At 49.4% G+C, this 58,669-nt stretch overlaps 1 protein-coding gene across 1 annotated transcript; it reads left to right on the forward strand.

Annotated features, from left to right (window-relative positions):
- The first annotated feature begins 12,203 nt into the window (after window positions 1-12,203).
- Window positions 12,204-44,981, forward strand: LOC131215610 (protein scabrous). Its single transcript, XM_058210002.1, has 3 exons — window positions 12,204-12,568; window positions 25,170-25,488; window positions 44,091-44,981. Exons 1-3 carry the CDS (start codon window positions 12,204-12,206, stop codon window positions 44,979-44,981), a joined length of 1,575 nt encoding a protein of 524 aa, XP_058065985.1.
- Window positions 44,982-58,669: the final 13,688 nt, after the last annotated feature.

The following is a 58,669-nucleotide window of genomic DNA, read 5'->3' on the forward strand; positions in this document are numbered from 1 at the left end:
TGCTCTATTTGTGCCTTCTTCTCCGTCTAGACTACATGCTACTACTTCAATAGTAGTCTTCCAAACTATTAAAACAGATCCCGGACCTTGATATCCCAAAACAATAGATAAATAAATAAACTAAAATCTGCGATCTACCAAAGATGTAGTAGAAAAAAGTAAACAGTGGAGAGCCTTTAATAATCAACCATGCTTTTGAGCCGAAAGATGCTCGAAATAGTTGGGTGCGTTAATTTCTTATAAATAAAACAATTAAACTCCAAATCAATAAACAAACAATAATTATTATATGCGATAGATGATAGAAGGACAAATACATTTTTTTATGTATTTGTCCACATCTCCGAAACATCGAACACGCATTATGATTACATTATGATATGGACGTTGACCGTCTTGCTGTTTTATGAGACCTATGCTACAGGTAGTTTACACAGTTCCTATACTAAAGTTACTCCACAAAAATCAGTTCCAAATGTTGAAAATAAAAGTTAGTAAACGAAACCCAGTTGGGTTGCCAATACTCGTATCTGTCAATAAATGTCCTAACTGCGAATGGAACGGTGCTTCGGTGTCGTCCAGCCCGGGGCCGGTGACTCACCGACTCCTCGCCATGGCCCCATAATTCAATGACTCATAATGATGATTGTAATTCAGAACTTCCTTCAGAACGCACTCCCTGACACTCCGGTGTCACGCCAAAACCGACCCGTTAGCCGTCCCCTGTGTAGGACTAACGACATAAAAAGGGGGTTCTCGGCGTCACTCCTTAAGCTGGCCCCGTTCCGAATGGGGCCATCACCGCCATGAAAGTATTTCGGAACAGATTAACATAAAATTATCCCAAAACGCTGGGGTTTAAAGTTTGTTTCAATTTTTCGTGCTTCTTCGGAGACCGAGAACACATTTCAAGCGACGACGAATGCGCCCCAACAATTACACCAATCCGGCAACCGGTCCCAAGCTTGGACCCACACGGCCGATGCAAATTTTGCTCGATAATCTTTGGGACCCTAAACGCGGCGAAACGCATGAAAGCAAAACAAAATCAGATCATATTTTGCGTTTCGCCGTTCAATTTACGGTCCACCTGCAGTCCGGGGCCATCCATTTTCGGTCGCCCCGGGGAGAAAAGCCCAGCTGCTGCGACCCCCCGAAACTTGTTTCGGCCCGCTCCAATCTCATTATCGCACCAGCATGTGCTACCGGTTTCTGGTCATTTATGCTGGCCGGACTTTGAGTACCCACCGGTAGCGTCTTAAAGATGCCGGTTCGATCCGTTGTTTTTCTGGGTTCGGGTTCGGGGCGACTGTTTATCTCTAATGAAAAAAGATGGTCCATAAATTCGTCCAGGATCGCCGGTAGCGAAAGGTTTCCTTTAGCCTGGCTCTGGGTCCGCTCGCCATTTGTCGTTAAATTCTGGGCGCCCTGCAAAAATGGGACTGCAAAATTGAATCAGCACCGTGTTCGGGCGATAAACCGACGTCGCTTTGGCCGCTTCGGGACGGGTTCGTGCACTCACGATCGTGCCAGCCCCCATATGCCAGGGCCGTGAAGAAAGCGCACAGAGGACAGCTTGGGACGATTTGCTGTATTTGCAGCCATAAATCTCTACCCCTTTGGAGGGTGTTTGGTGAGGTGCAATAAAATCCATCATTACCTGCATTACCCGCACCGACATATCCGAGCCAAGGGGCCGTGTTGACGCTGCCAGGAGCCCGCCGAACCTGGGTGTGCAGATTCATTTTTAATTCCAACGTCACGTCGCGGCCGGGAAAGATTTGTTCGCTTCGCTTGTCACGCGAAATGCACAGCAAATTACATGCACCTTTTGGTCCTGCCGGGGCCGTGGCGTGCCCACCCATTGTGCACCCGTTTTGGGCGTTCGGAAAACGGATCACCGAAGGAAAAGTTCGGTAGAAAGCAACTGAAGCGAGCCAATTGGTGGATGCAGCATACTTTAGACTTTAAATCGGGCTGCGGTCCCGCTACGGAGGTGTTTGCCAATCAAGAAAACTAACTTCGTGCCGGTGAGCAGGGGACCGAATAACGAACCCGCCACCACCACGGCTTGAGCTGACCTCATTTACGCGCTCTAATGTTAATTTTATTTTATTCTTCCAGTTCCTACTTTTTTTGTATTTATCCGGAAAAGGTTCCCGGAACTCGGGGCACGTATCGAACATTTGTCTCCTTCTACGGTACGCCTTGGTAGCCGGCAAATTATTCGCTTAAGTGCAGCGCTATACTGCAGATTCGCCCGTGCTGGAGGCCACCAAGCGAGCTCGTCGTTTTCCGTCGCGTTTTTTGCCGCCCGGGAAATTCCTCACCACCAGCCGAACGGTGTGCCGGAGCATCGCTTTCGAAAGTCCTTTATTTTATTCTCATCCTACTCGAAGGGCTGCACTTTTGTGGCCCCGAAGGAAAAAAAACCGGGCGGAACTCGGCGCTATCGGAAACTCTGGCCACGGATTTTCGGGGCTCTCGCTCGCTCCGCTTTGGGCGTTGCATTACACGGCGGCGGTGTGCATGTGTTGGCGAAAATGGAAGTGTAAATTTGATTTTTCCATTGCTTCGGAAGGAAGCTCCGAAGCGCTCCGTGACGGGGTGGGCGAAGGGATTTGATTGATTCCCGACCCACCCGGAGCCGTAACAAGAGAGTTTTGTAACGGTCGTTCGAACATTGCATTTAAACGAATTCTCGATAAGTAAAAGAAAAAAAACGCGCCAAAGACAAAAAGGAAATAGAAAGAGACAGAAAAAACGGAGCGGTAGAGAGAAAAGACACGGGACGGGGAAACTTTCTCCAGCGTGCCGAGCTCGGATGTTGTTTGCCAAACAAGCCAGGCCACCGGGGGCCCTCCCCCGGGGGCAGATGCAACTTGTAGGAGCGTCTCGTAGACAAACGGAAAACCCTAATGCCAATATGTTTCTGCCGTTCGAGCAAAGTTGGTTCGAATTTTCCCTCGGAACAGTTCGAGACGACGGTACTTTCTACCTTAAAGCTGCTTTCGGCTTTTAACTATCGACAAAGATTAAATTTGAAAACTGTTTGAACTGCTGATTAACTCGAACTCGGAGGCTGGTCAAACAATAGGCCCAGTCACATTGAACCTTACTGGCAAACAGGGACGCTTATGCTTCTTCAATTATTTATTTTGAGAAGCTGGATATTACGTCGGAGAAAAAGAACCCCATTTTTGCGTGAAATTCGAATTTTATTTAGGATGTTTTCGCTAATGCCTCTCTCGTAGAACTCTTGGTTCTTATTGGCGAAAAACTCTAGAAACCGATTTTCACAGTCCGAACTATATGGTAGATCAATAAAAAAAACCTGCCAGCCAAGCTCTTGGTGCTTGGATTACCGATCTGAATTTAGTGTTTGGTCATACGGAAGCAACTCATAATAAATTATAACTCTCAAATCCTACCAAATACATAGTAGATCCTTCCTGGTCCTGGTTAGACAACCATTTTGGCAGCTTCACGATGCTCAGATCACGATTGTTTTCATCCAACATTGTCGTATGTGATTCGCTTCTAAGCCCTAGCTAACACTTCGCCGATGGAAGTTCGATCCATCATAGTTTTTAAAGTTAATTACTGCTGCACCCATACATGAAGCTTGAATTTTAATCCAGCTTTGTGCAAATTGTTTAAAACATTTTTATGGTTATCGCGAATGGAGTCCAACATAATATTATACTCAACTCTGATAAAAAATACAGCTTGGCGACTGAGCAAGCAAAGAGCTATAAGATGAATCATTGAAAACAGTAGTTAAGAAATTTTGAATCACCTTCAATCCCTTAGTCATAATAATTATCGTGGCCATATTATCATGTGATTAGCTTGTATCTCAAGCTTACCTAGCACCAAGTAACGATAGGCAATACGTTTTGACTAACTCATCCATGCTCCAGTTTTGAACAACATAATCACCACGACGCATCCGATCCCCATCTAGCAACGGATCGGCACGCCGCTCGGTCTTCTCAATCGCGCGGCTTCTCGTGGCTGTTACTTGCCAACGTCTTCATTGCAACGGTTGGTTGCGAAAGTCAAGAAAACCCCAAACAGGCAACGAAACGAAACGGTGTCCCACCTTCGCCGATAGAAAGCAATCTTCGTAAACGATTCCTTCCTGCTGGGCGCACGCACGCACCGTTTCCGGCCGAAAGGAGCGAAACGCGCGAAAAGCGCCACAAAAAGGGCGGCCGAAACGAAATACCCGAAGGCCCCCCAGTGCCCAGGAACTGCGGTAAACGGTAGACGCAATTATCGCTTATCGTGTTCCGTTTGCGGTGGCGACGTGTATCAATCAAAACCTGTCGATGTGCTTTCGGGCGACCGGAGCCGCGGACGGGGCCGGGAATATTGGTGGCCCACTGGCGGAACCGTGGCGCGCATGATTGATGGATCCCGGATGGAACTCCCGGAACGGGAAAACATGGCCGCCGAGCGATTGGAAAGGAGGCAAGGGGGCCACCAGGGACCGACCACCGGAACCTGTTATTGGTAGCGGTCTCGGCCAGGGACCCATTTGCCCGGGATTACCGGGCTGCGCTTCCATCGGATTTCGGAGTCACCTTGTGGATGGTGTGGCGCTTGCGATGATTGAAGAGTTTGGTAATTATTTGCAGTTAGAAATTCACTAATCATCATTACGCGAGAAGGCAAATATTTTCCCCAAACCTCTGCCAACCGGTTTGATTTACGGACATCGTAACGTTTCCCATGTGACGCTAAGTAAAACTGTCCTTTTTTATGATATTAAACCAACGATTGAGACTTCCCTTTAAAGAATGAACTTCGGCGCCCTTTTTTCTCGTTCCTACTGCAGTCTCGTTAATAATCACTTACTTCTGCCGTCCCTTCAGCATTAATTTCGCATCGTACGGCCAAACGTGCCCCAAAGACGGTCGACGGGTCGCCGAAAGCATGCTTGGCAGTGGCCGCGGCCGAACGAAAGGACCCGAAGAAGTTGAAAAATAAAAAAGGGCACAAACGAGGCTGCTGCAGTGAGCGTCCGACGAAGCAACAACAACAACCAGCAGCAGCAGAAGGCTGCAGAGAAATAAATAATAAAAAGGCGAGGCCCTTGCTAGGTTGCCGATGCTGGCTGGGGGGCCCGCTTTTATGGGCCGATGGGGTCCTGCTGCGCGGTCCTGTCACCGCAGCAGAGTAGCAGGCTATGGGGAGAGTATTAACGCAAGACGACTACGGGCGGACGACAGTGCCCGAGGGCAGCATAAGAAAAAGCACACACACGCGGCCGGCCACTGACCGTCGATGCCCGACGCGCCGGTTCCCAATCATCATCATCGACCGGTGACAGATGTTCGACCGACACCCCTGGTCGGGCTCCTCTGCGGTGGCCGCCCCCTGTTCGTGGTGGTAAATTTCGGGTTTCGTCTCCTTTTGGGTGCTGCTTTTTCGCCCTTCATTTTAATCGTTACGTTGGTCTCCAGTGTTCAAGTGTGGCAACATGTGGGATACGGAGGCCATCGATGCCCATCGTAACGGTACAGCCAGCGGTTTCGTCCTTTTGGGTTGCTGTTTCATTTTTTATTACAATATTACGAGGTTTACGATGATGACAAATCGATTTTCCAAACAATTAAGTGCAGTCCGGTGCAAAGGGGGTGCAGCATTAGAAAGGTGTCCTTCGAATTGGCTCTTGGCGTATAAAGACAAAAAAAAACTGAATAAGAATCATCATCAGACTACCACGTTGACCAAAACGTGGCCGGATCCCCGTGTGGCGCTCCTAGGCCTCGGTGCTTCTAGCATTTTTTTTATTTCGTTGCTCAACTTAATCTGATACTTCCACAAAAAATTGGCGACATCTTTTAATTTATGTATTCCAAGAGAAACAAGCTCGAAAAAACGAAATTAAAAGTGACATGAATGAAACAGTTACTAAGAAAACATGAATCTAAAAACATCAGGACGCTCATACATATCATCGCTCATACAAGGATCATACTAAGCTCAATTGCTTAAGAGTCCAAAACTCATTCTGTGTTCCAGGTCAGGTCGTCATCTCAAATATCGGGCAGGAGCAGAAAAGTTAAATCGAGCAAGGAGGATCGGCGAGTCGAGAAGTCAAGATATTAAAAGCAAAAACAGCTTGTGCCGATCGTCTACATTGTTAGAGTGACCGTAGCCAGCGCGTTTTACAATGTGGTAGTCAATGCTTGCAGATTAAGACAATTAGATGGATTACGAGCAGACACAAACAACTTAAGATCGTCTGCATAAAGTAAATGATACTCAGAAGGGTGCCAAAAAGAGTTGAATCATTAACGAACAGCAAAAACAAGAGCGGACTGAAAGTGCTTCCTGGGGGAATGCCGGAGTCATTTTAGAACACAGCGGACATGGTCTTACTAACGCTAACACGATTGATACGGTGGGATAACTAAGAGACACCATACAACATACAAGCAATTTACAGAAACCCAATTTGGCCAGTTTCGAGGAACTGATGTGAAACTTTGTCAAGTGGTGCCGTGAAGTCAGTATAAATCGTAACAACCGTTCAGGAAGATCAGAAGGTTTGTCGATACGAATCTGAGCGGGACGAAGCCATTCTGCTGGTCAGAGATGCAAGATTTAAAGCTTCCGCAAAGATAGGAATGTCCCAGAGGACAAGAAGCCAGATAACGTAATCTTCAGGGGGATAGCTAACGCTGAGCTGCACTGAGAATAGCAGAGAGAATGAATGGATCTCTGATGGTATTGGCGATAGTTGAACATGGATTTGAATGGTCAACAATGAGTGAATTTGTGTTCAAAACGATGTCAACGGTTCGCATACCATTCAAAGGTTGGGAAAGTGTATCCACAGCGGTCCTTTGGAGAAAACACAAGAAATAGATGCAAAAAATTAATCTAAAAAAACAAACCGAGACCGTGTCGTTTCCAACCGAAAAGGAAAGTCTTTCATAAATTACCACGGTGTGGGGCATAGTGAATTCTTGCCGGAAGGTGCGACTGACAACAAGGAGTACTGTTGGGATGTTTTGAGACATTGCGTGAATCAAAAATTGACTAAAACCCATCCATTATGGTCATTCAACAACCACCTAATTCACCTGATTTGGCCTCTGTGACTTCTACCTGTTTAATCGAATCAAAAAACCGCTGAGAGGAACGCATCGGAGGTGCTCGAGGAGATAATGCAAAAATCGCTGATGGCCCTATGAGAGATACCAAACATAGAGTTTTAAAAAAGATGTCGAAAACCGGATCATCCGTTGGCCTAAGTGCGTTACAGTCCATGGGGATTACTTAATCGGTAAACAGATAACGTCTATTTTTTAAATAAATTCTGTTTGATCAAGATATTTAGGTTAATAAAAGCAAAGTTATAAGAAAGGCTTTAGCAGCGTTCACCTTTCTGCCAAAGGACTTCTACATTTTCATATTAAATTCCATTTTACAACTGCCAAAATACTGCGAAGACCGAGAACATTCGAGAGACAACATAACTCACATCGGTTTATGGTTATGATTAACACCAGGGCGGAACGAGAGCCGATTCCGAAAGCATCATAACATAATTATATTCTTCACTGGCTGCCACAAAAATGTCGCTGGAAATTAAATTGCCAAAAACATTGTGTTTGGTAATTAAATTTTCCCGATTCCCTCACCGAAGCGCCATAAATTGGTCGGACAAGCAGACTTGGGCGAAGTAACACGATCAATTTGCACCTACCGACCAGAATGCTTTACCGAATTCGATCCTGCACAAGGTGCAAAGGAAGCCCCACAAGGTTACAAGGCGCGTTCGCCAACGACCCTTCGAGCGGTCGCGTGGCTGTCGGTCCCAGTCCTTTAATCGGTCCCTTCCTTTTTTTTCGAACACAATTTCCCATCTGCTACGCACGCTTCAATTCGGCCGCCCCCTTTCGTGGGCATCTGGTCCCCGCTGGTGGACGGTCGATGTAAAAGGGCGATTCAAATTATTCACCGAATTAGGTTTCGGCCTCCATTCCCCAGCCATTTGAAGGGAGTTTGAAGGAGTTCTCGACCGGCTGCGGCTGACGCACAGCGCAGGCTGTTCCACGCCAGCCAGCAGCCGGCCTTTTGTTTTTTGTTTCGCTCGGCCGGGTGATTTTGGGTCGGAAAATTCCAATGTTGCAACGAATTCGCATCCCCACGAACCGACCGCGAGGACCTGCCAACGCCAAAGCCCAGCACGAACGCCTTGCATCCGGTCCCGTGGCAGGTCCCGAAATGCAACCGGCGATAGAAAAACACCTGTCCTGAACGCAAGTCTTGAAAGTCCTGGCAGTGCAAAACAAAAGCACCGAAGAGCAGACGTTGAGGTTCAAGATGGCGCCCAGACCCGGGGATTACTAATTCAATTCGCACGCCGCACATTGCGGGGCACAGCAAATTAGTTTGATTTCGGTTCCTTCGAGCGAGCGCACTTAGGTCGATTTCATTTATCACACGCAGCAGGCCTTAGCCCTCTCGAGTCTAAGGCCTGCGGGACAGGAACTGCCGACAACTTGACGGTGTCGAGCACCGTCTCCGCGTGTTCTTCGCGGCAGTTGACAGCGTGGCAGTGTTTTGTTTTTTTTTTGCTTTCCTTGCATTTTGAAAGGGGCGCTCCAGACAGGCTCCAGGCGGCGGAACACCACGTCCCTGAACCCGTTCCCCGCTTGGCCCCTATTTTTTACTTGGTCTGTTTGTCCTTCCTTCGCCCCATTGTGAAGTCGGGAAGTTGGTTTTAATGTAGGGGTGCCAAGCTTCGTGAAGAGTCCAGGCCTCTGAACGTGCTGGAAATTAATCGGGCTAAGGGCGAAAACCCAACGGAAAAGTAGTGCGTCCCACCGCGCCTGGGTGTGTCTCTAATTGCGTGCCACGTGCGGCAGGTGACGTATGGGTCGGTGGCTGAGCAGGGCGTCCTCCCGGGAAACGCATTCGGCGTGCGTGCGGCGCTGGCGTGCATTTCCGGCTGTCCTCGAAACCCGGCTTGAGTGATGCTCTCACGCCGTTCCGCTCGGTCGCTGCTGGTGAATGGTGTCTCGCCAGGCAACCCGTTTACGAAACCAACAGAAGACAGTTTTTTCCGTTACCATTATTCAATCATTCTATTTTGTGTCGAATTTGTGTAAATCCTAAAGCCTCTTTATCATTCGCGATAATTTACGACGCCTAATAAATAAACCCGCCACCACCGGCTCTATCGCTCTAGCTGTCTCTATCTCGCCGATCTCTCCTTCTCGCTCGCTCAGACCTTCAACGGGGGGCTTATGTGATGGGGAAAGGATAGCCCAGTTTGGTTCCTTCGTTCAAACGTCCCAGAATAACCCAGGACGTTAGTTTTGGTTATCTGGAACAACTTCGCTTCATCGACGAAGATGTCTAGCTCCACGTTGCTAGAAGTGACACATTGCAAGTTTTCCAGAACTGCGGCTTCTGTAGTGATAAAATGTAAAATGTGTAATAATAAGTAGTAATTCAATAATAATGTAAATACGTTAATACATTTAAATATAGGCGAACTCACTTAAACCGCGAACCGCTTAACGTGAGATCGAACGCCCGTAACGTGCGTTCGTTTTGATCGAAAACATCGCATCATTCATTCTCTGTTGTGGTTCATGAACGGGTGAATGAACAGAATGAACACCGCCGGAAAACCCGATTCAAAAGCCCGAACAAACCCGAACACGAAACGAGAGCGAGAGAGAGAAACTGTTCTCTCTCTCTGCGTTCCCAGTCTCTGTTAGAAAACTGGTAGCACCAGAAACATTTCAAGATAATAATTTCAAACGATGTGATTTGGATACTCGCCGGTTAAGGATATTTCAGATCTCGCGGAGCAACGGTTCGAAACGTGACCTACGCAGGACCAAAGGACGGTGGCCAAAAAGTTAGCGGACTTTTGCGACAAATTATTTACTACCGAGCATCCTCGTGCGTGCCGACTCGACGGTAATTATAATTGACAGCAATGTCCCGGCCGCGTATCGCGCCCTACGTGTCCTTGCTGGTGCTGTAGTTTGACGAAGAAAGCGTTAAGCCAATTATGCAGTGCGTGCGAGTGTGTTACTGACATTACGTTGTAGCGACGAGTAACCCGAAAATGTGGTGTTAAGACGAAAATCGATTAAGACGGTAAGCGAAACAGGATTCACACGTAAAAACCAAGTGCCATAACAGACCAGCGCAGCGTCGACGATGTTTTCGGTGCAAATTAAATATTTATCAATCGAGTTTCGGGAAACTAAGTGCGCCCGCGTTGCTGGCTCGCGAACCGAACTGAGGGACCAGCGACTGGCGGCGGTGCAAAGAAAAGTGGTGGCAAACAAACCGTGTGCACATGCGAAGCAGAGCAAAAACTTTCGCCACGGTCGGCCACTTCCGACCGGCACTCTGTTTGCCGAGTAATGGGGCCGATGTTTCGCCGGTCGGTTGAAGACGGCAGAAAAACAACGCGAGTTTGCTCGTGGCCAGAACTTCCACCCGGAGCGGATAGGAGTTACTCGCTAAGATTCGTGCGGCTTCTTAACACATCCGTTGAACTAATTTAGTGAGTTTGCCGTGTGCGGTACGAGCCGCGAACTTCATTAGCACTCGCGCAAACTCTGGCAGCGAGTGATCGAGTTCATCGCTTGCGCGATCGCTCAAGTCACCCGACTGCGGTTACGATCACCGTCCGGTCAATTCAGCGGTCAAACGTGACAGTCGCGAGAGGTCAATTTGTGGAATCGCCACACAAACGGACAAATTAATCGGAAAAACTGTAGCAGCTTCGCCGGAAAAAAACCGGTTTGATGCTAATTGAAAATTTATCGCCTCGCATGTGTTCTAGTCCTTTTTTTTTGCTCTCGCCCAAAGCGGCTCATTTTGGAATGTCCCGGAATGTGTGTGTTTATATTTGTTTTGCCGCGTGGCACGGTTTTTATCCGCGCACTTTTCGGATGAGTTTGCTCGTCCTCGAAAAAAAACCAAAACACACAGCCATCAGACGGAACCGGAATTGGCCGGGGGTGGCGAAAACATAACTACCGTGGCGGCGGGTGGCATCCGGGCACGTCCCACCGGCCCGGGTGTGGCCGAAACACGGGCACGACCGAGTGATTATTTTAATTTTATTGCAATCCTTTCATCGGGTTGTGTTATTTTTTCCCTCCCTTTATTTTGGCGGGTTGGTTGAGTGTCCTTTACCCGATCCGTTTTTGGGGGGGATCCGATCACCGAACCGAGTTTTGGACGGGTGCTGCCGTGGAGTGCACTTTTCGGCGCACTAAACCATCGCCTCGGTCGGAAGGATCGATAATATTGTTTCGAGCGCGACGAGCACTTCGCGCACCGAATGAGTGCGAGTCCTTGCAACCGGGTGCATTCCCGTGGCCGTGTTATTGCACCGAAGGGCGCGGTGTTCGGGTGCACCATAAATAAAAGGACAACACAGGCGGCCACGGTGTGACGGGCACCGAAATTAGCAGAGTGCGTGTTGCGCAGGACACTTTCACCGCAACACATTACAGCAACACCAAACGGGGCTCCACTTTTGGCGATGCTTCTCACGATCCTAAAACCATATTTTTCACCTCTGGCCAGTATGCATCTGAAGGCTGCAGCCGACAGGATAACCCTCCCCAGACCAGGCGGGTGAGTGAGTGAAAATTGGTGAAGAGAAATAACAAACCCCACCGAGCGACCGACCGACGGACGGACGGTGGATGCAGCGCGCCAGGATGCAGGGCGTTTGATCGGTGGATAAAACGCTCCGGCACGTCCCCTGCTAGGTGTGCGTCTGTGCCCCACCCCCCTTGTGTATGTGTTTGACGTGTACGTGGCAAGGATACCGATGGTCCCGGGTTCGGCGTGGTGTGCAGTGCCGTTGTTTGAGTTGGCTGCATAGTGGAGCCCGGCACACCGAAGGATAACAGGTTGCCGAGCCACAGGGGCGCCAACTTCAACCCACTAACCTGGTGGCCGGGAACGGTGGCATTGGCAGCATTGGTGTAACAAGGCGCGTAAAGCATCATCAGCTACCGCTCGTTCCAAGTAGCCCAAGGAGGATTATAGTCGCGCCTGTGTTTGTGTTCGTTGTTGTGTTTCGAATATTGTTTCGACCCCAGCCGTGAGTGGGCCCTCGAAGCAACGTGTGTGCCGTGCGCGTGTGTGGGTGGTGAACAGGCTCGGGCAACATGTGGTGTAAATGCGATAAAATGGTGAATTTATTCGTGCACGCGATCATCTTCGTGGGGCTGGTGTCACGCTCGCACACAAGTGCCCTCAACAGTAGCCCCGGCGGTGGCAGCATAAACAGGCCAGCCCCGGCCACGGTGGCCCCCGAGGGGGTGGCCCGGGCAAGCCAGGAGCTGGGCGATGGCGAGAACCGGGCGGACAGTGAGCGCTTCGAGGCCCTGGCGGTCGACGATCAGGTGCGGCTGCTGGCGAAGCAGCTGAACGCCCTGACGTACCAGCGGCGCGAGGACTACAAGATGCTCGAGAACAGCCTCAAGAAGTACGTGCGGAAGAATGCGGCCGAAATTACCGACGCCCAGATACGGGAGGAGCTGGACCAGCTGCGGTAGGTAGCCCCTCAGAAACAGTTTAATTGCTATCTGGAGGTCGGTTCCAGAGCGACGTTCTTCATTGTAAACTTTATCGACTGACAAAACGGGACCTCAACTACGTGTTTATTAAGTGATGGAATGTAGCCCAACAGAACGGTCAAAGGCTATTGGACACTATTTGCGTAACATCTTGCACAATTTTAATTTAATTTAATTTAATTTTATTTTATTAACAACACGGGTTCGCCATTAGGCTAGACCCGGACACTTAATCCTAACATACATACAATTGAGAGGAGAGCTTACGTGTAACAGAGAGACAGAGTAGAAAGATGAAAGAAGAAGGAAGCAAAGAAACCACCACAGAAAGTGGGGAAATCCTGCGGCTCGGTTCAAACGGACGGAGAGGAGTTGAGGGCATTTATAAGGGCGACACGGAAGGATGGGAACGGAAGTTGAAAGTCAAACAGGGGATACACTAGGTTGAAGCTACGGAGACACCTTAGAAAGGGATCCGTAGATCCATGACGAGTACGACGATGGGGAACAAGGAAAAGAGAACGAGTACGTAGGGTACGAGAAGGACAGTAAAACGGAGTACGGGCCAAAAGACCAGGATCATCAATTCTCCCCATAAGAAGGCCTCCTATGAACAGGTTTTGTGCCATAGTACGCCTTTCCTCGAGTGACGTAAGGCCAAGCACCTGACAACGATCGAGATAAGACATGGAAGAGGCGTCGCGATCCCCAAGGCGCCTTATTGCCATGCGAGTGAAACTACGTTGAATATGCTCAATGTTGGAGTTTAGAGTCGAACTCGAAGGGTTCCAGACAATGCACGCATATTCAAGGGTCGAGCGGACGAACGCGCAATAGAGGCTCTTGAAGCAGTCCAGATCATTGAAGTCACGGGATATAGCCCTGATCAATCCCATGATCTTGAAAGCCTTCGCAACTACTGCAAGGATGTGCTCACGGAACGTTAAACAGCAATCCAGCGTCACCCCAAGGTCCCTAACAGAGGAGACGCGAGACAAGGAAACGGAGTTTAAACAGTAGTTGAAGGAGACCACACGAGAACGAGAAAACGAGATTATAGAACATTTTTCAGGACAAAGAAAGAGATAGTTGGCAGAACACCAGAGGGAGACAGAATCTAAGATTTCTTGCATTTTCATAGCCAACCCCTAGCCTAGGGTTGTGGACTTTCAATCTAACGAGTCAATCAATTAGGGCTTCCGGGCATCAACCGCGAAAGGATCGCCGATGCGTTAGCAAAAGCAAACCAAACTCGAAACGTCCCCAAAAACCCACTTCTCCAGACCAAGAAAACTCCGGGGTTTGATAAATGATGCTCGAATGCCCCTCCGTTTTTGCGGGTGACGTAGACCCCCAAAGGGGCAGCTGACCCACCGGAGGACTGTAACAGATTTTTATTAAAAGTCGATCATAATTGGATGATCGGAACGTGCGGTTCAGTCAACAAACCAGTTGGTGCCGTTGGGTGCTTCCGGACGATTCAAAGTGGGGTTCCGGTTTTTGTTTTGCCGTTGACCCGTAAAATTACAAACTAGTCCGGAAAGAATTCGGCCGACCACCCTTAGTCCCCGTTTTTGCCCTAATTAATGGTTTCGCAACCAATCCCTTCTGGTGCCGGTCGGGAAACAGTATCCAGCGACCGGGAGAGCGCCTTTTCCCCCGTTTGTATCCTTTGATGAAGGTTACGATCCTTTCGGTTTGATTAATGAGAAAGCATTTGCTGCCGGAACCGAAAGCGGAACCTGTCTGCGAGTTGTCTTCCACTGCTGCTCGATAAAGGAAGAAAAACAAACACCACACTGCTGCCAAGGCCAGTTCGGGACGACCGATTGCCGGGGGTGAAGTAATCCCTCCTTTCGGGCGGGCTAACCGAAGAACCGGAGCTTTGCTGACCGGAGCTTCTCGGCGCATTAGGCAGCGGCGGCATCCGATCGGTAAATCGGCTTTCCGGTCGCCGGCAGCGACACCGGGCCAACCGAACCAACGGGACTCGGGCTCTTCCGGTGAACCGGTTCCGGTGGCCGCACACCAAGGCACGCGAAAGGGCCGTGATGTCGCGCGGCAAAAAGGTTAACTCTAATCGATGGTACATTTGTATCCATTAGAAACAAATTGCTGGCACCGGTCGTATCAATTCATTTCACTGCTCTCCCAGGATACGCGGGGAAGTTCGTCCTCACCCCGGAGTCGACCGCATCGCTCTGTGCGAGCCAGGGCCCGATTCCTTAGATCGGCTCGGCAATCAATGGCCATGCGTTGATCCGGCCCGGACCCGGGGCATGGATTCCGGGGAACGGCTTCCGGTACACGATAAGCTCGCTCTTAAACTTACGCCCGTCCTGCCCGCCCCGGACAGGGACCTCGGGCACAAGAGCGGATGCCCGAGATAAGCGACACGGCTTCCGGTTGGATGTTTAAATTGTATCAATTGTTTCCGGAGTTTCATTCCGGCAGCCGCCCGGCGGCGGAAGTGTTGGACCGAACTGTGGCGACATTGGAAGTGTATCGATTGCTTCCGATCGTTCTTCCCGGAGCGGAATGTTATGGTGTGCAGGGGGCCGTTTCTGGGTAATTCCTTGCATTCGGATTATCCACCGATTGCGTTCATGGGACCAACTGTTCATCACCCTTCTGGTGTCTGGTTGGTGTTCAATGGACAATCTGGTTTAAGTGGGTAACTTGAAACATTTCCGTTCCTCACAAAGGCGATGCATAAGCCTTTTGAACATTTTGTGGTTCAGATTTTCTCATGTTTAAATGTTGATTTTAAATGTTGCAAACAAATTTTTTTGACATGTTCAGCTCAAGCTCAGTTCAAGCTCTGCTATCTCCAAAAATGATTCGCTGGTTCCCGGACGTCTAAATTTAACTGCCACAAAATTTCACAGGTGTAAACGATAATGTAGAGTGCACAGACCATAACTAATCTGTTCACGGCTGGGTATTATCCTTGAAAAACCAACATTTAATTTAACACCTCGATAGTCGATTTTATTCCATTTCCATTGGCATCCAAATTGGTTAGAATTTCGGCGAGTAACGGTCAGAAGATTGACAATCAATTTCACTAGCTTTCATTTACTGCCCTCTTCATGCCCTGAGGTCGGAAACATATCAAGCAACCCCCACCCGGCGTATTATGATGGAAAGCAGCTTAGTGGGCCGAGGTTAAAAAATAACTCAATCGCGACGCACTTTACGGCAGCCTGATTTTGTTGCCGCTGTCAAATTTATCGGACAAATTCGCCCGAAATAAAAAGCGGCAATCAATGTGGATTAAAATACTGCGACGCGCCAACGATCCTGGCGCGAGCGTGCCTTATAAAACGACCCGCCAACGACGCGCCACATAAACACGGCAAATGGCGGCGGCCGGTGGCAATGTGTCAATCGGATGGGTGGGAACTGAAATAAAACAGACGACACCCGGAATTGGAACTAAATGTCGTGCGCTCGGCTCAATAAAGGGGGGGGCCCAATTTGGGTCCCGCTTTCCACGGGACACTGATCACGGCGTGTGCCGTTTTCCCACCGGAATCCTGACACCTAAAGCGCCCTTTCGATGATTGAATATCGATTGTTTCGTGCATCGGCCCGGATCTCCACATTTTCGCGCGGTCCCCAAACGGGCCGCACCTTCCAGTAGCTGGCAGAGCGTTCTGGGAGTTTGGAACATGTTTGGCGTTTGAAGTAACGTTTTAAGCAGACATCATTAAATTGGTCCGCCTACGGGCCCGACCAGCGTTGCGAGTTCGCGGGAAGCGTGATACGAAGTTGTGGAATGAATTCATTTTCGTCGAAGCCTTCGCGCGGTCTGAGTGATGGAATGGTAATCCGTCTTGTCTATCGTCTATTCGTCCTCGGCGCTTAAACAGCGCTTTTCACTCAATATCGTAAATCTGTCGTCTGCCCAGGCTCGGCTCTCGACGTCACTTTAACCCAGCGGCCCTGGGGCCGATCCTTGCTGACATGCGAATACATTTATCATTCACCTGGTGGCCGCGCGACGAGGACGGCTAAAAGCTGGCCCGGGTCCTTATAGCACCGGGCAGCAACAGTCACGGGCCAAAAAAAAAACCCGTACCAAAGCTCAAAGCCCAAGAATTCCCAACCAACGAAACGTCGGTTGGTCCTGACGGTCCGCCGGTCGGTGTGAGTGGGCTTTTTCCCGCTCCTAGCGGCCGTCCGGTTTTATGCTCCTCGTGCGACTACGCGGGTCTTCGCGGTCCAGCGGCTTCGCGGCACAGGACCTCGTTTGCCAATCAGCTCTAACGACCAATCGTGCCGAATGGGGCCGCTCTGCCGCGTAAAGAAAAGGGAAGAGAAAACCCGGCCCGGGCACCCGCTGGATGTCCTTGCGTGCGCGGTAATGCCACTTGACGCCACTCGCCGCCAGAGTGCCCCACGGTTTGGGCTTTTGGGTAACGAGCTTTTAAGCCACCTTGACGTCCCATCCGGGCCCGTATGCGGCTCGGCACCCGGAGCGCGACTTTTATGTTGCCCCCTTGCGTCGTGCACGGCCGGGCTATGATCGATGGCTGTGGCCGAGGGCTTCGCTTCCTTCGCAGGCTGCGGGACTCGTTCGTTCGCTCGCTCGTCTTGCCAAATCACCACCCGAGCCGTGTGTGGCAGGAGCAGCATTCGGACCCGTTCCGTTCCGTTCCAGGGGAGCCAGTAAAAGGACTTACTACGGGCTTGGGCTTGACTTTCGGGTGACATCCTTCGGCGGCTCGGGATTACGCTTTGCGTGGCGTGGCGGCCGGCAGTTCGCACCCGTGTTGCTTCCCACGGAAAACGGGCAACCCCTCTTTCCCCTCTTTGGCCGTGTGAGGAAATAAATTCTGATTAAAAACTTCACACACGCAGTCGCGGCCGTCAAAATAGGGGGGACGACGAGCCGAGCGCAGGATCCGGTGATCCGGAAACTTAAACAAACAGCAACTTTACGTTCCGTGCGGTGTGCGGTGAGCGGTAATGGAAATTTATGCGTTACCTTCCGAGCTGACGGCTCACTTTTTTCGCCAATCGCTTGATTTACCGGATCCGGTTAAGGAGTCCGGATTTTGTGTTGCAATTTTTTTTGCTCAACGAATGTCACACACAATTTAATTCCATAACATGCTGAAAATGTGGTACGTTCAAGTTTGAGCTGCACTTTAAGTGTCGTCGCAAGCCATCTTTAAGCGGTTCATTTGTGGCTTCACTAAATTCCTTTCTTGGTCTCACGATTTAATGAAGGGCCATTTTCTCGAATCGATGAGACATTTCAGTTAAGGTTGTGCCATTAGAAACACAACTAACTTTACTCACAACAGATTAAAAAAAAAAATAAATCCAACCATCAGGATGAGCAAAAGAAATCCATTATTTTCTCGATAGACAACTGTAGCGATCGATATCTCGTAAACGATGGAAGGCAACGGAGAAGAAATTCGACAGATTTTAGAGTTTTTCATTGATAAAGGCGAATATGCAATCCAAGCCGGTGAAATTGTAAATGATGCTTATGGTGCCGATACTGAAACAGCTTTATGTTGAAGACGCACTTCGCCGAGTCAGGCCCGCCGTCGAATATGTCGATAATACACGGAGATAATCAACTCCCAGGAGCTAAAGATTGACCATAAAACAGTTTTACATAAACATAAACCTTAAAACAAACGAAAATCGATATCTAGGTGCATCAAAAATCTTGAGAGATCTAATTTTTAAATCAATCGATCTAGTCCTTAAACGGATGCTGACTGGGGATGAGAAACAGAAAAGGTGCTTCATTAGGACAAAGCAAGGCTTAGAGTTACTACAGTTTTTCGCATGTTTTTCACATTTGACCCATTTCAGACATGACGATACAATTTGGATAATGCTTTGAATTTAACGCAAAACACGTTTCTTTTAAAATGTTTTCATAAAACACACTTTTGAAATGAATTCATAAGCCAAGTTCAACCAGCCACAATCCGTGTTGCGAACCAATTCACAGTGTGGCTGTGGCTCGCCCGATTGGATTTCTGAGCTCCTCCTAGTCCTAGTCCACATAACTACGAAAGTCAACCATCATCTAAAATAATACCGTAGTGTCCAGGGGACCTATTGAACCATTAGTGCCACAGTGAGGTGCATCGGAAGTTTCTCATTAAGCTGGCCAGCAATTTGATTAACAAACTAACTTGCTCTCGAACCCCTGACACCGTTCGCTGTTATCCTTTGAAACGACGCCCTCGGTTTGCCACACAAAAAAACGCAGAGAAAGAAAAAAGCAGCAGAAACTCGCCGTGGGGTCAATCGTTGCTGACGTTCTCATGATGCTTTGCATTTTAATTAACTCATCAAACATGGAAAACCCCCCGGCGGGAGAGAATCCCAACTGGAAGACTCCCTCTTATGGTCCGCCGTTTTCGTTTTTTTTTTTTCGTTTGGGGTCACATACGCCAGCGCCATGCATCGCCGCCCTGGGCGGCTTCCTGGTTTCGGCTAACCCGAGCATCAATAAAGCGCCTTCATCTAACGGACGGGGTGTGCCCTGGACAAACTCTTCCTTGCCATTTTTTACTCTGCTGTCCCACGTGTCCGCGCCTCGGGGAGCAGAGCGAGCGCCCGTAAAAGTAAGACAGCATTCCGGGACGGGGCCCAGCTCGGGGACTTTAATAAAAGAGCGGCGCAAGCGGAAGCAGCCGACAGCATAACTTCACGTATTATGCGTGAAAGCAGAAAACTCGCCATCGTCGTCATCGTCGTCGTGTGCCAATTTTGTAACGGCCAGGAATGTCAATCGCCTGCCAGTGGGTCCTTGAAGGTTGCGTACGGTCCACCCGGCGCTCCGGAGTGGGGCAAGATGTGCTGCAAACTTTCTTCGTAACTGGCCGCTGGCTCCCAGGAGGCCAGTAAGCCATTCCGGAAGCGCCAACGCCCGCCTTAGTCCGGTCGATCTGAAGGACGAAGGACGTCAACCACCCGTTGACCTCGGCAGGTGGCTTCACCTGCCTGCTGTGTGTACGTTGGGGACAAAAACAACCGAATCATGTTCTCCGGGACTCGGTTACGAAATGGTGACCACCCCGTTGACCCCCCACCGCATCCGTCCGGTGTTTTGGTCGTGTCTTGGCGATGTTTTATGATCGAATTAGCTTCGCCCCAGGTTGGTCCGGGGTGCCACACTCCATTTAACCTCACCAGACCTTCGGCAACATGCCATCCAATCATGCCGCCAGAGGACCTCCCCACGTGGGGTGTGTCCTAGGCGTGTGTGTCTGTGTCTGTGTTTTATTTCTTCCGATGGGCCCATAATTGTAGAGGTTGGGTAGCACTCCAACAACCTCTTCATTCCGGTTCGGTTCCCTCGGTTCTCTCGCTAGCCGGCCGGCGCGGTGCAGGACGAGAGGTGTTCTAGCGTGACGTAAGACATGCCGATAATCTTCGCTCCTCTCGATCCAGTGTCCTTCCAGGATGGCTGCTTCCACGAAGGGTCGCGCATCCAGCGATGCGTCAGCAATTTCTCTGATAGCTCGCCGGGGCACAAAAAAGCCGGGGCTCCTTCACGCTCTTTGATGGCTCTTACTCTCTCTCTCACACACACTGTGCTCCGGGAGGTCAAAAGCAGCAAGTAATAAGCCTTTCATTTATTATCCGGCCCATCAGGGTCTGGTCGGGCTGGCCGGGCGGGGGTTGACGTTTTGGCTTCACCGGAAGTTGCCCCTCCGTTTATCACGGCGTGTAAGGCGATGTTTCTTGCAGCGATGGGGCTTCCTCACGACGGGGCCACCATTAGACGGCGCGGCACCGTTGTCTGGGGCTTGTCTTGATAAACACATTAAGGCCACCCGCTCGTGTTGTGGGGGTTGTGTTGGGTTGGACCGAGCATTGCAATCTTGCCCCCCGGACAGCCCTCAGGTTTCCGAACAGCAACGAAAAAAAAAAACAGGGAAAAAGGTTAAGGTATCGCTTTTCACACGCGCGTCACACGACTGGAAGGCCACGTGAGACGTGATTTCGGTGCCACGTCCTGCGCCGCAGACCCCGAGCCGGGCAGCCACAGAAAGTCAAACGATTCGTTTCAATTTTAGGCTTTCCATGTTGTCTTCCGTTCCGTTCCGTTTTCTGACCGCAGCGCCCTCTTTCGTCGGCTCGAGTTTTCCGAGCCTCGGTGTGCATGTTTGCTCGGCCTCCGGTGCCTCAGACACACGCTTCGGTGGCACAAGTTAAACACATTAAGTCTCCGGTTCTGCCCACATCAGCCGTTGTCGCTGTTGCACCACCCTGTGTTTCGTTCCTTTTTTCTCGGGGTTGGCCTCAAGACGAGACGACCTGGCAAGGTTTGCATGCCGAGACCCATTCGGTCCCATCACGCAGGTGCCAGCGCTCCCGGTGTCCTTACCATTTTCCATCGAGCACCCATCGATACCCCGGTATTTCCGTTGCGCCTGCCCGCACCTCCCAGAGGGCCGACATTTAATGGCCATCCATTACGGAGGTGCGCGTCGCTTCGGAAGGGGGCGGGCTGGTTGACGTGTGACTTCTCAAACCTCTTGCAGCCGAAACGGCTTTATCGCGCATTCATCTGCCCTGGAGGCGACATTTTTCCCGACCGCCCCGGGGCTTCGGAAAATTGCTCAAGAAACTCCCGGACGGCGGCCGTCGACCTATCGATTTTGTTGCGTGACCCCCCACCACACACCCGGGGTCACCCTTCTTGGTGGGAAGCCGTAATGGCGAGCCTGTTTTCGGTTCCGCCGTCCACTCGTCCTGCGGGTCGTCTTGGACCAGGCAGGCGATAAGTCAACGTGCGTAAAACCCTGGACCCGGCAGACGGCGGGGCCCACCCGAAAAAGAACGAAACTTGCCTCAGGCCACCCTCCGGGTGTGTAAATAGGGCCGGAGTGTTGATACATAATTAAATACACGCGGGCCGGCCCGGGCTGGCCTCGGTGAATGGTGCCGTCTTCGCCGAAGGATCGGAGCTTTAAAATATAATTTAGTAGATCGATAGTATACATTAGCGCCCGGGGCCGCGGTCCTGCCAAATCGACCGCACGGAGCGGCAGCTGCATTGGCGCGCTTTAATTGATTTATGGTTGCTCGATATCGAATTTGTCGAGTCGATTTTTCGGAACTGCCGACCGGGCCGACCGGCGGGAACGGAGGTTTACTCTCCTCGTGTCCTGCACAACACGATCCGTTCGCCGAACCGGTGCTTACCTGTGACCGAGCTCAAATCGATTTCATTGGGAAAAACACAGAACTAAGTTATTTTCTTATCTATCTATAAATCTATAGGTATGAAAATGGATATTTGTCACCCGTCTGTACCGCATTTTCTCGAAAACCTCCTGAACCAATCCGCTCGAAATTTTGGCACATGGGAGTCTTCCAAACAAAATCTAGGTTCATTTCAGTTAAACTCAAGCAATTTAAGCAGAGCAGAAGTTTTCGCAGATGAAATGTAAAGATGTGGTATCATTAACGAACATCCCTAATGTTCTGATTTGTGGAGCAATTTTAAAGAATTTCTTCCAACAATCCAGCCCAGAAGTTACGTCAGTATAGATATTATCGATAGATTGGAGCGAAGGAATGGCTCCACATCCATTAAATATGCCTACATTGAGATCGCCAGTGTCTGCATAAAGTCTGAGATGCTACAAAAACAAATATTATATTTTCTTAAAAGAATTCTTCACACAGTATTGCTTACCTTTAATTTAGTTAATTGCGCCAACGACTCGAACAACCCCTCGTGCTTCTCATACAGCGAATTAACATTCAACTTGGTCAACAACTTACAATGGCCCGAAATGGATGTCATGAGCAATTTGCCAATTGAAGGGGAGGTAATAGCAAGTGTTCGAAGCTGAGGATGCCTTTGTAGAAAATTCCGCGTTGGTTCGGAATCTACCTCATCCAAGTAGTCATCTTGGTCTAATACCAAACCTTCTAAACGAGGGAAATTCAATTTCAAAAAACCGTTGGTAATGCCACATTTAAGAAGTTTCACCGAAATATATCTTAATTGTTCTTTGAAGTGTTGGTATATAGATAGTTGGTGTTTTGAAAAACAGCTCATCTGAAGGCATTGTAAATAAGGCGCGATTTCAATCCAATTTAAGTCTACCGATGGCCACTCTATTCTGAAAAATCCAAAACTTAGCTCTTTCAATTTTTCCAAAACCAGCCATGATGGAGACGAATAGGAAATGAATGGTTCGTCAGTTTTTAGATCTTCAGCACAAATCGTTAAACTTTGAAGATTGCGCAATCCTAGCAACATCTCTTGAATCTTTGAGAAATCCGGGCGCCTAGCTTGCCTTAAGTAGAGTTTTAGATTCTCGTATTTTCTTTCGGTGACCAGTTGGATTTGACCTTGATCAGTATCGATACTTAATAATACTCGTTTCATGCGCCGTCCAGAAAATGTTAGGTGTGACCACCTCCGGGACACCAGCGATGCCACCTTCAATTCTTCCACATCCAGCTGGTCGAATATGTAGCACCACATCTGTAAGAATGAATCGCTTGTTACTCGACAGAATCGATTTAGTTAAACACTTGAATCACCCACTTCGTCTGGTAAATCTGCCATCATGGATTCCAATTCTTTGATCTTTTAACTTCTTCTAACACTGTAATAGTCACACAATACGACGGGTTGTTGCACAAAATCGTGAAGCTAAGAAACGGTGGAGCAACTGCGGATGAAATTATGGTGAGCCTTCGAAACCAAGAACCAGATGTTTGGAATCGATAGAACAATTAACTCGGTCACATTTATTACTTTCACTGCGCGTGCGATGTGAACTTTGATGATGAACGTTATGCTCTTCTTCCACGACGTTCTCTTCTTGCCTCTTTCGTTTCTTCTTTTGTGCATTCAATTCTATCTTGATTTCATATTTCTTACAGGTAACTTTCTTGATAGTTGCTCTGTTTTTTGTGCCGTAACTTTTATGAACACCGTGAATGCAAAATTGATTCCTCGATATCTTTATTAGAAAGACCAGGCGATGCCACATCTTGGGCTCTAACTAATTAAAATCCAATTTAAAACGCAACGTTGACCTCGGGGTGTGGTGTTGTCATTTTTCGTAGTTTCATTTTTAGTCCTTAAATTTTGCTATCCAACGAGGGAACGAAAATGCAAATCTAGTAAATTTATACATATGCAAATTGTTAATGAAAACCAATATGCGTGTGCAGTTTCCTGTGCTACTCGCTTTTGCGATGACAATCAAAAAAGGTGCATCAACAATTTGTACATGCATTCTTTCGCTTAGGACTCGCGGAATGAAATCAATATGAATGAATCTCTATTCAACACGTTTTCTAACGCGCTTTATTGGCGGCTCAATTGTCGTAAATCACTAGCGGGTTAAACGGTTAAAACCACCAGCGGTACGCGTAAACAGTTAAAAGGATAAATTCGCGGAGGAAATTAGCCGTTGAAAAATTCCGTGTTTTACCACGGTCGCGTTCGGAATCCAAGTGCTAGAAGCCAGCCCGATTGCGCTCGTCTAAACCGATCCATCGGGTCGAAGGACATTAACTAACAATGTGTGTGGATTAAATCTAGAAAATGATGGCTTCTCCCACGATTTATTATATGTGACCAGCTCCCGAGTTGGAAAACTGTCAGCTGTGTTTGCATAAAACAATGAAGCTGAAAAAAAAACATTATATATCCAGCAATAAACTTCAACAAACGCCATTGCCATTGAACTTTCATGTCCAATGGAACCAAAAGAAAATACTCAATTCTAATTACATGACTTACATCTTAGCGAATCTCTCAAAATGAGAGTCAAATTTAAAATGTAATGAATGGAAGCTAAAGACGGCTTCGTAGGCCTCCAAACTAACCGAAATGGAAAGAAAAAACATTTAAGAAGGCAGCGATAGGTACAGCCGTTTGAATATGAATTTGACGTCGTTTCGTCGGCTGATTCTGCTGTTCGATAAGTTCCTTCAGTTGGTTCCACTATTTCACTTCCGAAGGTTGATTCTAATGAAAAGCTAAACCTTGCTGGGCCACTTCGGCGGTGTGGTAAATAGAACAACGACCGACCTGCAACTCTTTTCCGGCCCAAAAACCGAGCCCGGCATCCGGTCCCGGGGTGGGGCCAAAATTAATCTTTGCCTTGCGCCTCGCGTAAGCACATTAGGTTCGCACGTTACGATTGCTCATCGATTCGGCCGGTTCGTCCCGTGGTACTTGGTGTGAGAGAAAACTGCCCGATTCCCGGTACCGGCGGCACGCGGCGAAATAGGGAATCGGAAGGGGCGCGTTTCACCGGAAGGCAACACGGCCTGCTGTGATCCATTTTAAATTGCCGTTCCCGTTCGTTTCGGGCCGGTTTTTGTCGAACCGGGCACTATGATTTAGTTTTGCCTTCCGTGAACAAGCGAAGCACCGATAAGTCGAGCCGTTTAAAGCCGGCCAATCTGGCGGATTGAAGTAGAAAATTAATTTCGGTACAAATCCAATTGTGCTGGCACAGAAGCCGCCGCCCGGAACTCTCCTCCCGAATCCTAGCTCCCACCACCACCAGCAGGACGCGCTTTCACTCGTTCTTTCTCGTTCCGCAGGGAGGACGTCAATCTGCTGCGCGAGCACAGCTCACCGAGCAAGGAGCGGCTGACGGTGCAGTGGCTCTCGCAATCGATAGCCGAGATCCGGACGGAGCTGGCGGAGCTGCAGGCTACGTTCGGCGGCGGCTCGAAGGACGCCCAGTTCCGCAACCAGCTGCTCGAGGACCTGAGCTCGCTGCGAACCGAGTTCGGCACGGCGAAGCTCGAACTGGAGGCGCTCCGGTCGCGCCAGGAGAAAACCGAGGTGCTCGTCCGCGAGCTACAGGAGGAGGCGGTCCAGAGTGCGGACGACATCCGACGCAGTCTCAACCTCAAGGTAGGTTCCAGCAGGGGTTCAGTCCCGGCGCCCGGGGGTTTTCGGGAGCACAGAAAGTTAGTGCTGGTCCCCCCCAAAATCAGGCTTGCCAAAGTGACTGTCTGAATGTCGGAACGGCTTCGCTTCATCCGAAACCACCTTAACTCCCAATTTTGATGTGACCACAACGCAACGAACTCGGCCCCCTCGGGTGGCCCCGGTTGCCATTTCTCATGCACTTTATTTGCCACGCACAGTTGAAGTGCTGGCGAACACGATGTTGTTGTAGCGCGGGGTGTTCTATCGCAAGGTGCGCACCCCCGGATCTGTCGGGCGTCCTGAAGTGTGTGGAATAATTCATGAGAAGCAACGAAGACAGCAACGAATACGCAAGACGGGCAGCGCAAAAATGCGCCCTAGCGAGGTCACCGTGTAACTCATCTGTCATGAGCAGGAAAAGGACTTGCGGTCGGAGCCGTTGATGGCGGTGTTAACTAAACTGGCGTATCCCTGTGGCGACGCCCTTTGTTCCGAGCCAGCCGATCATACCGTGCGCCGTCTCGCGGCCAGTTTTGAATTACCTTATTTGCTGCCCGTCGCAGGACGTTACACAACGTCCTGGGCCTCCGCGGCCACATGCTGCTGGCGCTGGAGCTGGTGTTAAATGTAACACTTTTGTAGCACAAACTTTCCAACCGTCGGCCCGAGGTGTCCGATTACTACGGGGTCTTTCACGGACCGTAAAACCTAGCCGAGTGAGCGATGGCGAAGGTGGTGTACCTTGGCACATGTTTTGCGCCGCGCGCAGGAAAGCACTCCGGCCCGCAACCGAAACCAGAAACCGTTGGCCGGCTGTCAAAGTCTCGGTTGAGGGCAAACTTTTGCGTAGGCCACGTAACCACCGGCAAACTCGCCACACTCGACGATTTGCTGCTTGCTTCTTCTGTGTAAGACGGAGCAAGTTTTCTCGGGACGGCCACCGGAAGCGTGTATTAATTCAGCCAACCAGCCAGAGCCAGCGTGAAGCGAGCTGTGAAATATTGGTCGCCTTTCGGGGTGGTACAACTGTTTCAATACGTCCCGAGTGTGGTCGACCATATTTCTGACCCCTTCAAGGACTCTGGCATGGTGGTGCCGGCGGCCGCCTTACGCATAAATTACGCATTCCACCGCTCGGCCGAGCGCCAAGGGCACTAAAAATAGGGCGAAATTCACCCGCTCCGGGGTGGGTTGTCGCGCGGTTTGTAGTAAATTGAAATGGGCGGTAAACCGGTGAGTGAATCATAAAAAGGACCATTTCGCTGATCCTCCCGGAACAGGCGCACGGAAGGTGGTGACCGTTCACCTCGACTCGACTTGTTATTTTAATTGGACCAACGTAAGAAGAAAATCCCGAGACACCATAATGAGCGGGACAATGTTTGTGGACAACTTTGTGCCCGTCAAGGAAGCTTTCGCCAAACGGGTAGTAGCGATATAGACGGTGACAATGTCACGATCTTGGAAACAGCAACCTCCCCCGGGGTTCGTTTTTCTACTTGACGGAGGATTTCTCACAAAGAGTCGTTTCGATAACGCAGATCGATAATCGTTCGGTTAGATCGGGTTCGTGGTTCGGTGCATTCGGGGCATAAACATAAAAATATATCGAGAATACGCATATAACTCGAAAATTCTCTCTTTATTCTTTTAAATCTACGTCATCTTTAAAATAATACCTCTATCCACTCTATGCAATACATCTATCTCTACCAATTGTGTTTCAATTTTTGAACGGCCCTTTTTAGAAGTCTTCAGCACATTTTGGTGAAAATGGTGAAAATATTGTCCATCAGCGGACAACATCAGACCTGATTAAAACTTGAACCGAAAGAGGAGAGTACCTCAAAGCTCTTTGCACACAAAACGAGACAAACCGCAGACTGGACATAGTAAATCCAAGTCCACCAGCTCAGACAAATGAGCTGGTGGAACCGAAAAAGTGTAACGAACATATCTGGTCAGGTGTCGAGAGGTCAACGAGAGGCCCAAAGAAGAGAAGCATCAATGCTACCAGTTGAACTGGGCCATTACTGAAGGATACCTGTCACCAGACAGTGTATTCTATGTGGTCACCCATTTCGTAGTTTCAAAAATTCATTGTTGTTCATAACTTGGCGAATGTTATTTTTGCCTTGGTGAATTCTCCAAAACGGTCCAACGGTATCAAATCGCATAATCTTGGTGGCCAATTGACATCACCGAAACACACAATTGACATCACCAAATCCAAATCTAATTACATATTTTCAAATGCACGTAAAAAAATGATCATCTCGAAATATCGCTCAGAAATGACGCTAGTGACCCTCTCTTCGCCTCGTCGCTGTAGAACATTTTGAGATAAAATTTAACGTTTTCGAAGGTCCACTTTTGTAGTGGAAGTTAAAAAAAATTAAAATCTTATTTTGTGGTTAAGTAATTCATTTTCTAAAATGGCAGACATTACGCTAAAAGTTTGACGATTGGGTTGAGAGATATATTCGAAAACTGTAAAGTGCCAGCCCTGCCAGTTTCTAAATCACGCAATGAATGACCCGGCATTAGTTGGCAATGAGGTGAGTCACCGCTGTCCCCTTATCTGACTGCTGGCGAGAGAATGAAATGGATTGAAGGTAAAGTGTCAGGCTGATAACTCAAACTCAGCAATGACATCAATTCTCTTTACTAAATTTCGACGGAACACAATGAATAATTTAAGCGCGTTCTGGAACTCATCGGCCCGGGTTTCGCTGGGGTCCGGATGTCCTTTAAAGTGCGTCCTTCGTTCTCTTGCGAACTAAGGTAAATGTTTTACAGTTCAAGGGAAAACTAAAAGAACTCCCAAATAAAGGGGACGCTTCATATCAATTAGATTTGAGGTAAAACACACACGAAGCCACGCGGCCACACCGTGTTTCGCCTGCAGCCATTAAGTGCTTCCGGCCGGGAGTTTGTCCGGTGTGTCCCACCGGGAGACTTACACTTCGTAGAGGCTTGGCTGGGCACACCCTGCTGTTTCCTGCGCTCCGTCTAACTTACCGGCCCGGAAACGGCTTGTCCCGCGGTTTACCGGTTTTATGGATCTCTCTCTCTCTCTCGCTCGCCCGCTTTGTGTGCATTAACCATTCATCACTCATACGGCCGGTGGCGGTGGCAGGACGATTGGCGCGGACGCTGAGTGGACCCCGTTCATTAAGCTCTCTCTGACGTGGCGACGTCTGACGGCCTCGAATGAAGGCATTTCCCGGTTACTGCCACCCAACCCCCTCTGCGTTCTGGTTATCTCGCCTCGTGTCGGTCCATAATATGGTGGCCGATCCGCCGGTGCCCAGTCATCGCCAGTCATCGCGCCTTACACCCAACTCCCAAATGGGCTCCCCGGGGGAAGGATATACGGCGTCCGGTGCGTCCCCGGACCGGAAAAGCCCGCAAGTGCAAGGGTGCGTCCCTCACGGTCCCCCCCGCCCCTCGCGGACGATGAAAAAATAAAGGATCGGCACTTGCGCGCCCCTCTTCGGGGTCCGCCACGTGGACGTGCCGGACCGTCACCGTTGATAAATGTTTCATGTATTGGAGCATAAATTAAATTTACCTTAATTATGACCCCCTCCCGGGCTCGGCGGGCTGTGGTGGGGTCTTGGCAGTTATTTTACGCTTCGCTCGCTGTGCCCCGTGGAACGAAGGCTAAGGGCGAGGAACCGGGCGAGTTCAGGAGCTCGTGACGGTTGGGCTGACCCGTGCCGTGCCCTTTCGCAGTGCAGTCGCAGCTATTCCGTTCACCCGGGCACACCCTTCGAGCGGGTTGATGTTTGCCTTGCTTGCTGCACCGGGCGCAGCATTTCGGGCGCCCCTTCTTTCCGGCCCGGGCTTCCTTTTCACGCTTCGTAACCGCAGCGTAATTTCATTTTAAAATTTAAACCTTTTTTTTAGCGGTTGTTTGGTTCGTTAAATTGAAAATGAAAGCTGCTCAAGGTGGACTGCAGAAAATCGAGAGAGCCCCACAGCTCATTAATGACACACCACGGCACACCACTGGCGAGCGGAGTAGGAAACGGAAACAGAGGGCTGCGGCACCCATACGCACGCACACGCGAGAACGCGCCCCTTGCGTGTCTTTATCACGATGTTCCGGGCGTTGGTATCCGAGGTCTGGTCAGCGTCCAAATGCCGAAACCGACCGGGGGCAACAGATGAGATGCGATGATTTATGCTCGACAGCCAACTGCTGCGTGCGACGTCTCCGTCCGGCCCGAATGCTTCCGGATGTAGTTGTGGAGCACACTCGGTTTAGGCGCGTGGCCCGCCGACAGCATAAACATTTCGCCAGCCGGCCCCACTCTGAGCGCGTGAGACCATTAGGTATGGTAATGAACATGATGATTGTGGATGATGAGCTCTCCAAAATTTTTCCACTCGCCCGGGGCCTCGGCCGTGCGCCGCGTGCGTACCGAAAATAATGTGTGCAAATTGCGTGAAAACCGTGAGGCTCCGCTTGGTTTCATCTCTTGCCCGGCGTACGGCGCCCCGGTTTAGAGTTTTTGAAGTAGAACCATTTAAGTGCCAAATCATGCCGCTCCAGCCACCCCCCGAGGGGCCGTGTGCTTGAAGGGGACAAACTAAATAAAACTCAAGCGCCATATTTTTTAACGACGCCGGCGGTTTCACGATCATGCTTCGTTGATGAGCGGATGGTCAATCGGAGTTGCTGGTGCTGGTGCTTTGGCGCGTTCATTTGCACATCGTCAACTCATTAGCTTGACCATAACCGAGCATTGACCGCTCCGAGAGGTTGGTGGGGGGGGGCTTGAGTCACGAAGAGTCCCGGCCGGCCCAGCCGATAGGCATCTGCGAGCACGGACGGACACGGCTTTTCCATTAGATTAGGTGACGAATGTGATTAAGGACTCGGAAGCTATTACGGCCGCACGGTGCCACTTGGGTTGGTAGTTTATTTATTTATTTAATACGCGACCACACGTAAACCGGCCACAACCGGCCTAGTGGACACTTGATACTAAACTTAATAGAGGAGAAACTTGAAACTAGATACAGACTACTGGATACGACAACAAAGGGCGCTGCTACGACTAAAATTTGTTTTTTTCATATTGGCGTACTCTTCATATGATCGTATGTGAAGTGTCGTTTCGATCGGTCACATTTTTTTTACAAGCCATTTAGTATCGCGGTGTCACAGTATTGTCTAGAAAAGCAAAATCAAGTATCGTGCAGTGATTAAATTTTTATTTTTGAAAGGTTTACAAGTAAAGTAAATTTACCAACGAATGTTAAAAGTACACAGTCTGTCTCAAAGCAAACAGGACTTTTTCAATGGGGCTTGGGGCCCGATATTTCTGGTAGCGCCAAAGCGCATTTCTGGCATATTTCTAGTAGTGCATTTTATCGATAAACCATTCCCCGTATTCACCTGATCTGGCACCCTCTGACTTTTATCTATTCGGAAAACTTCATTTGTCGATGAAAGGAAGACGTTATGCTGACATTTTCGCCATTCAGAAGGCTTGTACCGACATACTCCGCGCCATGCCGGCCATCGACCTAAAATCGTCATTCGAAAATTTGTTAAGTCGTGCAAATCAGTGCATCGAAGCAGAAGGAGACTATTTTGAATAGAATGAAACGATTTTCTAGAAGAATTTTCTCCTGTTCCTGTAAAAGTCCTGTTTACTTTGAGAAAAACTGTGTACATAAGGTTTCTTCGCCTTCAATTAGTACAATAAAAGGGAGATCTTTAATTTAAACATGGTCGCACAAGCTTTCGAGACGATCCACGTTAAGGACGTCCAAAAACAGACGGAACTCCTGAATGCGAAAGTAATTTTGTTTGTGGATTACTTGCTACCAGTTTGAAAGTAACAATAAAATCCGATTATTATTGTAACCTTCGAGACCAGCCGAAGGAGAAAATTTGTGAAAAAAGACCCGGTTTGAAGAAGAAAAACATCCTTTTTCATCAAGCCAATGCAGCCTGTCACAAGAGCATTTTCAAAATGTCAAAAGTCCATGAATTAAAATTCGAAGTATGTTGGAGTATTCACCGTATTCATGAGGGTTGGCCTCTTGTGACTTCCATCTGTTTTTAGACCCAAAGAAATCGAAGACCCCAGAGTGGCAAGCGTTTTTCATCAAATGATGACGTCATAATGGCTGCGAGCTCGTCCAACTCATGCATAGGACGTCTTCGTATAACTCACTCAGGATCAGTGAACAGATCAGTGAACTTCTTTTGACATACGCGAAACAAAACTTAACCTTCTGAATGCTTTGCTGATTGTCTCATCATAATGATCCCGTAAAGTAAGCCCAGAATCTAGCACAACACCGAAAACACGAAGCGCATCAACTCTACGGACTCAGTTGAGACTTGGATCCCTAGCATCGCCTGCTGCGGGGGGCCTGGAGACAGCTGGCCACTTCAAGCCGTGCCGTTTCGCGTACTTTACCGAGCTACTGGCGATGATGATAATGATGATTCTCTCCCAACAGATGCTACTCCTTGGGAATAACGACTTGGGCTTGGTGACCTTGAAGATGTTTCAAATAAAGTGACGACTTTCCGGGTGCCTGACGGCAGACGGGTGCGGACCATCTGTCACATCGGCCCCGGGCCGTTTGGGTCGGATGTCCTTTTGCCACTGGAAGCGGCGGGGTCACGCTTCAATAGCAGCACGCAAAGCGTAATGGTGGATCCGAAATTTGGTCGTCGTAAAAATTCGCGAAAATTTGCCCAATATTGTCCCGGGGAGCACCCGGGAGGACCGCCGGGGGCCCGCAAGTCAACAGACAACGGAGCATGACAATTTGTTCGCCCGAGATGGTGGCGCCACCGTTCGTGTCACCACCTAGCGGCCCTTTTCCGTCTGAGTGCTTGAGAGTCGGCTTCCGGCTTCCGGGCGACTCGAGTTGACAGAAATTACCGCGTCCGGCCGTGGGCCCCAACGGTCCCTGACGCGGCACAGCTGACGGCACTGTTGTTGGGCGCTGCGTCTTGGAACCATCGCACCAGAGCCGCCTGCGGGCCACTTCAGGTCTTTGCCGGTCTCGGGACGGGTCTGGCGCCCTCCGGCGGTTCAGTTGGCTGACGTTCGAAAGCGTTCACCGAGTGAGACATCGTTTTGCCATCCATTTTGCTCAGTTTTCTTTTTGCGTTCCGTGTTTTTCTGAGACACCCCATCCTTAACTTCTGGCGCCAGCGGCGGCAATGCTGCTGCTGTGAGTCAATTAGAATTTCCAGTGAATGGTAGAGAGAGAGAGATGCCGGGAAAACTCGAAACAGAGAAAAAGGTCACCGATCCTTGGATGGGCTCAGAGAGAGTCTAAGGGAGATCACTTGACGAAGGCCTTTATCCTGACGGGGAACTTCCGAAGCAAGTGTCAGAATTAGGTGAGACTCAGTCCGGGGTTGTCGCGAAATCCCCCGTTCACTTGGGTTGGAATCCAAATCTAGCCTTCTGGTAGGCCCTCTCAAGGTGTTCCACCTTAGACACTCCTAAGCTGGCCCATTCGAAACAGTGGCACTCGCCCGTGCCCGTCGCTACCCGTGGAAAATGGTCTTAAAATTGATTTCCTGCCACGGCACAGCTCTCGCGGCCACCGAAACGTTTAACGGTAATGGAAGTTAAACGAGCGGAAATGCTACGGGGCGTTCAGCTGGGGCCGGCAAAGACAGAAAAGACAAAATCTTCGGCTTCCGTCCCGGGCCCCCGGGGATCGCGTCGGCCTTGTGGTTCGTTTGTTCGTTTGCAATTGTTTCCTTTTTTTATACTTTTTTCTCGAACTAACCACGTGACGTCCTGCCGGATCGCATCGCTCAACCCGACGCGGGCTGCGGTTCGTTATCGATGGTAATGTTGCTCTCGTCGCTCATCCCCACCGGCAACCGGAAGCAGGACGCATCGCCTGGGGGCGCTAAAGTTTCTTGTTTTTCCAACCCAACCCAACCGGAATCACTCCGCCATTTTACGGACTGTGACAGTGCGGCGCGACAACTTCCGCCATCGTTTAGGGTGGCTCATCGACGAGGTGGGGCGATCATCAATGGCCGGCGATTGAGCAAAATTGACGACCGACCGACTGTTTCGGGCCAGTTCGGGAAAACATTGCCTTTGTTTGCCGACTAAGACAAATAAAATCTCATCCCTTAACAGCATTAATGACGATACGGTTTGCGGTGGTTTTGGAATCGGTGAAACTTTTCGGCTCGATTGGACGAAGCGGGATCGAATCAAATCTTGCAAATTAGCTTGAAAAAGCCAATTTCCCCATTCTAACGAAAAACGCGTTCCGTTCCGCGGGCATCGTTAAGAAGTTCTCGGTACCTCGGTTATTTATCGGCAAATATGTTTACCTTTTTTCGGTTCGGTCTTTGACTTTGTCGTTTCGTGAGTGTTCTTCATTTCATTTTGTTCTGCGAAATTTGTTCATTTGGGTTACTTTGCATTGTTGATTGGAGCCCAAGTCAGCATACGCGAACGGGATGATGACTCAATTACATTATTTGTTGAAAACTAGGAGAATGCTGACTCTGGCCATGAACCGAGGTTCGCTTCTCCAAGTTCAAGAGGTTGCAAGCGTTTTTCACAGCGAATTCCGATGAAATACAAAGTCAGTGCGGAGTGAAAATTTTCCGAAGAGACCATTTTCAGTTGAATGTACTTCATGTTAGAAATATAGTAGTCGATTGTTCCTGTTTCACTCGAACCCTTTCATAGGACTTAAACACTTTGATAAACACGTCAAAACAGTGTCGATATTTTATTATTTAAGGCTAGAAGGCCAACTTTTAATTGATAAGCCCCGCTTTGTTGGAGTGCTTATTTGAGGTGTTCCGATACCGGATAGTCGGTAACGTACAGGAGACCTTTCTAAAAACCAGGTAGATTCCAAATGCACTCCTACAGCGTTGGTTTGCGTAATTCTTTGCGCTAAGAAAGACCAGCTTGGTGGAGAGACAATACTTGCTTTTTGCATTACGAGGAACTTTTTGCATCATATTTATGTGATTATATGTTTCATATACACAGTTTGTTTTAGCTCCATGTGACTTATGGCCAATCGCTAAACTCAAGAGACTGCTCCTTGGACACCGTTTTAGAGCCAATATTGGAGATAAGCGTCGAATCGAAAAATGTGTTGAACGCTATGAAAAAAAACCTTCGGGCTGTTTCGAACATTAGAACAAATGTAGGTTTATGTGCATTACATAGAGCAGCGATTACTTTAAAGGTGATGACATAGATTTAGAAAAATATATCGAGATTTTTCAGATTCGATATAAGCTAATTCCCGATATGTTTTGGGCCATAGCAGTATCCTTGAGTTGTGTTAATAGCGACGGCTATCTAAAATTGAAGATGTTTACCCAGCAACATCTATCTATGGGGCAAGGCAAGGCTTAGGCAAGCCTCACGATGAGCCAGCTTGAATTGATCTTCAATTTATAGTCTCAGAGACACGCCATTTGGACGGAGTGAATACTAGTGCTGGTGAAATTCCATTTATGCTAAAATCGCTGGTTGTTACAATTAACTCTGATGGTCAATTGTTACTTGGGCCTTCGATGGACTTCGACAGTTCCCTTTAATTTAGTGTCAATTTGTTGCAACATGCAATGAGTCGTTGATGTGTCGCAGCATGAAGACACTGAATTACTACTACGTATATGTCCCTTTTCCTGTAAAATTCTTCACGAACGTTACAGCTCTACGTCTAACTCTCTAGATTTGAAATGGTTTTATGCTAAACATATTTCTTTCCATGCATGCTGGAACCATCTGAATGCAGCGTTGAAGCCAGCGCCTTAAGATCACAATGAATTTGAAGTCAAAAACAAACTCTCGACACTCGGGAATTCCTCCACGATTCGACTCGGTTCGCTTGGTTCTTCCGAGAAACACCCGACCAAAACCAGAGTCCTGTTCACCGAACCAAAACATCGCCCCCGAAGGGCAAACAAACTCGTTACTAAACATTTTATCCCCGCTGGCCCGACCCCGGTGGCAGCAAATGGGCAAAAAGGTCAAAAGGAGCTTTTGGACGGCTCGCAGGCCTCCACGAAACCCAGTGACCGTGAACCAAGTGGCCGCAGTGGGCGTAAATCGAAATAAATCGGAATCGGAATCGGAATCGGAAATCGCGTTGCATCGATCATTTCGTGGCCCCACCAAAGCCAATCGGCCACCGAAAGGATCAAATCACTCACCCGATTTACGTACGCGTGACACGCGTGACACACCGCAAACCCCCGGCCACGGCCACCGCACCGTAATGTAGTCACATTTGTAACGCACACCTCCGGTCCTAATAATACGCACGGGCCGGTGGCGTTCGCTGAAGGATGAAATATCAGCTGCCGCTTAATCTGCCATTTTTCAGCCCCGAACCCTTCTCGGCCAGTGCGGCTCGTTTCGGGTTTCAGGACAGGACGATCGCACGGCGCTGCCCGATGGGCTGCTAAGCAGCTGCGGCAGGTACATTTTTCAAATCCTAATCGAGTTCCGTCTTTTCTTTACTTTTCGGACGGCCATGTCTCGCTCCTGGCCATCGGTGGGCCGGTTTGGCCTCTCTTTCTCACACCTGTACACCCAGTGGCACCGGTTTTGTATGTATTCGCACCATCTGTAGCCCAGCGGTGCGGACCTTTCACGCGGGGCCCCGAAAAGGATAATGGCGTGGCAGGTGATCTCATTCGGTTTCTTTGCCATTTTTTTTCGCTTTCCGGCTATTCTCGTGATGCTTTCGATAAAAGACCTTTTTGGGCCGGCCACCAGACTCGGGACAGCTCAATCCGACGGGTGATCTGTATCTGTGTGTGTTCGTTTACGGGAAGCAAATCCCGCGGACCCCGTGAAGGATGGACTGTGGACCGCTGAGTAAACGCATCGCAAGTTCAGCCTCATCGGAAAAGGGATTTCGGGGCCCCGGTGAGCCACAGCGGGCACCGTCCGTGGGTCCGTGAGCCTTCGCCGCCGGCACGCAGCTGACCATTATTCGTTCTGCGCGTTCCGCAATAAAACGGAGCATAAAATGTACGCCCGGCAGCTGTCAATGTGGAAGACGCGCCCGCAAAGAAGATGCAAAGGATCGACGGCTGTCTTACGACGGCTTAAGAGGCCACCGGTTCACAGGTCGGTAGACAGTGGGATAACAATTTAGACAAGCTTTTTTTTTTGTTCCTCTCTCTTGTTTGCTCTTTGGCCAACGGGTTCGATGGGTTTTCGATGGAACGCGCGGCCTAACCCTCGAAAGCCTCGCAAGGTGTTGGCGGATTAAACGCTCGTAAAAAAGGATCATTCCGGTGTTGGGGGCAGCCGGCCACGAACGAACCGGTGGCAATCTAATTCCGTTTCCGCGGCGCGAGGGGTTCGGCCCGCTTTTTTTCACTCGCGCTCTTTCTCCGCCTAATTCTAATTTTATTTTGTCGATATCACTTTTTGAGCGAGCACCGTCTGCCGCCGTTTCCGGTTTGTAGTGAAGAAAGGAAAACAACAAGTCAATGGTGGAATCGATTTCCCCGACCAAACGACCGAAAAGCGGTCCGATCGGGTAATTAATCTTGCCGTTGGACGTAAAGTGAGCACCACGTGAATGTTCGAACGGGTCCGTGGGCCCGCTTCCGATCCCGAACCGACGGTTGCAGATGCCGACTGTGTCCGCAAAACAAACAAAAAACACGGGGAATACGATAAAGATTGGCGGCCGAGAAAACGTTAAATCTGCCTCCGCGATTGAGTAACGCTCGGTTGGTGTGCTCGTAAAATCCGATGGCCACCGGGCATCGGATTGGATGATTTATTTTTTGTACGCCGCGTAGGCCGAAGATGCTCCGGACTTTCGATTTCAACCCAGGCGAGCGCGGCCGATGCGGCCCAATCGAACCGTTATTACGTTATTGGAAACACATTCATTATTTTGTATTAAGTCGAGAGACCCAAGAAGACATTTAGACATGGATTATCTGAAACCCATCCGAGAGAATAGCTGTTTTATTCACATTCAGTGGCTCCTTCCGAAAATACATCCAAATACCATTTTGTACCGGGCGTACTTTTCTCCGTCGCCTTCGACTTTTGCCGATTCATCGTTTTATGCTCTCCGCGTGACGGTGGCGTTTCGCATATGGAGCGGAACGTGTTAAAGTGTGCTCCGTGGCGCTACATCGGTCGGGGGGGGGGCGACGGACCCGCCATGCAAAGGACCTTCCAGAGTGGCTCTTCGGTGTCGAGGACGCTTCTCGCACAAAACCACGCTTTCTTGTGAGACATCCGTGCCCGCTGAAGGGTTCCTGGTGGTCGGATGTTTGTGTTTGAGCTGAGTACCTTCGGCGTCTGTTCTCGTTCCGGTTCCGCTAAAAAGGGGCTCGCCGTTGCCATTGTGGTTGCAGGCAGAAAAACCGCTCGATAAGTCATTGATCTTCCGGTGACACGATGGGTGGGAGATAGAGATTTTCCAGCCAGAAGGGGGACTAAAAAAACAGGTCCCTTGCGAGTCGACTGGGGCACTCACGAGTAACGCACGGTTCACGCTGGGGTGACCAATTTGCTCACCTGCCATGGTTGAACCTTACGACGAGGACGACGAAGACGATGCTCCGTTTTGGTTTTCCTAACAACTTTCAGTCTGTCAAGAAAAAAGAAAAGGACGAGGCAGGAGTGCGGTGAAACACCAAGCTCCAGCGAGGTAGCGACTTCAAAGCGCAGCGCAAAAACAATAATCTGGGGCCAGCACAATGGCACGGGCTGCATGCTGGAAGCGGGCCACGAGTTCGCAAGATCCAACTCCGTCGGACCTTGGCCCGGGATGAGCTCGGAAAGAATTTATGCATGATCACTTAATATGGTTATGCGGACGGTGGACGTGGTAAGGCAACAGCGCCGGCGATCGGCGACGGAGCGAGTCGAGCGATCGGAGGACAATCAGAATTTATTATGAAATTACGTTATGACACAAATGTGTACACGTCGCCCGGTCCACGGTCCAGCCGCTTCCGGGGCCCCCGGAGCCAGGTAAGCGTGGAGCGATGGAAATTGTGTTATCATATTATGATGCATGGAAAAGCAGCAGCATCACGGCTACACGGAACAACCCGCCCCAGCATATTATGTATTAAAAACCCATCCGATGATCCGTCCCGACCGAACACGATGCCAGCAATTTAGATGGAGAGATTGCAAAGCAATATCACTATCTTATTAAAATGTGCCACAAAAGACGGAAACATCAGTGCGACCGCCGTACCGGGCGACCGGAAATCGAATTGGAGGAAAATTGCATTCGCCCACCGGGGGGAACTAGAGAGCACCAACACATCGGGCAACAGCCCAACAGTCGGTCGGTCCTTGTTGAGTTATTTTTAATTCAAAGTCTCGGTCCAATACCGAACGGAAAAGTTGGTCTCGAAATGTTGGGGTCATCCCGTGTCATGTTTGGATTGGCATTCCCTTTGAACTCGCATTCCACCCGATGGGTTGCACAATCAGTCACGTTGGTCATCTGCTTCAGTTTAATCACTAAAACAGGACCCGGGTTTGTCCTGTGGTGCGTTAATAAAGTAGTTCAGATTTAGTAAATTAGTTCGGCCTTGGTTACATGCTCAACGTGGATTCATCTAAGCGTTACTTACGTCGACTTTCATTCCGTTTTTTTACATTTTTGTGCGTGATCGTTTAGATAAATCGCGATGCTAACGCAACGTATAAAGATGGAACTTGTTTGAGGTTTCCGATGACAAAACTTTTTTGCAATTTTGCAGAACACTGAATTATGGTCCAAATTTTTCAATATTGAATGAAAATATCGGTAATTTTAGAATTGTCTGAAATGTTGTTGGCAAAGACAGTTGCTCAAAAATGTCCAATGTGAAGCTGTTTAAGCAGAACCAGTGGAACCAACAGGAACAAACAGAAGAGTCAGTGTGAAGTAATTTAATGCTGGACGTAGCTGAGCATTACGTAAAACGATGATCTAGATGAGCAATTGATTGACTACGACGATGATGGAGGAAGCTATTGGGCCAATTCAGAACATGCCCCGAATTCAGTTGATTTTTCTGTTTCTGTTGAAATTTCTGTCGGAAAGTTTTAAACCTGTCTAAGTGGTTATCCTGTTCGGAAACAATTTCCTCCTATTCGAAAACAATTAAAAAAGGGAAATCGAACAAAGGAAAGCACTGTTCAAATAAATGTAGGCTTATGGCGTTGTGCAGGCACATAAGCAAATGATAAAAAAATCCGGACCCGAGCCCCGACTTTCCATCTGTTGATACTTTGTTCGGGTGCACTCCAAAAGGGCCGCTCCGAAAGATGCATCGTCCCGCGGGGCACAAAGCTAGAGTTATGTCCCCGAACCGGGTGCTTACAAGATGTGCACCGCTCGTTCGGCAGCTTATGATGGATTGACACAGGTTTATGTGGCGGGTTTTTATTTTTCACAAGAATAAACGGTGCTTGACTTTGCAGGAAGAGAAGAGTAATCCAACCGGGGAACTTCAAACAGAAACCGGAATGCACATACATCGCCAGGATGCACCCGGACACTGACTGGCTGGTCATGCAAAACCGGATGCCAACGTTCGTTCGGTCGTTCGCTGTGTATGTATATTGCAGAGAACAAATAAACAAGCAAAACACACCGGGGCAGGACCAAAGTGTCGCACGCCACGCGATGGGGCTGATCTCGGTGCTGTACACACTTCCGGTCCCGGGACGCCCTGATCCTTGATGCCGGAGCGCTTTGTTTCTCGCTCCGTAATGCACTAAGACCACACTTCGACGACGACGACGACTCTCCGCGGGAGTTTCCTCCAAATAAATGAAGACAGAAACGAGCTCGGTCGGTCGCGGCGTCTTCGTTCCCGGAGCACTTGAACCTGTCGCGTGTCACTTTCGCGACGGACGGACGGACGGAACGGGGAAAAGTTTTCTTTTCACCCTCGCCCCCGGCCGCGGTGGGTGACACACCGGAAAGCGGGAAATAAATAAACCGAACCGAAAGCGACGGAAATTTATTGCTGTGTGCAGTGTGCAGAACTGTGACCCGGACACCGCACATGGGCGAAATCTTGGCGCTACTCGAGTTATGGTGTCGCGGCGGATTCGGCGATTTTCCGGCGTGGCCAAGAAATGCATCTGCGAGATTACATTTTCCACTTTCCCGTGGATGGATCTCGGTTAATGTGTTTTCGTTGGTGGTTTTTGAGCCGGCCCGTTACATTTCGTATGCATCGAACGTGCAGTTCGCGACGCGAAGTGATCCCTGAGCTCAGCGCGAATGGATGCAGTATGCAAATGGGAAATTCGGTTTCCGCCACGACCAAGCAGAACTGGGCTGCTTACGGATCGGTGAGCAATATATTAAAATTTAGGTTTACACTCCGTCGTTTGTTTTGTGAAGCAAATAGGTTCTCAAACATGAAACATAAACCAGACACCATTTGGTCCTTTAATTTTGTCGATTTCGTGTTTTGTTATAGAATAATTCATTTAGCAGTTTTGTTCAAATTTTCGCAAGGTGATTGAGAAGCATTATAATAAATCGACCCATTTCGAAACTAACTCAGCTCATTTGATAACTATCGAAACGCTAATCGAAGGGTTGCGTTTGTTGCACATTCGAATGTAATCTAATTTTAGACCAAAAACCCTTCAAGGGACTTTTGTCTTATTTGTCACTGCCAATGATACGTGAGCTCCCGCTCCCGTCACTGCCGTTTTGTGAGCTCCAAATTAAACCACATTTGTTTGAAACCAACCCACCGAAAAAGGGGAACATAAATTAATGAATCCACCGGAAGCTGGTGCGCTTTTCATTATACGTACCCGTGTCCCTGACAATGTCGACAATGTCGGCCTACATCGAATTCAAATTTCATCGAGTTCACTCGAAAACAGCGACCGCTAATTAACCGCCGGCCGCCCTCGTGATTAGATGACCGCTGACCGTGGACTTTGATGAAATGGCCCCCCAAAAACAGCGCGTGCTGCTCCGTTCGGCACAATATGTTTCCGACCATTTTGCGAGTATCATGCTCCCGAACCGAACCGAACTCAATTGTGATAGAAAATGCGCCGACCGTGTCGTTGGCCATTTGCCCGCGGAACGGGGACCAGAATAGCATCATAAATGGGAACGAGGCTTTCCGGCAACGGCCAACGAAACGGCAGCCAATCGAGAGTCGTGTTATGATGGCTCAATATAAGCCGCCACCAAAAAGGTCCATCATTCTTCGGGGGAGGGCGGTGGACGGGACCCACGGTGACATGACACGACGCAATTGTGATGATTCGGCAGCGAGCTGATGTAGCTTTGGAATGGGCGAACTCGACTTCCATCCGAAGCGCGAGATCATCGATCAAATGCGACATACGTGTTTTGGGCTTCCCCCCCGGGGGATGTAGTGTAACATTTAAATCGTGACCTAAAACCACGCTTTGTCCGGGCAATAAATTGACTTAAAAATTGCCAGCTTGTCGAACCAGCCATTTCGGGCCGGTCATTGTCGGTGGCACATGCACAGGCGTACGGTGTTTGTCAATTGAGAAGCAATTTTGTGACAACATTTTCACCATTTTGGCCAGCGACAGCTGTACAATGGAACCACACACGGGTGTTACACACCTCCGTGGGCCCACCCGGGCCCCGGAATCGTGGAATCGAACATGATTTTCGGCGGCGTCAGCACACCGCCGACGACGACCAGGCTGCACGGACACGGTGAACCGTTGCGAGGACACACTTCATCACATCCACATTACCGCATCGATTTATGATGCAAATCTGCTCCGGTTCCGTCCCCAGCGGTTCGATCGATTGCCATCCGGCCTGGGGCCACCTCCACCGAAGGATCGCCACGATGTCGGCACCAGTCAGGACCTTCGATCCGGACCTTTCTCCAAAAGCCATTCGGCCGAAGGAGCGCCGAAGTGGCACTTCGTTGCCGCGTTGGAGAGTGAGTCCTTTATGGCGCTTTTATCCGTTTCCGGCAGATGGAGTAATGAGATGCACACAATATGCACGGCGCATTCCGGTCGTGGTGCGAAGCAGCGATGCGGCAAAAATGCATCGCAAACGAAATGCACCGGTGGCGGATAGTTCGAGACCGAGACCGATGATCATGTATTTGTGTGAAGAAAGCTGTGGCCCAGCGCCACGAATCGCAACGAGTCCCAAAATGGATCCCGGGGTCGGAGAGATCCTAGTAAAGACGGTTGGAAGCGGTACCAGTTTTGACTATTCATAAACTTATCATTTCGGCGATGTTTTTCGTTGATGGCGATGTTTTTTCTATACGAAACCTCATTTCCATTTAGTTAGCAAGGCTTCCGAACTGGTGAACTTTCGAGCGAGATTATCGTTTGTGTTCATTCAAATTCGACCACTTCATGATTGATTATTCATTAAAATTACCGGATCTATGAAATCGGATTGTGTAAGCATTGGCACTAGCTGTCAATCTGGTCCTCCTCATTATGCTTTTTAGCAACACTGCCTTGTTTTAACATCAGGTAAATGATTTCAGGACGAAAAAAAATAATCTGGTTTGCAACTTATCTTTGTAGAGGTTAGACCATGTCGACTTTTGTGCCTGAAAATGACGGTTTGCGGAGATAATTGCTTTCTGCTACCTGCTGAAAAAAAAAATGCTGCACAATCGCACCAAATGCTTATTGAAGCTTGGTTTTGGAAGATCGCAGTGCTTTAAGTGTTTTAAAAATATTAATAATAATGATTTTGACTTAATAATCAAAGAACGTCGGAGGACTCCAAAAACGAACTTGTTGAAAGGTACTAAACCCAGGTGAAACCGTTAGTTCAGATCGCTACTTACAGCAAATGATCGATGATCAAAAAACGACCAGAATGAGCCAGAAGACACGGTAAGGTAACTTAGCTCCATGGCAATTCAATTCAATTTAATTACCCCCGTTAACAGCGACAATTTAATGTTTATTTATTAAAGTTAAATATTTTACTTTATTCTTTCGCTACCTTACTTTCTACGATGAAGTGTCTTTCGGAGTATTTAGTTACAAAATAATTCATACATCAATTTAACACTTATTGAGGACAACATTAAGCTCCGTACATGGTAATTGTTGAAGTGCTTCTTTTATTGCAGCTACGTAAAAGTTCACTTTACATTCCACTAAATGTTGCTTAACAAAACACTGACCTCAGTTGCACTTTGCACCTGACATCAGTTGCACTCTCCGTCGAAGTCCTTCAGATACCAGCCCGCTGTCCTCGACCTCGACCGGTTCCATTACTTCGACATTGTTTACCTATTTGCCGTTCGCGCAATAAGCGCTTCGTAGCCGTGGTCTTCCATCGAAATGGCACTCCATTTGCCGACCGGCCACTTGGCGCCGGGTCCTCGTGCGACACCTGCCCCAACGGGACGGGAATCCGTGATGCTCGATTTAATTACGATCAACACCATTACCGCCCGGCCGGCCGATGAAGTGTGGCCGCCGGCCATTCGATGCCGGTCCGTGGAGGCCCCAAAACCGCAACCGGCCGCGGGCCATCGACGTTACACTCGCTCCAGTTCTCACTCCCGGTTCTTCTTCTTTCGTCCCTCACAGCTGGAGGCGGACTCGAAATCGGATCGTAACGGCACGGCGGAGCGCCATCTGTCGGAGCTGGAGCGCACGACCCGGTTGGTGGAGCAGCTGGAGTCGGTCGAGACGGAGTACGAGTCGATTATCAACAAGCTGCCGCGGGACTGCAGCCAGATCGAGCGGCTGCGCGGGGCCGGCAGCGGGGTGGCGGAGCAGACCGGCGACGGGGGCCTGTACCTGATAGCGCCGGCCGAGCAGCACCACCCGCTGATGACGCAGTGCTTCGGCGAGTGGACCACGGTCCAGCGGCGCCAGGACGGCACGGTCGACTTCAACCGGTCGTGGGAGGAGTACGCCGGCGGGTTCGGGACGCCGGCGGGCGAGTTCTGGATCGGCAACCAGGCGCTGCACCACCTGACGCAGGACAACTGCTCGCGGTTGCGCATCGTCATGCAGGACATCTACGACCACACCTGGCACGCGGACTACGCCACGTTCCGGATTGCGGGCCGCGAGGCCGGCTTCCGGCTCGAGCTGGGCGGCTACAGTGGCAACGCGTCCGACGCGTTCGAGTACCAGAACCGGATGCAGTTCTCGGCCATCGACGTCGACCGGGACATCTCGAACACGCACTGCGCCGGCAACTACGAGGGCGGCTGGTGGTTCTCGCACTGCCAGCACGCCAACCTGAACGGCCGCTACAACCTCGGCCTCACCTGGTTCGACGCGTCCCGCAACGAGTGGATCGCGGTCAAGTCGAGCCACATGATGATTGCCCGTCGCGCGGACTGCGACCACCCGACCCACCCGTCGACCGAAGGGCCCACCGACGGGGCCGAAGGTCCACCACCGACGACCGGGCGGCCACTCGATACGACGCCCAACGCCGTCGGCAGTCCATCGGCACTATCTTAAGAGAGCGCCCTCTGGCGGCCACCCAGACTGTTGAACGATGCATTCCGGTGTCCATTCGGTGGTGAATAGGAAAACAGGCCGACCCTCGCTCTATCTCTCTCTCTTTCGGGTTTTCCTTTTCGGCTGCTCCCAATTTATGTGTGATGGGATCCCCGACCTGGATCTACCTGGATCTAATTGATTGTCAGAATCAACGGACCCGGCCCAGTATCCCCCGGGCCTTCCAGCCCGCGACCCGAAGGGATGCGTGATTGCAAAAAGCCCAGGGATTACTTCGCCGATTGGATCTCCGGGAGCAGGAAGCAATTTTCTTTTGCCCCAAAACGGGGGCCGTTCGACGCTTTTTCTCTTTAAACTTTCTCGTCCTTTGAGGACCCCTCCCTTTGGGAGGTTGTTTTCGGGAGGACCGCAAAAGAGGCGCCCATGGGAACAGGAAAAGTGATTTAACGGCAGCCCCTGCCCTGGGAGAATCAGCATCCGGGCCGGACATTATGGAACCGATGGGCGAAAGTGACGGGCAAACGGCGTTTTTTTATAGAAGGTAGGCCAACGAAGCCTCTAATAAGCAGCGCTCCCGAGATGCATTAAAAGTTGCCTGTCAGCGCCAGCACCAACCGGCCGGTGGCTTATTTATTACCTTTTTCCTCAATTCTTCGCACCTCACTACCGGTGGCAGTGTATCCCTTTTGGGCCGGCTATCCCACGGACTGCGGTGCCCTCAAAGATGGCGGCCCAAAATTATTGCACCGAAAAGAGAGTAGCAGCAGAGCCCGAGCCCGAGGATCGAGGTGCTCCAAAGCAAGGGAACGGCTCGAATGTCGTTGCAGCGCCGCCGGGGCCAGGACGATAAATTATGTGGCCGCGTCCAAGGCGTCGTTTGTCGACGGGAAATAATAGTTTTCTCGCTCCTTTTTTTGCCACCCAACTGGAGCTGCTGGCGGTCTGGCCGAACTCACCCGGATTGGTGGTTGATTTATACATAATTTGCCAACGGCCAGACGCCACGCTCTTCGCGGCCTGATGTGCCCGCCATTATCGCCTTCGCTACTACGACAGAGTTTATCATATTTCATCTTCCACTTTGCGGGTCCAGCGGGAAAGATATCCTGCGCCGTCGGAGCGCCGGAGACACAGAGATACCAAAGATTTTATTGCTTCACCGGCATCCAAGTCCACGGTGGGGCCACCGGCACTGCTGCTGCTCCACACACATAATAGAAACATATCCGCTTGGTGGCTAGCCAAAGGAAGCATCGTTGCACCCTGCGATCCCCTTTTGGGGTATCCCTCTTGTCCCTCTAACGCCTGAATCGAGCAAACGAATCAAATCACTCTCCTCCGATTGTTTCGCATCGTTGTGGCGTGAGGTTACTGTCTAGAACGAAGACAAACGTTGGCTTGTTGTCACTGTTACTTTCAAAATCTCATCACACAGCCAGCATCGAGCCGTCACAGGTTGGCACAAACATCCAGAAGGGTCCGTTTTCGTGTACATACCGCTGCTATTGCGAACCGTAGTCTATGGATCGTTAGAATGGAGCTAGCCACAGAATCACTCATCAACGGATGACCACCATCGGTTGGAGAAATGTACCCAAAAAAAAGAAAACAAATCCCCGATCGCTGAATGAAAGCATTTAAAATCCCACACACAACACACACACTCGTCTCCCTAGGATTAAGGTGTCCCGTTAATGAGCAGAGGCTTCAGGGTTTGGGTCGGAGGTGAGGTTTGTAAAAGATTTCAGCCCGCACTGGTGGCTTTTAAGGCAAAACGTTAGCGCATAGATTATGTTGAACAGCACTTAGGCGGTGTAAGTTATTTTATCTCTTGCCACACCCGAGCGTGCAAAACCTGTACATACTATAGAAATGCGTGCGCCGCACCTTGCTAGTGAGACCCGGCCAGCAATGCGTGTGGCACGCACGGGGCAAGCTCCCCCCCAATAGTCAAGTCGTAGTGTTTAAAATGCTCCGGATGCGCTCGAGTTTAGTGAAAACATTCCGAACCGACCTACAAAACAGATTGAAATCCGCGCGAACAAACCAAATGACGATAGGTGAAAGGAAATAAAGAAAGCAACAATGGGAAAACATGAAAGAAAGTAAGAAAAAAAGAAAGGAAGAAAGAAAGAAAGAGAATAGTAAATAAACCAAAACTCGAAGACGTTCGGACGATCGCCGTGTGGCACGGAACAGAAACAAACAAACATATAATGATTAAGTTTTAAATGGTAACCCTGCGAGGACCTTTTGCGGCAAACGATGAATCGCTCGAAAGAACGACACAAAATGAACACAAGAAGACACCTGTATGGATGTAAGGAATGTTTGATTTAAGGAAACTGTAACAATAAAATGCTATCAAACTTTTTCTAAATGCTGCGTTCGTTTCGTTTTCCAATGGAATTTGAATAATGAACAGTGTCGATAGGAAGTGGCCATTCACAGTATTTAACTTCAACTGCGAATTGTCCCATTGTCCCATTAATCTGTCCCCCGCCCCCCTCTCTCTCTCTCTCTGTGTGTTTCTCTCTGTCTAATTGGAAACCCTTCTTCGTTCGATCGCCCACGGCTCCGAATGTCATTTATCATTATTTCACTCCAATCATAAATTAATAGGCAAATAAATTGATTCTCAAATGCCACTCCGCGTTGCGGTGGGTCTAATTGCCGTGGGGCGAATAAAAATGACACACCATGGATCAATACGGTGGGCCGGAAAACCACGACACAACGACACGCTGGAAACCAATTTGTCAACACACAACACTGCGCGAGAGCCTTCGATACCCGCACTACGGATCCCACTCGCTATCGTTATCGCAGCGAGCCCACCTTACGAGCCCAACCCTTCAAGATGTTGACAAGGAGCCAGCATAGGAAGTGGGACTACAAAAGTCCGTCCGCTCCGCCCTTTCCGTCAAGGGACCCGGAAAATGTCACTTCGGGGAGTACGTCGACCGTAATTCGGCGAACGGAAATGAAAACTTAATAGGCTTTTCATCGCCTGAGCCCATACTTAAGCCGAGAGCCTCCCGGAGCCATCCTCACGGCGCTGCAGAAAGAAAGCCCATCGGTTAACGTTCAGCAAAAGCCACAAACCGGCACCGGCGGTTGACGGTCGGTCGGTCGGTCGGTCGGAAAGTAGTAGTTTATGGCAAAACGGTCGTTAATTTGCGGAAAATTCGATGTTTTTCTTCCGATCCATTTCAAGCCCCGCTAACCCGACCAACCTCTTTCGGTCGGGTTTGTTTTTTATTTTCAGGCAATTTCGTGACGTTTTTTTTTTGCTGTTGCCCTGTTGACATTCACCGATGAAATTTAGAAACCCTACCTCAAGAAAGGCTTCCACTCAACGCCCCACAATAAATGGGTATCGAATTTCGATGGCTTCATTTAATTCGCGGAAGGCCATTTAGAAGGAAACGTTCGAAATGGCGGGCTGGGTGAGTTCGAATTAGGCTACCGAGCGGGAGCATGATTACATTCGCCACGTAAGGCGCCTTTTCGGAACGGGTTTTTCTCGCTGAGATGGCTTCACGTGCGATCCGCGTGTCGGATTCGCTATTTTGGGGGTCTATTGTGCTTTGTAGAATGTTAAGTTACAAATCCAGAAGAAACAACAAGGGAACTAAACCAGTTATTTGTGAGAAGAATTTGAAATTGTTTTGCTTAGTGAATCTGGGATTACGGAAAAAATGCGCCTAAAAGTATGCAATGTCAAATCAATCCATTTTCCATTTGCTTATTCCTCTTTTCAATAAATTCGTTTCTGCCGACAGCTTATGGCAGATGTCGCGGTATGCTTATCAAATAAATAATGAATTCAACGATAAGATTGTCCTGTTATCTTTAGCGTACGGCAACAGATTAACGCATAAATTGAGTAACATCTCAAGCCTTGTCAGCGCCGTGAAGCAAGCCAACGGCAAACTCTATTATAGCTTCCCTGCCGTATATCTTATCCACTGTTGATTATTCCATCAAACTTGACCCTCCAAGTACGCATCGTGAGCAGAAAGTTCATAATGCATCTCGTTTTCTGGTTTGCAAATCGTATCGCTCGGGATCAAACTTACTGCTCCATCGGCGAGGCAACCACTTCGGCCCGAGTTCGATTGAGTTTGGTTCCCGTCGCATCATAAAACAGTCGAAGCGTAAACTCGGCGCCACCAACATTCTTCACCCTTGGCAAGGTTTTTGGCTTTTATTGTGTACATTTCGTGCGAGGAAAATTCGAAGCACTGGCGAGAAGAGTGAAAAACGACGACAACGATTATGCGCGATGCGCTACGCCGATCTTTGCGCCCATAAATCTGGCGCCCGACCGAACCGAACCACCCGAGAGCCCTTCGCGGGCACCCCACTCAATTCCCGGGGGCCCGCTAACAAAGTTTGCACTCAATTCTCCACTTTGATGCGTTTTTATTTCATTTCGCCAAACGAACTTACATCGCCGTGTGACGTTCGTCCCACGGCTGCCAATACGCCGCGTTGCTGGTGGAAAATGGTAAACTTAAAAAGCGACGTCGGAGTGGCAAGGTGTCGGCAAACAACGTCAACGTTGGGGGGGCGATCACTAATGTGATTCGTAGAAAGCGCAATTTCCATACGCCAAACGCGCCACTAATGGTAATTGACACTCCGATCGACATCCGTTTATCGGGTGATTAATTCGATTCTGCGCTTTGCCTACACGAAGCGATCGATCTCGGCCGCTCGGACAGAGCAACTAGTTTGGAACTTCCGAATCACCCATCCGCTGGTTCTGGGAAGAGTCGGCCCTCATTACGCGGAATGGCGGGAGGGCCGGGGTCGGGGAAACTGTCACGGTGCACACGTGTTTGTCCGCGCACCGGCCGATCGGTCGTGATTTATGCTCGCGAAACGGAGCATTCGGCCGTTCGCTTCACTGGATTTTGCAATTTTAATTTTCGGCCCCATTCAAAACACGCCGGCCATCGGCCCCGGTGGTCCCGTCGACGCAAGGATCAAGCACCAGGATAGCGGCTTTTTTTTTGTTTTTTGTTCACTCGGTCCCTTTCACCTGATGAGGACCGAACGGAGCACGGGCACCGGAAGTCACACCACGCAGCAGCACGCACACCATAGCCGATAGAATGCCGAGTGAGCATAAAGCGCAGGAAGCGAATCCGGATGGAACAAACCGACCGGTTTCCAGTCCAGGACAAATGATGGATTCTTGTGTGTGGTGGTGACACAGAAAAAAAAACCGGACGTCAGGACGCGGTTCGAGTGTATGTGTACGATCGCCAGCCCAGGCCCAGGACAGGGAAGCTTTAGGCAAATTTGTCGTCACTGAAAGCCCACGCCGAGCGCGGCAGCATAATTGGTTTGCTGAGCCGTCTTGGTGCCCGTGGCTGAGGGCTGGATTAAAATCTGTCTTCCATCGGCAGGCCAGACCGGCGCCGGGGCCATTTGTTTTTTGCGCTCCACTGTTTATTAATGTTGCGAATGCGAACTGCTCGCTTAATCTACATCCGCAGCGTCCATCCGCAGTTAATGAAGTACGCGATGCGAGGCGTACTTTTGTGCGCCGTTAATTAAATTCTTTCATATTTGCTTCGCCCCACGTGCCGTGTGGTGGCTGTGAAATGGCATCCGGGAATACGCTCGTCTCCGACAGCGGGCCGTTACTACGTGGTTCGAAAGTTGGAAAGTCTGCAGGGATGAAAAAGGCAATCCCTTTATTTTCAATAGGGCTTTAGTTCGTTGAATTCAATCGGATACAGGAATCAATGTTTGTGTTCAAAATTGCATAAAAATCACTGAAACGATTCAGATTCTAAAATTATCAATTAATCCTTACCAATGGGGCTTGTGGGGTTCGATCTGGCCAAAAAGACCATGAAGTGATTTTGTTTTAAATTAATCCTCAACTCTCGCTTCTCACATGTACGACATCTTTAATCGAACAATAACCACCCATCAATGAAGTGGACCGCGATGAGTGCCTTACCAGCCGTGTTACATACGAACAATGTGACCGCCGTGAACGACAAGTTTTTAAACCGACAGTAATTGAGTTTGACAACAGTAATGATGTCCTTTCAAGGCAAAAGTTGTTCAACCGTCAGCAAGTTTTGTTTGCAATGGCCCAACCGAAACCTCGGCCCACCCAGATCACGAAAATATGAGCCTCAAATTAATGGCCCGCCTCGGAGGACGGGCGCAATCAATCGAAGGAACGTGCAGAGTACCCGGTGCGCAGCGGATTTGCTTACCCAACTTTAGCTGCGTATCACCGAATTACGGCTACAGCACACGCGCATAACTTTTATTACACTTTCCACGTTTACGACAAGCCGGAACGCTGGAAGCTGCAAGTTGCTGGGAAATGTGTCGGTACACGAAGCGCGCCGACCCAAGACATGTGGCTCCACCTGCACCGGGCATAAATGAGTCGACTCGTCTCGACGTCGTCGATAACTTTCGCCGGCGTAAGCCACCCCTAACGTCGCACATGACACCGGGAGGAGCGTAAGCCGCACAAATTATCGTCGGTCCTGAGGCCTCGATGTTTATGCTTCTCTGCCGCTGAACTGCTTCCACCGGATAAGTTTTAATTTCCAATTGCTGCTTGCTGAAACGCACCGGAATGTGCTTGGCTGATGCCACCGTAACCACCAATTAGGCCACGCAGATTTGCCTCGTCGCCAAGGCACACCGTTGACGCAAGGATTAACCGCCGTCCGGGGTCTCCAATTTTCTCCCCGAAAACACGTCAACGTCTTCAAGCAACCCGAGAGGAATAGTTAGACTACTCGCTCCCGGAGCATGGAAAATCAACACCCGAGTGTTGGGCAAAGTTTTCCCGCAGCGCCACCTAATCCCTTTAGCGCGCTCATGCTGGTGGTGGTGCTATAAAAATTTGGAACCACCCAGTGTGAGAGGTGTGTTTCAAAGGCGCCCCAACGGCACTCTGGGCGCGATCCGTGAGCGAAAAGATATTAACAAACATAATCACACACACCAACACGCTGTGGCCTCCGTTCGGCAGGACGCAAGTCGCAAAGGGTCAAGGGCCGCCGGCGGGTGGCTAAGGGTGGCCACCCCGCCCGGCCCGTGGAAGGTAAGTGGATGTGGCAAGTTTGGAGCATAATACAGTAAACAAATAACCTCACTATCTTTATGGTTATTGCGTTGCGCTCCGATTTTGTGGCGCATAGAAAATGGTATCAACCTATCCGTGGCTGCTGCCATGTCTCTGCGCGCCCCATTTTCAACAATATCGCGCACACGGGAAGGACAGATGCCAGCTGGTGCCCGGGTTTTCGGGGCGCACCTAGATTTGAACCCATTATTTGAAACCGTATCGCGACCGGATGGGACACCACTGAGCAAAACAACCAAAAACGGGGCGACACGAAAAGGACGGCAACCGGCAGGTGATCAAACATAATGTTGAGATAACAAAAAAGGGAACCCTACCGAACGGGTGGACCGGTGGAAGAAGCGATCGAAGGGAAAAAGAAGCAACAAACGCTGGCCGCGGGAAAAAGAAAGCCACGCTCGGGCCGGCCGGCCAAAGGACGTGATTTGGTTTATGTTGAGCAATGGTCGTTTGATTCAATTTTCCGGCTTCCTTCCGGCTGGCTCGGGGGGACCAACGAGGCGGCGATGCAGCTGCGGGAAAATCGATGCCCCCCGTAATTGTGGAGACAGTGGCTGCAGTTTCCATTCCATTCTTTTTGCATTTTCCCTCGCTCTCGCTCTTTCTAATCGCGATAAAATGGCCAGGAAAAAAAGGGACTATATTGATGCTTTTATGCTGCAGCTCTTTGGCTGGCATTCCCAAAAAGGGGGGTTTCACCAAACGAAAGAATCATTGGCTGGGTGACCGCGAAAGAAAACTCGACTCCGGGAAACGAGAGTCTCTTCCGGAAACTAAATGCAGTTTTGTCGCAACTTAAAATGTGCGGCATTAAATTGCACATCAGATTGGATGAAAAGAGGACGACGGATTCACAGTCCGCAATTCGTGGGAATGTGCCCGAACGGCCAACGTTATTCATTTTCCTGTGTGTCAGAGAATGGGCAAAAAAAATAACAAGACTTCCGCAAGACGCCCGCAAAAGTTAGTTTTAATCGAATTATTCAGATTACCATAGAATTAATTAAGTTTCCCCTCTTGATGAGCGGGCGATAAGCCGACAACGGAGGGTAATTATAATGCGCCGATAATTCTGCCTCACCCGGCTTGCCACACCCACACCGTGCACTTCCGGCCGGGGGCTGAGATTTTCCGTTTTCTGCCACGTTCTCATATCCGGGAAGCCAAATTTTCCACCAATTTTCAGCTGCCTGCTGCCGGTGGATGAGTTATTTGGCATTCATCGACGGTGTAAGGCCAGACGCCAAGAGGCATCGTCGAGCACCACCCTCGGAGCCTTTCAGCCTTCAGCAGCCATTGTTCGGGCGGCACGGGAAAAGTTTGAGCTGAGTCTGTTGCAACCACCGGCCGGCCACCGGCGGTCGGTTGGTCGGTCCTCTTCGTTCGATTTTCACTTACACTAGATTAGTTCCTAGAGTGGTGCCCTTCGTTTCATTTGGATAGATTTTACCCATCTACTACTGCCGGGGAAAATTCTTCGCCAGTCGTCGTCGTCGGCTTCCGAGTTGGTTTTTTTTTTCTTCGGCGAGCTTCAAAAGAAAAGCTTGCGCCACTCGGGCTCGCGCTCGCAAAAGTTTAATCATGGACGCCGTGTACCGCACGACCGCACTGTGACACACCGTTCGGCCGGAGCACCGGAGCGGCAAACTTTTCCAATTTCACGGAAGCAAATATTAGCGCTGTCGGCGCCAAAAATTTTCCTCGCTCCCGGCCTCGCCGAAAATTGGATAAGAATTTGAAACCGAACCGTTGGTGGTTTTTTGGGCGGGCGGGAATGCGATCGAATCGGCATCGGCACTATCGAGTTGGTCGAGGTCAGGGATCGCCATCGATTCGGGGGTGAAATTAAAGTGACACTCGTCGGACTTGACGGCGCGTTTCCACGGGGGTGGGGTATGTTGCCCACGGCGGCAATATTGAGTTCAGTGTCGGGTGCCACAGGCACTCGTCTGACTTCCGGTGGTCGGTGGTCAGAACTTTTCCAATCCACCGAAAGACAGCAAACGGATTTCCATGTGAAACTTGCTTTAATGCTGCCTTTTTTGGTAATTTACTTAAAGTAAATTCAAGAAAATAAAACTATTTGGTTTATCTGTTATGTCTTTCTGCTTCAGTTGTGTCTAAATAAATAAAAGATAAAAATGTCTAAATGATGTATTTACTGTATTTAAGGATCATCGATACAAATGATCCATTTTTAGCCATACTTATAGAACAATCTAAATTCCACTGACGCAAAATAAAGTCTGTTGTGTTTTGATTGATTTAACTTATATTTTAGAATTTTTTGATTGATTAATAAGTTTAGTAATGATGATTAATTCATATAAATAAAAATGTGATAGGTTTCGTTTCGATTATTGTAGCTGATTCTGTTAAATTGAGTGAAATCTTTTCGCATACTCCAAGGTTCATCAATGGTCACATATTCTCAATGGTTGGCGGTTCTCGACAGCGTTGTTAATTGCCTAAGACCTTGGTATCGTCATCAACGGGGTACTGCATGGCTAGTCCTAGCTTGTGGATTTATTTGCATGCTGAAATAAGGCTTGTTTTGACCAGCTCTCGACCAACCAACCAACTGGAACTTGTATTGAAACAATGCATTCCTTTATCATAACGCCGTTGTATTTTGTTTCATAATTCCCACGTAGTACAAGTCCAACTTCCAATAATGATAGTTGAGTCATACCAAAATATCATCACTCCAGTTCAACTTTTCTCACATTAATGGAGGTTTAGCAAACTTACCATTCCGAATCCCATAGCTGTTTTTGTGAGAGTGTTACTCTTAGTACATTAAATGGACAGTAAAAACGATAGTTATATTTTAGACAATACGATACATTTGATTGTTCCATTAGCTTAACTTCTTTTCGTTGGGCACTGTATTTTATGATTGGTTTGGTCTTTTCGTTGGTCCAGTAAACGCGTTTTGTATGTTGCGTTTTTCTTTTCATTGTACATTCATTTCTAGTTCGTGATTTTTCTAATTAATTGTTTGTTTGTTTTTTCTTCTTGTTTCTTTCTCTTGTTTCATCTGTTTCTTTTTCTTCTCTCATTTTTCTTTCTCTTTTTATCAATTGTGTTGTGATTATTTTAATATATCTTGTAAAGAACTCTAAAAATATGAAAAGGCAAGAGAAGTAACAATTAAAATCTAATAACGAAATAAATGAACAGAAACACACTAAAACATAGCATTTATGGAAGACTAACAACATAATGCTAGCTAATGATTTGAAAAAAGCTCATTAGGATTTAAAAAGCAAATCCCTTTAATTCAGTACGGTAACACGGTAAAAGCTCACGGACGTCCCCTTCCGGGCGATTAATAACATCTTACGTCACCACACACGCCTCGACACCTGCACCAGGACCCCACTCGTTCTGCGGCTCAGCGAGCCGAAACGGAGCACCGGAAGCGGAGGGCATCATAAAAAACGAAGCTAAACCAGGGGCTGCATTTGCCAAATGAACAGTCAACAAGCTCAACTCGTCCCGACCGTAACCACTCGAGTGTTAGTAATAAGGGATCGACCATTCTGTTTACAGGATTACCGGTGACCGTGGCCCAAACGACGGGGCGGACGGATCCTTTATGAGCCCGCCACTACTCCTGCAGGACCTCGTAAACCCACTCACGGGCGGGACTCGGGGCGGGATGCGAACTGCGGAGGGAAAACAATTCACAGCTCCGATGACACCCGCTTGGGGCAAGAAGCGGCAGAGAGAAAGAAAGAGAGAGAAAAAGAAAGAAACAGAGAGAGAGAGAGAGAGAGAGACAGAGAGAATCCTGAAGCGAACGGGAAAAGGGGGACTACGCCGCGCCGCTTACTCAGGATGAAGGGTCTATAAATCAGGGCGGGTCGGGGCAGGTCGGAGCAGGTTGGAGCGATCCTCGCGGGGTCCGGAAAGCATCCCGACAGGACGGTGGTATCCTTCGGGCGACTAGCTCATAACTTTCTACGACTCCGCGAGCGGCCGCGCCACTCTTGGGGCAATTTGTTTAATTTAAACTCGCTCGCAGCATCCGCCTGGCCCCGACGACGATCTCCCAGAAGGGGCGAACCGAGCCCACGCCCCGCGCTTTCGGAGTGGTGGAGGATTTGTGTGCAAATTATGTTAATGCTGCAAGACACCGGGCCCACCGCGCAGACGGTGCGGCCGGCGACGCATCCTGCATGTCATATGAGCGGGTCGGTTGCTGCAGGCGCCCTCCGCCCTTTTAAATTGACGGCGTCTCGGAAATCTAATCAAGAAAATCGTCACCGTTCCGGCCACCGTGCGGCAGACCGTACCCGGCGTGCGTGCGTGCGTGCCCCGCAAAGGACGACGCAGTGGCGGGAAATCGAATAACGAGGCCCACGGCGGCCAAACCCGCGCCCCCGAGAGTAGTGCGTCAACCTTCGGTTTTTTGTCCCCCTCTTCACCCGCCTAGCCCCCTCTTACCTTCTGTCCGCCGATCGGGAGGGACAAAACTTTACCGATGGCAGCCCGCTGGAAGTGGCAGCGTGAAATTTCCATTTTCACTCGACCGTAAAAAAGCTCATTTTACCTTTTCTGTTTTTCCGCGCCCGCGCCGGGGCTTTTCGTTACTCCGTTCGCCGGTTTTTCCTTGTTTTTCCACTTCGTTTTTTTTGTTTTTGGTTGGAAAATATTTTTATCTGCCCCCTTTTTTTTGGTTGGGGGGCTTAGAATATTCTCCATTCCGTTCCGTTTTTCTTTTCCCATTTTCCGACGACGTCCGGGGGTGGGGCGGTGTGGCGTCAGGTAGGCTTGGCCGTGTGGCCATTTTGTTGCTCCATTTGCAGCACAGGCAGCGTGCGTTCTCCAAGGGCACTCAAGTCCCTCGATCCTCATTCGATCTTCATTCGCGGTGGTGATTGAATGGCCCCGCGATGAACCCATTTTTCTTCGCTTCCGGTTTCCCCGGTAATTTTTTGCTTTGTTTTTGGGCTTGTTGCCTGACCGATATCTGAGGCCCACGGTGGGGCGCAATCGAGTGTAAAACCTCTCAATGGACAAGGGTTTCGGCCGCGATGTAAACGAAGCGCACTAAAGCCCCAACCCGGAGCCGGGGCATTTTTGAGGCAGCGACGGGCAACGGATTGGGGAGCAGCACGCCCTCCGTGTGAAGAGGGACCGAAAAGGGAAGGGAGCGAACGGGAAGTGCCCATAATCAATGTTTGAATTTGATTTGACTGCGTGAAGTTGCGTGCGATTCGTCGTGTCGACTTCATTCTTTTCCTGTGGCTTCGCACACGAGAGGGCCGCACCACTCCGCGCGCGCGATGTTACTTAACTTTCAATCTTGAAATTTTATGTGGGGACACAAGCATCTGGGTGAAAGTAACGGAAGCAGGGCGCTTGGTGTGGCGCCTTTTTTCGGTTACCTTTCACTCCCGCCCGTTTGCTGCCATTTCGCGCGTACGGCCCCGGCTGCCGGTCGGAATATCATTAGCATAGCGGCATATTCCGGGTGCGTATATTAGCGCCGGGCTCGGGCCCCGGGAAAACCGCTAAAATCCTGCACGACTCACCGGTTCACCCACCACCACCGCCACCCTGCTTGTCGCAGACGCAGAAGTTCTAGTTCTAGGAACGAGTTTTCCGCCTCGCGATAGACACGCCGAACCGAACCGGCGGAGAGAACGCGCGCAAGCGATAAAATGCGAAGATGATGGCGCAGCGTTTAAAGTGAAAATTTATTTATCACTCCTGGCCCTGGCCCGGCCCGGTGGCGTGCTTAAAGTCTGGCTCGTGGAACCGTTAAAAAACGGTAAATTTTTGAATGAAAAACTTTCCCTGTCTTCGGATTCGTTAGGATTCGGCCCTAGAGCCACTGTTGGCGGTTTGCCGAATTCGGGAATATATTTCCTGGTAGACTCATTTGCATGTTACGGTACATTAGGCATATTTTTGTTCCCCACGGAGTATTTTGACAAGTGAAGAACATTGTAACGGGACACAAGATGTTGAGAAGCTGCTGCTCTATCGTGTGGACCTCTTAGGAAGAAGTGATCGTTAAAATTCAATCTTTTTTGTGGGCATTCCAGTGGTTTCAGTATTTAACTCTTCATTATATTCCCAATTCTTCACCTCTAAAACAATCTTACTTAAGCGCTGGCAGATCCTAACGCTGCTCGTATGTTGCCAGTTCTAAACAAATTCAAACCACGAATTACCCAATGTTTGTATCTGTATCTCTAGATCTCAATTTCTTAGCCCTCAGAAAATTTTGCAATAGGAGAAAAAGTTGCTGGTAGATGAATTAAGACTCCCTAATCAAACTCCAGAAGTTTCTGGCAAATCACCGTGGACGTGTGTTACCTTGCGTTGCCTTGATGAAGCACAACACCTCTTCTGTTGGCCAATTCTGACCATTTCTGATCAATCGCTAGCTTGATGCAACGAATGCAACAAACAATAAACATTTATTTAAGTGTAAAGTATCAGCTTTAAAACGAGCCTAAACTTGAAACTGCACGATCGATACTTCACGAGCCATCTATCGAGAAAATTATGGATTTCTTTTCAGCCAACCTAA

Source organism: Anopheles bellator, chromosome 1, assembly GCF_943735745.2.
Source record: "Anopheles bellator chromosome 1, idAnoBellAS_SP24_06.2, whole genome shotgun sequence".
NCBI lineage: Eukaryota > Metazoa > Arthropoda > Insecta > Diptera > Culicidae > Anopheles > Anopheles bellator.

Excerpts from the sequence above, each read along its gene's own strand:
- LOC131215610 (XM_058210002.1), top strand. The coding sequence starts at position 12,204 with ATGGTGAATTTATTCGTGCACGCGATCATCTTCGTGGGGCTGGTGTCA. Across the intron at positions 12,569-25,169 it reads GAGGAGCTGGACCAGCTGCG|GGAGGACGTCAATCTGCTGC; the intron begins GTAGGTAGCCCC and ends CTCGTTCCGCAG. Across the intron at positions 25,489-44,090 it reads GACGCAGTCTCAACCTCAAG|CTGGAGGCGGACTCGAAATC; the intron begins GTAGGTTCCAGC and ends CGTCCCTCACAG.